Consider the following 72,089-nt stretch of genomic DNA (forward strand, 5'->3'; position numbering starts at 1 on the left):
ATTATTTTCGCAGGGTACTCCTTGTGAGAATCATGAAAAGCTCTACGTACACCCAAATCCGCTTTCCTAATAACCATAGTATCCATTAATATTGTTGATGCCTAATACGTTTCCTTCTACCCATATAATTCCGCTTTCATTTTTACATATGATGTCTTTCAGCGATAAAATTTGCGACAAACCACAACCATACATCTTATTAGGCTCTAGATACATTGCGAATGATTTGTGTCTAATTTACCACCTTCAACATAACATTTGCGATTAATTTTACATATCTTTTCAGTATCACACTAACGACTCCGCGAATTCGGGATTCACTCGTCATAAACATGTCATAGTTAACAATTCTAGTTTTAAACTTTTTATCGTTAAAATTGTGGTGTGTGGTAAACTAGTGTGTTGGGTAAAATTTGACATTTCTATGCCTAGATTTCTTTATTCGTCAATATAATATAATATAATATAATATAATATAATATAATATAATATAATATAATCTGAACTTAAATTGTTTACATAAAATTAAGAATATTTCCTAATGTGCTCAACTTAAAGTGTGACAATTTTTCCTCAACGAATTTATTGTCATAATCTGACATGTACGATAATAAAAAAATATTGAGTAACCTTGTGTTGTTAACATTTATATTGTTAGCCATGTATTCATAAGTATAGGGTTTCTTTACTACGTAGGAATTTACTATGCATATTGTCATAATATTGAGTTGTTTCAACCTTTTGTCGTCTAAATTCAAGGTTAACTGAGACATTGTAACGACTTCCACCAGTTTGTGTTTGTATTTGATGTTAATTATGATTTTTCATTTTCAATCCTAAAACATCCAAGAACATACGGAACTTTGAACTGACAAACAATGGTCTAAAATTCACGACAAATCCTTATTTTGGTATGGTGTCAACATAATTCCCTACATTGTTACATACTAGCTTGCTCTAGTATTGTTCGTCTGATGTAGAGAAGCAATTTAGACATTTCGTGCTTGTGAACTTGTGCTCTATGTACTAATCTATATGAATCCATGCAACGGTTTCCACCTGTTTGTGTTTGTATCTGATGTTAATTATGATTTTTCATTTTCAATCCGAAAACATCCAAGTTACAATAAAGAACATATGAAACTATGAACTGACAAAGGTCTAAAAGTCCTTCTTTTGGTATGGTGTCAACATAATTCTCGACATTGTTACATACTAGCTTGCCCTAGTATTGTTTGTCTGATGTAGAGAAGCAATTTAGACATTTCGTGCTTGTGAAATTGTGCTCCATGTACTAATCTATATGAATCCATACACTCCTAGATAAATCTTTAATTCCCGATCAGTAATTTTCTTTTACGATCAAAACAAAATGATTAACATATCAATGTGTTTTATCTTTCATGGCCTGAAACGTAATCTGGTATATTATAGTCTATTTCTTGGTCTCTACAGAGAGTTTGTCGTTACTGTTGTCCTGGTCTTCCTCGCAATCTCCATCTTCCAACATCCATCATCTAGCTATTATCAAACCAATGACGTTTTCCGTCCAAACTGTATGTCGTGGTTCTCTGTCGGTCTTTTGCTGAACTATTCCAAACTGAAACACACATTTAATTATTTTTTGTGTGTATTGATGCAACATTAGCGGTTTAAATTCATTGTTATTTAAATAAATGCATCGCTTTTATAAAAAAAAAATACTACTAGCTTTTGACTGTGACATTTTGATTAAACATAGTGCTCACATTGTCAGAAAAAAAGCCTAATACATTTTCGATTACCAAACTAAAAAAGATCTCGGAAAAGTTACCCAAGGAAAAGCAAGTCCTCCTTTAATGTTACTCCTATCTACTTGACAATATATTAAAGTTTGTAAATGTAGACACGCATACACGTCTACAAGAACTATGACGTTTTCCGTCCAAACTGTAGTCTGTGGTTCTATATGGGTCTTTTGCTGAACTATTCCAAACTGAAACACACATTTGATTATTTTTTGTGTGTATTGATGCAACATTTAGCTGTTTATATTCATTGATATTTAAATAAATGCATCAATTTTATATAAAAAATTCTACTAGTTTTTCACTGTGACCCTTTGACTGACTTAGTGTTCCGATTGCCAGGAAAACGTCTACTACATTTTAAATTACCAAACTAATAAAGATCTCGGAAAATTTAGTCAAGGAAAAATTAGTCTTCCTTTAATTTTACTCCTGTCTATTTGGCAATAGATTAAAAGTTGTAAATGATGTAGACACGCATACACGTCTACAAGAAAATCACCGCTACAGTTACTATTTATAAATCACTCTACCACTGAATTTATAGAGGTGTTATTGTTACCACACCCTACTTTCAAAGTTCTACTGCTTTTCTTATATTGTCAAAGCAATATAGAGACGATTCCTTCACACAATGTCTTTGGATTTTTCTGTTCTGAGTTGTAATCTAGCCAATCACATTTTGTTTAAATGTTTTTCTGTGTAATTTGGATTTGTAAGGTAGCTTTAACAATGTTTCAGTCCTATCGCTACGATGTGTGAATTGTGGCAGTTAATAATGATATCTAGCACTAGGGTATCATGCCGCATACATGTAGCATCATGTCTCACCCAGTCACATTATCCTGACACCAGGCCGACCAGTCCTAACACTAACCTTTTAATGCTGAGCGCCAAGCGAGGATGCTTTTAATACCATTTTTATAAGTCTTTGATATGACTCGGCCAGATTTCGACCCCGCGACTTCCTGCATCCGAGGCGGACCCTCAAACCACTTAAGCCACAGGAGCGTTTGTTTACTTGTTTCTGAAGCAGCAAGGATTTTATAAATTTAATCAGTTATCGGGTGTAAATACATAACGACTGTGCTTGAATTTGCAATCTCTATACTACTTATGTGCTTTTTTTGATTAAGTGCTTGACATGCGTGCCACTGCGTACGTATATGTAAACAGCTGAAAGATATAAGTATTGATTAAGAAGTTATAGCGAGATTTGGATGCGCTTTAACGGTACATTACTATGAGGCTTCCTCATTCACGTACAGAGTCAAATAAACGGTGTACAAACTTGTTTAGAACAGTTAACTAAGTTCATTTGTACCTTCTGGTACAGTTGCACTTGAAACACGCTGTGCATGTGTGTTGATTGGAAGCAGTGTCCAGATGATCTATTAAAATCAAGCTTTGTTGTTGTTGTGGGGTTTAACGCCATTTTTCAGCACACGATAGGCTATATATGGCGGCCAGTATTAATGGTGGAGGAAGAACCCGGGAAAACCCCAGAAAGAACCACCGACCCACGAGAAGCTACTGGCATGCTTTCTCACATACCTACATTGGCTGAATCTGAGACTCGAACCGGCGCAGACAGAGGTGAGATGGCAGTGATCCGTAACGGAGAACGCTTTAGACCACTCGGCCACTCGGGGCCCCCTAAAATCAAGCTTTCTGAATGCAACTAACTACAAATAATTGATGACGAAAATGAATTTTCCCGTAATCGAGGAAAAAGTCAAAATCCTCTGGTAATTAAATTAAAATTTAATACGCGGATGCCAAGTGGAATTCGGAAATCAGCGATGCAATACATCAAACCTTTTGAATTTAGATTTGTACGTGTCTCTCCAGACTGATCCACTGGTTTCGGTTAGGAATTATATGCGACAAGCCCATGATAAATATCCCACATGAGCATATATGGAAGGCGACAAAACAGCATCAAGAAAACAATAATTTGTCAGCAAAAGAAAATAGAAAATTAGTACAATGTGATAATATTAGAAGAACAAAAAATAAATAACACAACAACAAATAAAAACTAAACGACAACAGGAGGCATTAAGGACAGTATGAAATGCATGCATATTGTTAGTTGTACAGTATCGATAGTATGTTGATTAACTTCAACCGATTTCACTACCTTTCGGGGTTTTGAACAGATGATAAGCTGGATATGGCTGGCGGTCAGAATATTTTGGTGGTAATATTACTGACAAGTTTGTTTGGGTTTTATTATTGAGTTTTGTTTTTTTTTTTTTCTTCGCATATCCACTCTGGCCAGGCCTAGACTCAAGCCCACGGTGGTAGAGATAAGAAGCTCGCGCTCTGAAAAGGCGAACACCATAGACTCATCGGCCACACGGGGCTCCTTTCATAAATGTAACTGGAATAAAGAAAAAGGTGATTCTTGACTACTTCTACTACTAACACCTGCCTCGCTTGGCGCTCAGCATTTAGAGGTTTGTGTTAGGACTGGTCGGCCTGGTGTCAGAATAATGTGACCGGGTGGGATATCATGCTACATGTCGGCGGCATGATGCCCCAGTGCTAGGCATCACTATAAACTGCCACACTTCAAACATCGTAACGATATGACTGAAAAATTGTTAAAGCTACGTTAAAACTCCAAATCACACACACACACTTCTGCTACTACTACTACTACTACTATTACTACTGTTAATTTTAATTCACTGAACATTGAGAATGCCGGATTTCAGAATGCATGCTTAAGACTTGCGCAAATTGCTAATATTATAGTAGTTTTAATCAAACAGGGAGATACTAATACTTGTATATACACTTATCTACCAATCAAACAAGACATTGCAATTAATATAAGTGTAAAAGGGATATTATGTGAACAATTCATATATGGATGTGTACATGCAGAAGACTTTCGAAAATTATGCATTTTCTTGATCATAAACGTATAAAAGCAAGAAATACTTATCTTACTACTTGATTTTTTTTTTGTCTATTTCAATCTAGGCCCATAAATATTTGGATGATGAAGAAAACATTATGTATACCTGTTTATTTACAGAATTTTCTTTAACAAAAAAACTTTTTCATATAAGAGTCACCTTGAATTTAAATATTAGATTATAAAGTACGGGTTTCATTGTACAAACAAATACTTGGGGAATAAAAAAATACTTAATTAGGGATGTAAATTAATTTGCAATAGAACAGAAACAGTCTGTATGCAAAACCTTGCCTTAAAACTTGTTTATGCTTGGTGCTATAAAATTCGACTTCAAATCTTTTTATAAACATTTGCTATAAGAAACATGGCAATTGACAAAAAAAACTATTGTGTAGCATTTTCCCGCAGGATTCAAATTTAGTAGTTTCGCCCAAAAAGTGTTTAAAACCGAGCAAATTATATTTTAGTGAATACAAATATATGAAGGTTTATTATTATTATTATTATTATTATTTTAGCAGTTTCGCCTATTTATTTACGAACCCTCACCCTCTTGCCCAAAAAAGAAAGAAAAAATGAAAAACATTGTAAAGACAGAACGACTTTTGCTGATGGGCAGCAAAATTTTATCTCTCGTGTGGCATGTTTACTGCCGGAAATAAAAGGATATGCGTCTTATTCACTTCAAAAGTCGGCAAAATCCTTATTTTATTCTACTTAGTAATTACGCAATCGTTAACGCGAATTACCTTCTACTTCGATATGTTTACTGAGAATGTTATATACTGTCTAGGTGCCAGGATATTAAGACGACAAATTTACTTTCAATATTGTCTACAGTCGTCTGGATTTGGGATGACACAACTGTATATACAGGCAAGGTGTCCGGAATTGGGCTCACACATTTATTTTGAATATTATCTATAGCCTATGTATTAGGATGACTAATTTATTTTGAATATTCTCTACAGTTAGTTGTTCGTGATGAAAATGACACAATAATAACTACAGTCTTGGTGTCCGGAATTAGGATCATGCATTTACATTGAGTATTGTCCACTATCTATATATCTGGAATTAGGATGACACATACATGTATGACGTTTAAATATCCGGGATTGGGATTACGCATATAATTTGAATATTATCTAAAATCTAGTTGCATTGTATTAGGATGATACAATAATGTATATAGTCTAGGATTCCGGAAATGGGGTGACATTTATTTTGAATATTGTTTCCAGTGTAGGTGTCTGATAATAGGATTACACAATAGCATCTACAGTCTAGGTGTCAGCGATTTGGATGATAAATTTAATTTTAATATTATTTACTGTCTAGGTGTCAGAGATTAGGTTGACACAATGTTATTTACAGTCTTGGTGTCCGTGACAAGTAATGACACAATATTATACATAATCTAGGTGTCCGGAATTAGGATGACACATTTACATTGATTATTTTCCGCAGTCTAGATGCCCGGAATTAGGATGACACATTATTGTATACAGTCTAAACATCCGGACTGGGATGACACATTTAATTTGAATATTGTATACAGTCTAAGTGACCGGAATTTGGATGACACAGAAACCTTGAATATTGTCTACAGTATATGTGTCCGGACTTTGATTGACACAGTCACCTTAAATATTGTCTATAGTCTAAGTGTCCGGAATTTGGATGAAACAGTCACCTTGAATATTGTCAGCACTGTTAAGCTATTTAGCGCCAACATTTTGTTTGGCGCTAAATAGCCTAACAGTGCTGATGAGCCTTTAAAATGCAACCACTCAAACAATCAATGAATATTGTCTACAGTCTATGTGTCCGGACTTTGATTGACACAGTCACCTTAAATATTGTCTATAGTCTACGTGTCCAGAATTTGGATGACACAGTCACCTTGAATATTGTATACAGTCTATATGTCCGGAATTTGGATGACACAGTCACCTTGAATATTGTATACAGTCTATATGTCAGGAATTTGGATGACACAGTCACCTTGAATATTGTCTATAGTCTAAGCGTCCAGAATTTGGATGACACAGTCACCTTGAATATTGTCTATAATCTAAGCGTCCAGAATTTGGATGACACAGTCACCTTGAATATTGTCTACAGTCTATATGTCCAGACTTTGATTGACACAGTCACCTTGAATATTGTATATAGTCTAAGTGTCCAGAATTTGGATGACAACCTTGAATATTGTATACAGTCTATATGTCCGGAATTTGGATAACATATTCACCTTGAATATTGTCTACAGTCTATGTGTCCGGACTTAGATTGACACAGTCACCTTGAATATTGTATAGTCTAAGTGTCCATAATTTGGATGACAACCTTGAATATCGTATACTGTCTATATGTCCGGAATTTGGATGACACAGTCACCTTGAATATTTACTACAGTGTAAGTGTCCGGAATTTGGATGGCATATTCACCTTAAATATTGTCTAAGTTACCCTAACATTCCTATCACTCACTGCAAAATGCTTTAAACTAACTCTGTCAGACAGTTAGTATGCTTCCCTCGTGATTGTATAACAGTTTCACGATAGGACAAACGCCTGGCTAAATTTATTTCCCATATTGAATCAATTGGTGGAATTCCTTACATAATCTAGTTCGGCAACCATTAAGTCACTCAAATTTCTCCCACCCCAAAATTTGCCAAACCTATTCGCGGTTAAATACCTTCTTGTGGTGCTTCACACTAAAAATACACTAGATCAATTTTAATGGAAAATTCAAGGCATAAGCTGATAACGTTTCTTTACTTTGACAAGATAAACAATCTAGAGAAAACTAGATTTTAAAAAATAGCTGGGCTGTTAAGATTCGCTTTTTTGTAGACATTCCCAAACTTTTAATGACAAGAAATGAATGGTGGCTGAGTCAGCTTCATTCGCTCATCGTGACACGTTGTCATTTATTCATTTATAATCGTTCACCCCAAAAAGTTGTTTCAGGACTCAATGTAGTTTTTTTTCTCATTCATATATTATTTCAATATTATTTGTAAATTTCAAACGATGCAATAAAATAATTTGTGTTTTTTATTTATTAAGAGAAAGGCTATTCTAAGTTGGAAGGACATATGCCTAACCCATGTGCTATTTTAATGTATGTAATCAAATAAATTGAAAACAAAATCAAGACGTTTTATTTATTAACTTTCTAATTTATATTTAGGATCGTAAAAAAAAATACTGCATATAATTTGGTACGGGTGTATAGGTTCAGAAAATCTAGCACATTATATGGTGGACATTCACTGTATTTTCAAAATAAAATTGTTATGTCTTTCACATTTAAAATAAGTTTAAAGTTCATTTAAATCATCATTTGATGTCTTCTAACAAGCGAAATCAGATTTAGAGGAAATCTTCAACTTAAAAAATAATCCATACACTCAGAATATTAATCTCATTCAAGTACCTAAAAGATCCGTAAAGTAGGGAAACAATCCTTACCTCAGCCATTTGATAAAATATGACATGCAATGCAAATGAAATCCCAGAATGAAGAATGTGTTCATTCCTAAAAAAAATATCCTCTTGTTCAAATGTAATTAAAAAGTAGTCATCCAGAAAGAAAACACACACACACACACACATGTGTGCGTGCGTGCGTGCGTACGCGCGCGCGCGCGTGTGTGTGTGTGTGTGTGTGTGTGTGTGTAAGTGACGTTTGTCCATAAGTGAGGGTAGGAGTTTTGGCCTGCATGACTAATGCCATGTAACATAACTGTAACATCTGACTATCGAATCAATCCTAGGTCTACATCAGTATCAGTGATTATGTTGAATTCATTGAGAGACATTTTGGATTATATTATTGTCATACATCAAGAGTGTTAACACATCAACACTATTAACACTATTCCAGGCTATTGGTACAGCAACACATTCAAACTTAAAATTTATTCAGATCGATATATATATATATATATATATATATATATATATATATATATATATATATATATATATATATATATATATATATAGCAATCAGGGACACGGATGTATGGGTTTCTGGATTAACCAATAAACTGGATATCAGTGTTGTAATGAATAATATATACATGTTGCGGTACTTGCAATTTTTGCATGGTTTAAAATTGTGTTTTTGGTAATCTATTGACAATCGTCCAGTGACTGTATTCACAGTCTGAACTTATACAGCGTTCAAGTTAGGCTGTGAAACAAACGATACGTTACTGTGTAAACTTCGGAAAGTAATCAAATCCATTAAAAAAGTGTACAAAGTATATCAATGTGATTTAATTCTGGCATGAGTAAGAATTTCTCTTTGAGATACGACAAAAATACGAACTCTTATGTGTGTGGATAAATGGATTCTCGGAGATTATGATATATACATCGGAAAATACAAATGTAAATCAAGCGTCGAAAGAGAGGATATCATGACCTACTTTGGTATGGAAATGTTGACGTTCGTGAGATGCATGTTCATGTTAAACGTGGTGCCTGTGCTACTGATGGCGTAAGATACAACCCTTACAAAATACAAATGTGACTAAAAGCATAAACATATTAATCAACGTGACCTGTTTTGCATGTAAGATTGACTGCAGCAGATTTACATGCTAAAACGATCAGTGATTGAATGTATGTATCCATAAACATGCCAACTGGCACTTATCATCTTAGCTACATGTACTAATTCAATAGTCGGATTTCGAGTCAAAAAGCCGCTACAACAGTAAATTTTATATATTTTAAAATTCATATTGCAATTATTGCTTATAAATAAATAGTAAATCAATTCTAGACCAAAGTTTAATACAGGAACATATAATTGTATTTTGTCTTTCTTGATTAATCTTATGTACAAGCGCGAACAAAATTCTTGACCTATTTATATATGACGCAAAGTGCCAGCTATCTTCAATAAACAACTCGGTCACCACGTATTGTCGTTATCTCTATGGTATCAGCTACTGTTCTTTAAAGGCTAATATGTGATTCAACGTCATTTAAAGTTATTCAGTATAGACCTAACTTTTTAAGAAATGACAATACAGCAAGTAAATTGATATGAACTGCAGAATTCTGCCACAAATCAAATTGTATGCAAACACGCAAATTTTAGGAAGAATTCCTTTTAACTGTGATTTACACATGGTCAATTTTAAGAACAAGTGAGTGCGACATTTATTTAACAAAATCCACAGCTTTCCTTACAGTTTTGGTCGTTCACGGTTTCGTGTTTCCAAATGTCCAACATGGGTCAAATGTATAAATCCATTGTTCGATAGCTTTAAACGAAATTTAATTATCGTAACCATAATTAAATAAATCAGGAATGAATGAAAAAGAAAATGATAACAGGATGAATGACGATTCTTTAACTCCATCATTTCAAATACATTGTGTAGTTAACCCTTTGTAATTTTTTTAAAAGCCGAAAGTATCTTTTAATTAGTAACACTTACAAAAATGCAATTCCCTTTTTCATTCACATTTTATTCTTGATACAAGTTTGTAAATTGTCTTCGTTTTGGTAATATTTTTGTGATAATTGAATTAATGTTTCCTTTTTTATTTATTCATTGCTTGGAATGAAAGCGCTGCATTTGATGCATGTCAACTATTATTCGTTACAAGGTTAGACGAACTGAAGAAGAACAATTATAATGAATCCAGAAAGAGAATACACTATCTGTACAAGGAGAGAGTAGTTAGGGCTGACATGCTGACTGTCCATGAAAATATGGAAAACTGAGAAAAAGATCATTTTCATTTATGAAAGTTGCAAATCCACTTTAAACAATGCTTAGAAATTTTTAAAGTTGTTTCACTTGAAAATATTCACGATACTTGCTTTCACTGGAAGATATCAACACTACTTGCTTTCACTGGAAGATATCGGGGCCCCGAGTGGCCGAGTGGTCTAAAGCTCTCTCCGTTACGGATCACTGCCATTTCACCTCTGTCTGCGTGGGTTCGAGTCTCGGATTCAGCCAATGTGGGTATGTGAGAAAGCTTGCCAGTAGCTTCTCGTGGGTCGGTGGTTCTTTCCGGGGTTTTCCCGGGCTCTTCCTCCACCATTAATACTGGCCGCCATGTACAGCTGAATATATATATCGTGTGCTGAAAAATAGCGTTAGACCCTACAACAACAACAACAAATGGAAGATATCCACAATACTTGCTTTCACTGGAAGATATCCACAATACTTGCTTTCACTGGAAGATATCCACAATACTTACTTTCATTGAAAGATATAAACAATACATGCTTTCACTGGAAGATATCCACAATACTTGCTTTCATTGGAAGATATCCACAATGCTTACTTTCACTGGAAGATATCCACACTACTTGCTTCGGCAGAATCATGTTGGCTCTAGGTAAACACACAATTTCTTCTCGTTTTGTGTTGTAATGTAGCCATAAATTTTGCCACATAATGTTAATCTATTAGTAAATTATGCTCATTTCCTGATACTGTGTTTACTACAAATATGATTTTGTTTTAAAAAGATGTTTCTAATTTTGAAAATGATAAATGCCAAGTAAACCTTTTGAAACCGGTAAGACTCTTATGACGTCAAAGCAAAGGGCAGTTATCGAGCCAAATGTTCATATCTGGGTGCAATCGCCTGTTCTCCCTTGATCTGTGCAAGTGGTCAGACGGTCAAACAGAGGTAAAATCATAGCTGACAAAATATTACATTATTTAATACCATTATTAAAAATATTTGGGAGATTATGTCATTTTACTTTAAAGGAAAATGGAGCACGAATAAAACCTCATCTTGCGCAATTAGAAAATAAGTTTGACGTTAAGAAATATGTTTCAGATTCTCTCTCAAAACACTTAGATGCGAGAGGTTGCGGGTTCTAACCCCGGCCGAGTTATTTCAAAGACATAAAAATGGTACTTGCAGCTGCCTGGCTTAGCATTCAGAATTAAGAAATGGTAATGTTAGGGCTGGTGGACCCGGTGAGACATGGTGCTACATGTATGTGGCGAGACATCATTATAAACTGCCACCCTACATAGATCGTAGTGATATGACTCAAATTGTTCAAGCTACGTTAAATATCCAACACACACACACACACACACACACACTATTTATAAGGCAAGCATAAACTACAAACACTTCCATCCGCAAATGTTTTTTTTATTGACAAAGTGAAAGAACTGGAACATTTTGCAAATCATCAAACTAAACAACTACAGATCACACAACGCAAACTAGCATAAAAATCTGGGATTTACTGGAAGCACTTGGTTCGAGATACAATGTTTCAGGGTAAAGACTTTATTACAAAATAAAATTAATACAGTTCATTGATTTGCCAAACTTGTATATCGTAAAAAGGACGCAATATTAAGATTCACAAAAATGTAACGGTAATCAAAGACAAAAATATATCATTTACATTTTTAATTACAGCAAAGTTACAGTGTTTTACGATTCTAAATTACCCATGTCATCCGCAACTGTGTATCCTCTCCTTCGATTCCACGGCTGACTCAAGAGCCAAACATGAAAACGTTTTCAAACCAAACCTAAAAGCTAATCCTACAACTAACGATGTACAAAGAAGTAAATAGTCATATTCCAAGTATGTCAATTAGCAACGCATGCGTGTGTTTACTGGGTCTACACGTTTACACAACACAGAGAGAGCCATTAACATCAGCAAGAAGAACATAAATAGTAATTAAAACATTCAGATGAATTCAGTTTTCATTTTATATCAATGACGAACATGTGTAAAAGCAGCAATAATAATGATAATAATAATGACTACATTACATATTCTTTCTAAATGATAGTGAAAATGCTCACGTGCTAAAATATCAGCCAAATATAAACAAAACACATTTTTAAGGTAATATCACTGCTATTTAGGCTATATTACCGTGGATTGGTTGGCATATATATATATATATATATATATATATATATATATATATATATATATATATATATATATATATATATGTGTGTGTGTGTGTGTGTGTGTGTGTGTGTGTGTGTGTGTGTCCCTACATGACTTTTTCATGATGCAAAGAATTTTATAACTGCGGCATCGCATCCCTTTACTTTAATTGTACCTATTATAACGTTAGACATCATGCATGTGTTTACAGTATAGGGGTAACTACATATTTTGTTATCGCATACCCATTAAATATTATGTTTGATCTGGTGTTCCATACAGCCGTTCAATCCATATCTCCAGTATAACACATCCAGATTGGAACTATATAGGAATTTTTCCATGTTGTTAGAATCGAAATTTAAAAATAAATTTTTAAAAAAACATTTATTGTTGAATAAATTGTGCGTAATAAATATAAAATGGCATTCGTGTTTTCTTCCAAGTCGTAAAAACGAACTCATTTCTTATGGGTTATGATAATGTCTCGGTCAGATGTTCTCGACGTATATTTGCACCATATCAGTCTCGTTCTTTAGGCAGACTCAGAATAAAACACATATGCAGGTTTGTGTATTTACCTGCGGGAGAGTCAGCGTCACAACATCTACGTCAGCTGCTCCGTATCCTAAATATAGCATGAATTTAATAATGCCTTGCACCATTGACAATTTTTTTTTTTTTTTTTTTTTTTTTTTTTTTAAACTACAAGCGTTTTCCGGTTAGAGCAAGATACGGTTTAAAATTTGTAAGATGACCCTAGGTAATACAGGCATCCAGCAATATGTTAACTTAAGGTCGGCGTGGATCACTAATAATCTATAGCTGACAGACAATTGTTAAAGGTCAGTTGCACGTAATTTTTAAAATTATTTACTTTGACGCTCAACCAGCATTTACTATGATTATATATATATATATATATATATATATATATATATATATATATATATATATATATATATATATATCTGAAACGCACACTACGGTTGCCATTCGTAAAAATAGTTAAGAACTTTTTTGAGAAAGAAAACAAGTGTCGACATGTTTCCTGCTTGAATCAAATATGATAAAGTTCCACAAACATAATTTGCAGTCAAGAAAATTGTCTGCAGTGTCTTAATAAAGCATTAGTGGTAAGCGACTATGCACAACATAAATATATACAAAGAAAACTGAAGGAATAAAATAAATTTTTCGTATGTCAATCAAAATGTATACTCGGGACTTCAATAATCATATTAGTTGAGGCAAAAAAGAAAAAAAGGTTGCTAAGTCACACGTAAGCAATAGCGGTTTGAAATTCATTCCCAGAGTAACCAAATAATTTGAATACTACTATCTCGTTTGCCTGGATTATACCATGTGACACAAAAAGTCGTAGGTCAGGAGTCAACACTAACCCCTGCGGTCGATGTAGTCCATGCTTTGACGTGACAATATGTCGGACAAACAGCCCCTCTCTACTAAACATGGATATTCGCTTGTTATAGTGATCGGCTACCAATATATCACCAAGAGGATCCGTGCAAACGCCGTATGGAAACTTCAGATCTCCATCCCCTTTACCAAACGTTCCGATGCAAGATACAAAATTGCCACATGAATCAAATACTTTCAAGCAATGATTACCGGAATCGGAAACAATATAATCTCCCCTCACCGAGCAATGGATGTATCTAGGTTTGGAAAATTTCTGTTTAGTATCGTTTGGGTCTCCAAGATACTGAATAAAATCTCCGTTGATGTCATGGATGGACACTCTGTCAGCCTCGATATCAGTGACAATGAACCTTCCTGACTTGTCGATTGCTATTCCTGATGGACATTGGAAAAAGTTAGCACCAAATTTATTTATTATATCCCCATCGGCTGATATAACAAATACACATTTGCCTCGTCTTGATGTCACCGCAAAGTGTCCATCATGGGTATAACATGTTGACCACGGTTCTACCATTTCATCAACAGAATACACTTTGATTGTATTACCGTCATCTTTGCATAGCTGAACCCGATTGTTAATCATATCCGTCACCAGTACCCTCCCCTCTGAGTCCAAAGAAACACTTGTAGCCTCTTGGAATTCTCCTATGTCTTTCCCCTTCCGGCCAAAAGAACTTTCAAAGTACATTCCCCTTTCATCCGTAGCATCGTTATCGCACTCAAACAGAATATTGTCATGTCCAATCTCAATAATTTGATCAAAATCACAGCCGTCGTCAGCCATCCGTGTAGGCATCTGCTGCGGGCATACGATGTAGTCATTTGTCTGTCTACTCACTGAGCAGTCATTGTCTGCAACATAAGACGTAAAGTTAAAAGTGTATATATACCAGCTTTTCCTTTCGCGTGAAAGGTACGTGAATATAAAACAAGATCGATGTCACGAAGCAGTTTGTTATCAGAACCTGAGCTGCTAATATAAGGCACTGGCTTGATCTAATTCGGGCTGCTGACAACCAAATTAAGCTTGAATTAGCATATAAACTCGTGGATAAAGTTCTCCTGATGCAGCACAAAGTTTCGGAAGACCGGGGTCTACGCGATTATTCTATGTAAGATTTCAAGTAAATATATACATTATATTTACCTGTATTGTTTTTTTGTAATATGGGCCGGTAGCCTAAATTACTGAATAAAAGTATTATTATTATTATTTTTATTATATTATTTCAAGTAATTGCAGGTCTTAGTCCATGTTTTTAATGTACTTTTGATATGAGTCATTCAATCAGCATCGGCCGCTGGATCGACAGTTTACTAAACTAGCACGAACGCATAATTGTTTCTCTCACATTGGAAATTCAATACGTGATATGTTTTCGCCTGCTCATTTTCTCGGTCAGGCTGGTATTTTTTCAATGGACATAGATCTATTTAAGGAAAATTCATTCTCCCGCTTTTTTTAAATCGCTCTGTTCTTTATCGCAAATTAATAATGAGATACCATATATAATTGCCAGTAAAAGGCCTTTCGATTTCGGAAACTATCCCGTTGCTTCCGAGTATACACCTATTTGCAAAACATTCTTAGTTCTTCAATTTTAGCAGCAGAAATTAAAAAAGAGTTTTGTTATTTTTCTGCGCAAATATGACACAGTGAATAAGCGTTCCTTAAAAATCGAAAAGTTTAAAGTTCATTCAAAGCAGGTCTATAGAAGGTAAAAAGTGTGAGATATGTCTTAACCTAGAGGAGATTTGCATATTCTACCAAAGCGGCCAAATGCTGACAATGCAAACACAGACAAACACACACACACTTAATTTTATTTTTGTTCCACTTTCTGGACCATATTTCCGATCCAGTTTTGGTCAAACTTTAAATTTATACGATCATGATATTGGAGTAACTATGAGAGTTCTGCATAGTAATGAGGTGCTTTTTCATCTGATATTCAGGGCTTTTTAACACTCTGGACGCCATATTTCTTATCCGATTATGATACATATGTAATACAGGCTTCATCGGGATCTCACATGGATTAAGTAATGAGCGGAATGCACACAATTATTGAAGTATCTTGTACCTTATTGTCTAAGGTTGATACCATCCTAAAAACTGTATTCCTGATTCTACTTTGAGCAAACTATTAAACAGCTTTCAATTATCAATACGTCAGATGGATACGATTCTGAGAAAGATCCAGACAAACTAATGAAGTGATCTTGAATCTTACTGGTTAAGTTTATCAACACCTTTGCGATTCTATCTCTGATCAGACTTTGACTGCACGTTAAGAAAATATACCTGTATAATTTAGATATCCACTGTAAAGATCTAAGTATAGTATTAAGGTGATACTACTTCTGATTGTCGAGATTCTTACTATTCGAAATATGGTGTGCTTACCCCATTTTAATCGAGCTTAAAGTTGTTGTTATTGTTGTTGTGGGGTCTAACGCCATTTTTCAGCACATGATAGGCTATGCATGGCGACCAGTATTAATGGTGGAGAAAGAACCCGGGAAAACACCGGGAAGAACCACCGACCCACGAGAAGCTACTGGCAAGCTTTCTCACATACGCACATTGCCCGAATCCCAGACTCTGACCCACGCCGACAGAGGTGAGATGGCAGTGATACGTAACGGAGAGCGCTTTAGACCACTCGGCCACTCGGGGGCCCCCGAGCTTAAAGTAAATAAGCTAATATTATCAATACATTCATGAGTCGTATAATCAGAGAGACAAGATCTATGAATTTTTGCGATGTCATCTTGCAGTTGAATGACCGTTTGTTTATCCTTTAAGAGAATATATCTTGATTGATTAAATACAGTTATATAACCAAGATCCTTGATTGATTAAATACTGTTATATGACCAAAATCCTTGATTGATTAAACACTGTTATATTACCAAGATCCTTGTTGAGTATGGTGGTGTGCGAGATCGTTGCATTTTTACGATTTGATGCTGTGCTTGATTGTGCAAGTGTGTGAACTTTCTAGCAAATATATGTCTTTTCAGATTTTGCTCAAATTGTCAAATTGCCTTATATTATCAACATAGTGAATGGGATTAATTATACAAAATAGTCCGATATTTATGATGAAATCTTTATCTCATATACTGAACGTGTGTGTGTGTGTGTGTGTGTGTGTATGTGTGCCATGTTTATATTATCCCGATCCTGGATGAGCTCGATTATGAACAATATTCTATGCTTATGTCTATGTCTTAATGTTCGGAATCAATTGTAATCAGATTATAAAACAGTATGATATATAATATGATATAAAGTTTGGGGATAGTTTATACGGGTTATGTTCTTAAAGTACTACTTAAAGCAATCATTAACTGCTAAGGTATGTAAGCAATTCAAGCCTTGTCATGTCCTCTTGGATCTCTTTTGCATGTTGTGTCAGAGACCAGAATGATATTTCGTGCTTTCAAAATTATTCATACACTGGCAGATACTTATACCACTCTAATGTGACACGTGCACCTGACAGATTATTAAAGTGATACTTGTTAATTATTTTAAAGAATTTTAATCGAACTTTATAACTGCGCTTCTAGCACGATGCTTGCGTGCATTGTAGACGACGGACATTTCATGAATAGGCTTAATATTATGTAATCATAACATGATGTTATTTTTGCTATTTTCTCTGACTACGGAAAGGTACACAAAACAAGAATAATTGTTAGATATTTTGTTTGTTTTGAGTTGGGGTTTGTTATGGTCTATTGCGGATTTTTTCTTTTGCTGTTTGTTTGTTTTCTCAATTACTTTCATAATGACATAAGGTGAATTCAAATAAATTCATCAAAACGTTAATTACACTGGTTAATTCTATCATAAGACGCCTGCGTTACAGGCAGATTGAACATACGTGTCGGATGACTCTCGATTACAATTATCGCCAAAAATTCCTCAATGTAATCCTGTCGATTTAATCACTTTAGAATCGCGATACATAGGACAATTTTACATTTCGAAATGCAACTGACAACCCACGGTCTGGTAAATATTCTTGCTAGTACATACATCTTGTTAGCATTTGTTAGCATTCACAAAATATGCACCTGTAACATTTGATTCTGCACTGAACTGCGATTCGTACCACCTTTGTAGTATCATTATGGAGCTTTGTGGTTTTGTTACTGATATGCATCAAAGTCGTCTACACCCAGTGACTTTACCATCAAATTCCACGCGAGTACATGATTTACTCAAGTGCTCGAACCCGTAGTGAGCCCCCCCCCCCCCATGGGCGACAATAAGCGAATTTACTACAACAGGTACTTCAGTCAGGCGAATACCTTAATGTGCACATTTATATGCAACAGCAAGCTGTTACTCGATTCTTGACTGCATGTAAATCAATTACTTATTTGGGTAGCTAACGCCTCGTTTCCGTATCTGTGCAGGAATTCGTCTGTGGTTTTCTAATTCCATCATTAGGTTTTAATCGTTTTATCCTCGAGTCCCCTCTGGCAGAGTTTATTAATATTACTAATAATACTTTGTGCTGTCGCAAGAAGTTTAGAAAAGACTCTTATTCTTGAATGACTTTGTATCCAAATTATTGTTTCAGCGCCAACAGTCACACAAGTTACTATTGATAAGGTCCCAACAATAATATTGGTTTACCTATAGTAATTTTCGTAATCGTGATTCCAGTCACACCAAGGCTAGCGGTGGATGCCGCGGCGATCCCAAAAATTGTATCGGCGACAACACACATGCATTTGTGTTTTACTGGTAGCGCGGTTCTCTTGTCAGTTTCATCTCGCAGGTGTGACTCCGCTTCGATTACTTTTTCGCTGTCAAAGCTGATCAATTACTAGAATTATCACGAAGTATAATTGCTCGACACTTGCTTTCTACAGGTGCAACATGGACACTTCTGACCAATTGTTCTTTTTTACTGGTACACTGTCATAAAATAACAAAAATCATCTACTTGGGAAATATTTCAATTTCCGGCAATAGTGCGTTCTAAGTGCCTGGCATTACTTTCATATAAAACCATACCGATTACTCCATTGAATTGTCTCTGAACAGCCGTTTTCGTCTTCGCCCATAACCTGTTACGCGGAAAGTTCGTACTTGTTGAATAGCAGTCATTTTGATATTCTTGGTTGAGTTAATATTGGTGCAACATTTAATCAAAGGAGGAATGCGGCCGATGTGGATTTGTCGGTTGAGTTAACCTACAAATCCACATCAGCCGCATCAGCGAGAAAACAATATGAGTGTTTTTAGGCCTGGCTGTGCAGTCAGCGACCAGGTGTTTCTGCGTGCTAATGCGATCACTTCAAGGAGGCATGGAGTTCACGTTGGTACAATAGGGTTGTCCTAACGGTTACTTTCTATTCGGCCCTTAGCAAGATAATATTTCAACTTTTATGGAGGTCTGATAACACCACTCTGACGCAGATATTCGTCGACAAGTGGAACAAAATCACCAACGATGGTGGTATCACCGGTCAGCCGATCCAACTCTCCGTCGGCACATTAAGCATTTTTATCACCGCGTTCAGAATGCATCACCTATATGTAATGATAAATCTTTAACGTAAGCACCAAAGACGATTATGTACCCACACATATAGATGCGAGTCCTTTGAACTGAATAGCATCTGCGGCTGCGAACGACTTACTTAATGCCAATGCAAAAGATCCTGAAACATTACCGTCGAGGATATGTAATATTGACGGACTATCGTGTCTCATGTCACTTTCTAATATTGTTATTGTACCCCATTAGCGTTTAGCTCTGGTTAAGATGAACAAGAATGTTCCAGGCTTGCGAATCTGTAAGATGTTAGGTTTATGTGCATCAAGAACATCCACTGTATCTTTGACAACAAGTCGACAATTTAATACGCTCTCAGATTTTCTCTGCTTCATTTGTTAATATTTTGTTAACTTGAAATCACCCTTCTACTACGCTTACTGTTGAGGGTACGAGTGACAGCACCTAGGCGGTGTTTACATAGAACTAACATTTTATAAATTTCATCGACACACCACGATTTGGGATTCCTCCAATTTCATTGATTTCTGTCAGACTCTTTGTGACGGCGTCTCTCAGCTTCAAAAGCAACATCCTGAATGCCCACGTTAGTCGTTTTAAGTTTACCATTATGATCTTGGAAAAAAAAAACAAGACCTCGCAGATCGAAGTGAATAACAATCCAGCTGGTAAATTTAGTCTTATCAGCTTTGGCAGCAAACATGATGAAATTAACATGGGTGTCACGTCAGAATGATTAGCGTCCGTAAATGTTAATAGGCATGTCATATACTATTAAGCGTACTTTCTATATTCAATCACTCCATCTCCACGTAGATAAGTATATACTCTGGCTTTTTGTCTTCAAACTCATCGAGATACTTTGGATTATTTTTATCAGTTTTATTATTGTCTCGGTGTCTTTATGGTTCAAGGTTGCACAGGCTTCGTTATGAAACCATGGCTGTGATGTTATAGATGATGCAGAGCCGTCATTAATTACAAGGAAAGGAATGATAAATTGTACTATCCGAATAATGTCAACCTTTGCGCTGTCTCACCCACATGTTGTGAACTGGATACATTTCTCAGACGTATATTTGATAAATGTGTTACAGTGTAACTGTTTGGCTCGTATCCGCCTGGGATAATCGCGCGGTTGTCTTGAAGATCATGGGGGCTCTTGAGGAAGTTACGTTCTGGGACTTTCAGATGGTGAATATATGCAACAGCTTCAGCGGCGATAGTGGCTGCGATGCATCGGCAGTTATGTTCATCGACTGTGTGCGCAATTTCGACCAGCTTGTCCCACAAAAAAATCGGGAGAGTTAATAGCGCTGCTGTTGTACGAAGCTCTCTTACAGTCAGACGCAGTTCAACTGTGAGACGTAATAGCGGAAATAAATCTGCTTCTTTTGCGCCTCTTGGTCATTTGTATTCCACTTTCTCGCGTGGATTGGTCTGCGATGCTCCAATATAATATCTTCTTACACAATCCACACAGTCTCCACGAAATATCTTGCATAGAAATGTAGCCACGATCAGTATAAAATATTATATCACCCAAAGAAAACATTATCTGTGAAATATTTTCTAACATAACGTCACAACCAGTGATAACATGTTCTGCTAACTATACATCCTCAGACAGAGAAAACAATCTCCATTACATGTAGTTCATCCAGTATAGCAGAGATCAATAATTGAAGCAGTAGTTAGCTATAGCAGTGTCTAGACCTAACTGTGGCACCTAAGTAACTTCGCTTGTCGGCATCCACGGGGGGTAAGGGGTTAGCGTCAATCGTTCATTCTCGTGTGATTCAAGGTCAGGTCCATGGGTAAAGAAGGCTTCGACGTACATCAGTAGCGACGATGTAAGAGCCTCATAAATGTGACTGGGTAAGGCATCATGCTACACGTCTGCGGCATGATGTCCCAGTGCTAGACATCGCTATAAACTGCCACACTGCAGACATCGTAGCGATATGTTGTTGTTGTTGTTGTTGTTGTACGGTTTAACGACATTTTTCAGCACACGATAGGCTATACATGGCGGCCAATATTGATGGTGGAGGAAGAACCCGGCAAAACCCCCCGGAAAGAACCACCGACCCACGAGAAGCTACTAGCAAGCTTTCTCACATACCAACATTGGCCGAATCTGAGACTCGAACCCACGCAGACAGAGGTAAGATGGCAGTGATCCGTAACGGAGATCGCTTTAGAGCACTCGGGGCCCCCGTAGCGATATGACTGAAATATTATTAAAGCTACGTTAAAAATCCATATCACACACAGAGAGAGAGAGAGAGAGAGAGAGAGAGAGAGAGAGAGAGAGAACTACAATATGGTTGTATATTGCCATTGCATCATTATTTACAGACGATACAAAAAAGTTAAATATGTTCATCATCACAAATTCTTTGCATCGTAAAACACTCATCGTTGCTAACGACGGAGTGATAGATAGAAATGTTGAAAAAGGTGTTTTATTTGTGTGGTACTTTGCTGGTCTTGTTTATGTCTTGTTGTTTTGTTTTGTGATATTTTGCTTGGGTTTCTGCGATTTGTTTCTTTGGTTGTTGGTACATTTTTTAATTGTTTGCAAAGAGAGGAAGGCATTGACGCCACATGACAGTGAAGATTAAAGCTACCTACTGTTTTCATTGTCATTTTTCCCCTTTGTTTTCTCCTCTTTTTTCCTAAAATTCTCAAGGCCTGTGATGGCTTTGGTGACTATGACCTCGGCGGATTCCGAGAACCTGACTTTCCGGGACTGCTTTGACTGATTCAGCTGCTTCATTGCCTGAGTCTGCTGCAGATCAGAGTTTGGTGTTTGAAGCCAAAACACGTTGCTTGGCGCTGAATTTGTTCTAAACACTGCAATGAAAAATTAGCCGAGAATGAGGATAAACAAGAAACCCCAAACCATGTAAAGCTCAAAAAAGGAGAGAAATGCTTTGCGACCGAAATGTAGATGCTATCATGGAACTCTCTTGCTGTGCATGGCATAATTTACCTTCCTTTCCAACAAGAGACTGATTCCCCGTAGTAGTATTTTAGTCTATAGTACCAAGACGAAAGAACATTTTTTATGCTTAAAATGACTTTTAGAAAACTACTTCTTTATTAATCAATAGATATAGCATCGTGCATTTATACATAATACACAATTGTTTATCCGTTTAATCATTATGAGTATGAAATAAAATTAAGTCAAGATTTCATATGTGTTCACTGTTCCTTGTTAAGCAAAATACCTAATAAGGATATATTTATCTAAGAGACCCATTTTGATGCTCAAATATGTAATTCATAGCCAAGGGTAAATGACTGTATACAGTGTCCATCACATTGTAGAGTATTGAACTTTGCAGTAATTTTAATCGTTTCTGTTTTGAATGTTTATGACCGTTCAAATTTTTACTACTGTGATGTTTTAACAGATAATATAAAGACAAAAGTAACTTGTTTTGAACAATCCGTATTTCTTTTCGTGAAGAAAGTGTCTTTCTATCTCAAGATAATCATATCTGAATCCTTAACGAAAAAGTGGTCACCCTTTTGTGCAAATAGTACAGTGACGGATTACGTTAAAAAAGAGTGCGGAAAGAAATTGTTCTAATAACTTATCTGTTCACGAAATGTCGCCAATCATCGTGAAAATTGTTTCTTTATTTTTGTAAGAAAATCCAAATGTTTTAATGAAAGGTTACTATTTTGGTGAAACTTTCTCATCAATCTGTGAAAGATCTTTCTTCCCAAACAAAACTCGACTTTCTTCATGATAAATCAACGTTGCACATGAATCAGTGTGTGTGTGTGTGTGTGTGTGTAACGATTACCATTACTTGCTTAGTAGCTTTCGGTATGAAAAATAATATCGACTTTTACGAGCACTATTTTAGTGGAAAAGGTACGTTCTCTATAACTTAGAGAGTGGTTTTCTTCGAGCAAATTTGCATTTACTTACTAACAGTGGCCGAATGGACAGTCTAATACGTTTACTTTTGCAGGTCACGCAGATCTCAACTCGGTCACCCTATGTTTTAGTCTTGGCTCAACCAACGCGGATATAAGAGAAAGCTTCCCGTGGGTCGGTAGTCCTTTCCAGAGTTTTTCCGGGTTCTTCCTCTGCCTGAGATACTGATCACCATGTATAGCCTATAAACCTATCATGTGTTTTAAAAATGTAATTAAACCGCACACAACAGCAAAACATTCTTCATGGAGACTGCACATTTTTCAGGGAAAATATTAAACTTCTTCATGTTTGCTTTTGCTCTTTTCAGCATAACACATTACAATCCTTCGCAAAGATTTGATGTGTATTGGTGAAGAAAGAATTTTTTCCGTTTTCAGTTTACGTAAAGGAAACACTTTTTGGAACAAGAACTCGAACGTCATTAAGATGGTGTCAATAACCGTGCATATCATTAAAGGTTTCAAAACTTTATGGAATTTATCAGCAAATGAAATAAAGGGACCCTACAAGATTGGTTACCTAACCAAAAATAGAAAGATACAAAGAAGCCGACTGGGCCTATTATCCTGAATAACGTATTTGCCATCCCCCATCCCACACAGCAGACGATACGGATAAGTAACCTGTATTAACTGATGTTTATATATTTACGGTCTTCATTACGTACACCCAAACCCACAGGCTAGTCATCCTGGATTTAGCAGGTGCAGGAAGACGTTAAAATATGTAGATAAGAAATTATATATTCTCTAACTTGAATGATACTATTAGCTAACCTTACTTAAAAATTATGTTTATGTTGTCAAGCAATCTACGTTTAGGATTCAGGGATAGCTCATTCCGCTCTGTTTGATGCTTTTATGTAATTCATTGTTATAACCTCTAAATGCGTTAATTTATATTATAGGCATCAGGAGTGACCGTGTCCTTAAACAAGAATTAATCATCGAGTCGGCATGGGGTGGTGTCTGCTACACACGATTGCCTATTCCAGCAAATTTACTGCATCATTGTTGGTGGTATGTGCATAATTGAGATGGTATAGGAGTTGGTGCTTACAGGTAATGTGATAGGTGCAGTTACCCGTGGACTCAGGTTCGAATATACGTAGAGTACGAATTGAAAATTCTCTAACCTCTGTCATAATATTATTAATTTGTATTTTAAAATTATCTTAATGCTATCAAGCAATCTTCCGTAGCACTATCCTCTCAGATCAAAGGTGCGCAGTATTACCGGTTTACCTTGGTATTTTTTCCCGGTAGTACGTACATGCATCAGGGTAGCTTTTCACTGTCTAAGTGTGTTTGTAGTTTCCGTCAATCCCGAGGAATCTTATTATGACTTTAATGATATTAACTGCGTGTTTTCATTATTCGTGACAAAAATATTTCGAAACTGCTTTTTTATTATTAAAAAAAGCGGTTGTACATATCACACATTAATGGTGAATATTCGAGACAGAATTATATTTAAAATCCTTTAATCACATGTTTTACACGTGTCACGAGTCGATTGATGTGAAATATAGTCGGGCGAAATCCAAATTTCGAAAAACTTCGGATTAAAATGAAAAATAAAGCAGAACATGCACAAAAGCGCTTGTCATGTTTCAGGTTTATACTAACCTTCGTATATGTGTTCTGTAAATGTATTCCTTTGTAAGACTCCGAATCATTCTAAGACTTTCAGGAAGGAGCGCACTTGATTTATGTCTGAACTTTACGTAATTTATCAAGTCCACTAAATATTTTCTCATTTGTTGAGTAAGTGTGATTTAGGATTACTGACCTTCTCTGAGAGATATCTTGCACGGATGTTGGCACACCACTCAAAGTTTCACTGCCTATTGCATCACTAGAATATCTATTAAAATGCCGGCTTCAGTATCAACACTTGCTACATTTTATCAGTAGGTTCTCTAATGTCAGCATCATGTATTCCGACAATAGCATATTTAGTGTAAGCTTGATCATCCCATTTTAGTTCCAGCTTTAGATTGCAACATATACAACAATTAACATACATATAGCAAATTCATATACTGTATGGTACTGGTCATCTACTTTTCGTGGGGGAGAGGGCTGTGATTTTCGTTTGAGCTAAAATATTTTGTTTTCTGTTATCTAAAGATACTAACTGCTTTTCTCTTCAAATAAATATCATGAATATAATAGCGTACTATCTTGCTAGAGATCAGAGCAAGAAATATTTTCCAGCTATTGACAGAAAGAAATTAAGCAAAAAAGTGTCGGGTCCCTGCTCTATAACATTTAATCTGTGACCTCTAAAATAATTACGGTATACCGTGATACTTTACTTACCGCCGTACGTTATATATATATATATATATATATATATATATATATATATATATATATATATATATATATATGCATGCATACATCATTTAGTCTTTGATTCCCAGTGCCGTCTGGGGTTGAGTTAATTAAACCGATGTGCAGAGACAAAATATATTATGTGCTTTCCTCACGGAAAGATGAATAGTGAAATCCTTACACACAACAAAAAAATCATGCATTTTTGATTAATACGAAATGCATAATAAATTCGTCGCGAAATAACTACCTACATCGAGCACAAAGTGGTTTTTTTTTACAAATCAAATGAAACGAAGTGAAAAAAAATCTTCGCAAGAATTTTATTTCATCGGGTGAATTGCAAAAGTGCAAAATCTCCACAATACAAAAAAGTAATATTTCAATACATACATACATGCATACATAGGTAGAGTCCTATTACAGAGTATAGTATATTCTTTGGGTAAGAAAATATCTTCATACTTAAACTTTTAGAATAAACGTTCACGCAAAATCATACCGTTTCATACTATTGACGGAATTCATAAAAAAGCCGTTTTTTTATAATATTGATGGTACGGGCAAATTATAATGTTTCATAGTATTGACGGAATACATAAAGCATACCGTGTCATACATAAAAATATACTGTTTCATAGTATTGACGGAATGCATAAATCATACCGTGTCATACATACAAATATACTGTTTCATATTATTAACAGAATACATAAAAATACTGTTTATACTACTGATAAACAAACAAAATACCATGTTTATGTTATTTAACTTTAAAACTGTGCCATGCAAACAAAGCAAGAAGAAAAATTGAAATGTCTTAACTCCTTTGAATAGAGCAGGGTCAGGAGTAATGGATGTGAATAATCGGATGATCCAAATAAAATTCGGTCTTCGTAAGTTGAAATTAATATGTAAACACTCATAATGCAATATTTATATAGTGAACCCTACCCAAGTTGACTGTAACCACGGAACAATTTGGTCATAAATATTTCCACTTGTTGACAAATGTCTCTACGCAACCGGGTTGTTTAGCATAGCTATACACAATGCTGGATTACCAAATAGGCGTAGTAGGAACCGGCCTAGGGGCCCCGCGACAATGGATCAAAATAATATTGATAAAACGTATTAGGAGATAATTTGCTAGGGAGGTGGAGATTTCGACTGCATAAGGGCCTAATGCCTGCACAGTGTTTAATCTGTCACTGGCTATACAAGAAGAAAACAAAAAAAGACAACAACTAAACGTTTACACTGTCCACAGGGGGAACGATTCAAGCGCTTCGTATTGACATTTTCCACTGAACCGCCAACTAACGGCCTACTTTATACTCATCAGTTTAAAGATCTCGACGATGTAAGCCCATATTTTCCATCGAAATATGTAATGTAGGCCTTCCGTATAGGATCCGTTACTTCTATGAAATAATCTGGCCCTACACTGTGTGGATCAGTATATAGGTCTGACCCAATCGCAGGCACTTGATTCTGGGGAAACTACTGTGTACACTCACCATATAACACAAGGTAACTAACTCTCGCCGGTCACAATCTTTAGAACGGTCGCCTGTGTGTGGAAGACACGAAGCAACGGATAAACTTTTTGCAAAATTGGCCCTTCAGAATCAGTAAGGTTGCTTAAGTGGTAATGGATGAAAGGAGTGGAATGTCTTCTTTACAGTGGTGTACGTTGTGAGTGACTAAATGCGTAGATAGTATCGGAAAATTAGATCCGAGTCCTCGAGGGGTCAGATTGTGACCGGCGAGAAACCTTGTGTTATATGGTGAGTGTACACATTAGTTTCCCCAGAATCAAGTGCATGTGGACTCAACCCAAGTTCTCGGTTTATTCGTGTGTTTTGCAGTGCATCCACACATGTAGGTTATTTGTGTCGAGGCAAATTTCGGTCAAGTGTCTTTTCCAAGGACGGACAACGGTAGCCGAACTGGGCTGACCGATTAAAAGTATTTGATAACAGCCCTTTTCAGTCGCGAATACACGTTATCTGGCCAATACTGTATCTCCAAGGCAGCGAGGGTTGGAACGATCTATTCAAAATCTCGATTGATGTGATCGCCTATCTATTCATTTTGGCCAAACATACGCAATTAAAAGTTATATGCCCAAAAGGCAATGGTAGACATCCATTTCGTTCACATACATACAAGGCACGAAAATGATCACATGCGATATTGAAAATATTTATGTTAAACATGGTAAGAACTACAACAACTCACGGGGATAACATAAGTACAAGTAAATAATTCCTGAAAAAATATTATGCGTACGTTAAAAAAAGTCCTTACGGATATTTTAATATTATCAAAAGCTGATTGCTTAATAGTTACTTCATCCAATGGATTTGTTTCATAATGCAATTCTAGAAAGGCTAAAAAGACACTAGATGACCACATGGAATTTGACTTGAACCTTAAAGACAGAACATTACTATCAACGAGTAGATGACAACTGGCAAAGTATCCTTTTTGATACCGGTATCCCCAGAGTCCCAGAGAGAGAGAGAGAGAGAGAGAGTATAAGTTCAAATTAATGTTATAGACATTGCAATTTTCTGTGGTAAGACGACAAAGAAAGACCCATCAATGTCTCTTTCTACGCATAGAGTGAACAAATTTCTTGTTTATTTAACTAACCATTTCTATACATTTGACACAGGTTTGATTGCAATTCCAGGATTATACATCTGTCTCGAAATAGAGCTTAGAGACAAATTCAGAAACAGAAACAATATTAATCTACACACACACACACACATACACAAACACACACACATCCATCCATGCATGACTGCATACATCAATACATACATACATACATACATACATACATATATACAAACATACATACATACATACACTTAAACCTGCCTTTGGGCATTTGGAAAGGAATCAAGCTCATGTTCTCTGTGCTGCAAGAAACTTCTAGGCTGTTAATAGCTTCTATATTTTTTCAGAATATTGTAGAGACTGACATCTACAAAAGTGCGTCGATTTCAGTTACACCAAATTTAACACATTGTATGCATATTCTTATTTACCGGGAATAAAACCCCAAAACAAATGATTTACTTACTTAGTGCAGATGGACGACACCTCGGCTTTGTGAAGATAACTGACAAACCGTCACTGAATGTGTGCACCGCTGTATTCATATTATATCGTGGTTGCGTCTGTGACTAACCAATAGTAACTATATTAATTACCGTATACACCATTATGCAGCTCCCAATGTGCAATGATGAATACAGAGTTTAGCCGTTTTAGATGAGTATGACTATCAAAAAATGAAACCCCAAAGCAGGATAAGGGATTTTAAATGGATATGAAAAATGAGCAAACGGAAATACAGTAAATAATGTGCTAATCGAACAAAAAAGATGTATGAATGAGAAACGCAAATTTAAGTATGTTAATTGACGCGTAAATATACGAGTGAGAGACCAGTTTTAGAATGTATGGCGTTATCTTCGACTTGATACATCGATATATAAGGCTGGATGACAACAGTATATCATCCGATGTTTGAACGACTATGAGCACAATGTGCATGAGAAACTAACATAACCGCAAACTTAAATATGATAATTGATGCATACAATGAAGGACAGAGATACCTACTTTGGCCGGTATGTGTTAGTGTCACCATGATGCATCGTTAAACCAAGCAGGTTGAAAATATGACTAACATTTCCGGAGATACTGATCTACATGCAAAACTTAAATGGAGTCACTGCAGCGTGAAATATAGGTCACACTGGATTTAATTTTAGGCGAACAGAATTGTACTCACTAAATGGAATCTACGCACAAATGTGCATTCTTCTGTAACTAACAAAGTATAAGAAACGTAGGTAAACACAAAACTTAACCGAAGTTACTGAAGCGTAAAGCTAAGGTAATTTCTGGAAGGCTTTGTAAACACCAAGATATTCAAATAAAGATCTTCGTCACTTTAGGACTAACAGTTCCAGAGAAAGTGACTTCAATGCAAAACGTAAAAAGTCAATGAAGCTTAAAATTTGAGTCACAATAACCTACTTGTGGTAATGTTATGGTGTACACACTAGATATAACTCTAGAACTAGCAGTGTGTAATAAACTCAACTAAATGCAAAAACGTTGTCAAGGTATGACGCAGGGACAAGGGTACCCCCACCCATTTGTCATATCCATATTATTACGGCGCAGAAAGGAGCAACGACAGCAAAACCGATGACAATATCCTCACCAACTGCATCCAGTATTTTAACCACAGCTACTAGTTTCGCACATAAACGTACCGAAAAGGACGATATTTACTTTTAATTCATATGATTTCAATTACTAGCGCAAATTATAGTTCTGCCTTTTGATATCTGCAAGTTTCAAACCTTGTATATCAAAACCAACATTTGTCTTTCTGTCATTCATTTTATGTCCCGCCTGCCAAAAAAGATGTAGCGGTTTCGAAACTCGCTACGGAATCCCAAATTTTGTAAATACTTCTAGTAATATTTTGTTCAAAGTTTCTTTTAAGCTCGCTCATACCAATATTTTTTTTCACTTCTTATCTTTATGTCCTAACTGGGCATTCCGGCTGTCAAACAAGAGGTCGCGAGTTCGAAATCCGCAGAGTGATCTCAATTTTAACAAAAAAAAATATTTTTTGTATTTTTATCTACAAGATTTATTTTAATCTCGCTCATCCCAATTTTTTATAGATATATTACTTCTTTTTGTTCCATCACAGTTTGCCTATAATTTTCAAAAAGAATGTGGATGGGTGTTCTATCTCTTTATGAAATGTGGACGGGTGTTCTATCTCTTTATGAAATACCCCATGTTTAAAGTCCAAATCACCGAAAATCCTATACATTTTCAATTCTCGATTAGTTTAGCAAATTTGGTCCATTAAGAACACTTCGGACAATTGTATCGCACTTTGGATGGATCTAGAAAGACTTATTTTAGCGATGTCATGTTCGTCCCTGTATGTTGGCAAAGTCAAACATGGTAAAGGGAACCAGTCTTTCATAAAACCACTCGGAATACCTTCTGGAGCAAAACCTACTTCTTATGCGTGGCCAGCCTTAGGCCAATTGGACCGATTTGGCCCAATCGGGCCCCGCGCTCACAGGGTCCCCGCACGTTAGTAATTCTGTAATATATTTATATAGACAGAACGTAACTTTAAAGCAATGGAAGGAACGTTTACGTTCAATATCACATAATACATGTTTAAAAGTTTACTTCCAAATGCCGTGTTCACAGAGGGCCCCGCGCAAAATAAAACGGGGGGGGGGGGGGCAGCCAAAATAATCCAAATCGGCCCCAGTTTGCTAAGGCCGTTACTGATATTGTGCATATTGACGCTTCGCGATTTGGATTTATTGTTACGGATGCCTTTACTATTAGTGTTCCCTTTTTTAAATCGCGTGTTATATTTCGCATTGCTGTTTGTGTAATATTGCTGGCCAATTGAATCGGAAAATTCCCTTTATTTCTTTACATACCAAAAATCATGTCGACTATTAAATATATTAGTATAAACTGCTTGAAAGTTGTTTTTTTTTTGTTCTTGTAATGTTACTCCCATCATTTATCAAAAAGCAATATATCTTTATGGATGACTTCTCAATGGCATGTCTGAAGCAGGAGATGCCAAACTGTCGAAACTGCTTTTGAAATCCCATAGTATTTATTGCAAAGTTGCTGTAATTTTACTCCTAGACAATGGAAACAGATTTTTTTTTCTTCCTTCACATGTTTGGAGTCAAGCTAAAATAAAGTAGAACAGTAACAATATTTTAAACTAAGTCATTAGTTTCCTCTAACAAACCTATTTTGAATTCCTAGCACGGATCAATAGGTTGTTCGTGGTTAGGATTGGGTGGCTCCTAGAAGGTTAAGTAGGATATGCGTAATTACCGAAAATAAAAGATAAAGAAATTAGCAGAAACGAATGACCCGAAATTGAACGACTTGCAACTGAGAACATAGGTAAAGGAAAGGAACCTCGATTATTAGAATACATGTTGATAAAGATAATGCTTAATGTATAATTAGTGCAAGAGTTGTTGTTGTTGTTGTAGGGTTTAACGCCATTTTTCAGCACACGATAGGCTATACATGGCGGCCAGTATTAATGGTGGAGGAAGAACCCGGGAAAACCCCGGAAAGAACCACCGACCCACGAGAAGTTACTGGCAAGCTTTCTCACATACCCACATTGGCCGAATCCGAGACTCGAACCTACGCAGACAGAGGTGAGATGGCAGTGATCCGTAACGGAGAACGCTTTAGACCACTCGGCCACTCGGGGCCCCTAGTGCAAGAGAGATCGTGAAACAACGCTGTATTTAAAATTGGAAATCGTGCAACTTTTATTTCATAACAGTGTGTATGTATTATGAATTGTATATTAAATTATTAAATTAATTTTTTCTAAAAAAGGAATCCAGTAGTATCTCGCTGATTAAAATGAGTTAGCGTGCTAAACAAAATGAGCCATTAAAATTAACATGTTTCCTCTATAGCGGGAATGGATGAATACTCTATAAATAATACGGTCAACTGGACGGTGTAAACACTAATTATGGGTAATTGTATTGATTTATTCACTACGACGACTCTTGACAAACTTAATACTATTTGTCCAAACACGAGTGGGCAGCTGGCCGATTATAATGATACTGCTAGCCACGAGTTCGAGTCTCGGGGTTGACCTATGTGATTAAGGTTGCCAGTAGCTTCACATGGGTCGGTTGCTCGTCCCGTTTCTTTCCGAGTTCTTCCTTGACCAGTTAAACTGATCGCCATGTATAGAGCTTATCATGTGATGAAAATGGCAATAAGACCACAATAGCAACTAACCACGTGTCAATAATTATGCAATCGTCTGAAAGCTGCATATCTGATTGACTCGACGCTGTGTCCTCTAACAGAATTAGAATGCCTTGACAGTAATCACCGTGTAAACTGAATAAACCTGAATGCAATGAATTTGTAATCATTATAACATTTCCACATTGCATAAGTCTGGATACATTTTAAAGATATAAATGGTGGTGTTGCTGAAGTATGCGTACGCCTTTTCTAATAGAATTCAAACAAAACGAAACGTAAATATATAAATATTTTAAAGAAGAGATTATGGTAAAGAACTGGTGAAGTATATAGTTCACACATTCAAATATAGGTTACATCAGTGTTATGTCAAATGCGCTACTGAGCCCATTCAGGCCCGGCCCTATGATGTGCGGGGCTCAAAGCAGCAAGCGGGGCCCAAGGCAGCAAGCGATGAGCGCGGAGCCACAAGCAAAAAAGGCGCATTGCCAGAAAGCGTGGCGACCAAGGTGGTTGCCTCGTTGGCATTGCCCTAGGGTTGGGCCTGAGCCCATTCTCATTGTTCAGATTTGTGTCTTTTTAAAAGATGTGTCTACATTAGTTTCAAGGGACGGGATTGTGAATTACCTTTAGCTGACGCGCTCCTCAAATTCGCGTCTAAGAATCATTTTAAAATATCTTAAATATCACAGACTTTAAATTAACAAAATATAGTTCAAAGTACTAAAACTAATTATTTAATGCACATATTATTGCATCTTTTTCTTCCCGTACATCGAGTGTCAATGCTATTACAGTTAAGTATAATGGCAGAGAGAGAGAGAGAGAGAGAGAGAGAGAGAGAGAGAGAGAGTAGTGGTGGTGGTGTAAATGAATAGCTCCTAAATGCGGACAGTCCCTGCGCTATCAATTTTACATTGAGAGACAGTTGTAATCTTATAACAACAAAGACGATACTGTGCGAAATAACAGAAGATACTGTATTACAGTGTAGTTCGCAACAATTTTATGACAATTATAGACAATCTGAATACAGAAAAAAAAGGCAGTCTGGGTGGGAACAAGAACGTAATTGAAAACAAACCTCTGACGCGATGTACCTTGTCAATCACGTGCAAGCTAATTTAGTATTTAAAAAGAAGTTAACTTTGCACTGAATAAAAATAATTGTTGGCTTTGACTCTCGTAACAAGAGACCAGTTGTGTCACTTTGTGTGCTGTATCTCTCGACTGCAAATGTGATGCGTGTACGCACGTGCGTACGTGTGTATGTGCTTGCATGTGCGTGTGTATGTAATTGTTCGAAGTGAACGTAATTCCTTGAGGTAATGAAGAGCTTGCAATACATTTTGTTCTGGATATATGTAAAATAATAATATTAAATAACTGGACATACGTGTATCTGAAAAGGATTCCAGTATATTTTAGCTGTACAGGCGTAATATTTGGGTATATCCAAGTCGTATTTTGGTCATTTATGCGTCTAAATTTGAATACATCGATTCGAACCAGTCGGCTACGCAGAGGTTCACAACTATGCGAACAAGGAGCAGTAGAAAATAAACACGTCATGAAACAATGAAATAGGCTGGTAAATAGAGGTTGGTTGGTTGGTTAGATAGATAGATAGATAGATAGATAGATGGATAGATATTTTCAAAACGTGAAAGATGCTTACCTTTAGTAATCCATTCCCAAAATGATCCGCGCATATTCACCAGATAACGAAATGCTTCGTACGTACCCTTGAACGAACTAGTGTTCCTATGTTTCTATCCTTTGTGTAAGTGTTTTCCTGCAGAGATATGCGCTGTGGAGTTGCTTTTTAACTGGCCAAAGCCGTTCAGTAAATTGTGTGCTACAGCTGAACAAGGGCTAGTTCATTAAAGAGAGGACTTTGAAACATGGGTTGTTGCACCTGTACAGGTAAGAGGCCTGAAATACACAAATGACCAAAAAAGTGCCCAATCAGAGGTATGTTTAGTGTTCACGACTGCTTGCTGTTTACAGGATCATGTGTTACCGGGTCGGTGTGGACTTAATCTCAGTCCTAAATCGTTTTGTAAGATTATGTCAGAGCTACTCGTTTCTCTAATTTATAGCCTAGTGCCGATTTGAAATGAGTCATTTATTGACACGATGAATTTGCAATGTTATTATGGGCATGCATTTAGGACAAGAGCGTATTATTATAATTACCACACCTAAATCATAATATTTATCAGGGTAGATCTTGTTTGTTTTGTTGGGGATTTTTTGTGTCTTTTATGCTATTTTTGGCGTTCTATTTCTCTATTTTGGGCGGGGCAGAGGATTGGTTTTGTTTTCGCTGTCATCTGTTTGGGATATTTTGCATCATGCAGTCAGGGCCGAGCCGGGGGGGGGTGCAAACGGGGATATATCCCCGTTGCTCGGGCCCGTAAGGGTGCCCGGGTCCAACAACACTTTAATTTCATAAAAGAAAAATTTTGTTTGAACAAGAACTAGGAGAGGCCCAGGTGTTTCTTATCCCAGGGCCCGTGATCGCTATCTACGGCCCTGCATGCAGTAATTACAAACTATCATGGCTATTGGATCATTATATCTTTTCTTTTCTTACATCCATGCATAGGGGTGACATCAAAAATATATCAGAATTTATAATACTTATAATGTTTGCTTACAGAGGATAAAATATTTAACGTGCAGTTGATCTTCAGCGATTTTCATATAAATAATATGAATATAATCTTCAAACGAGCGAAGACATGCTATACAAAGTCAGATAAAAGAGCGGGAACAACCACTGTAAATTGAAGGGAATTTTATGACAACATAACATAGGCCAGATAAAATCTGTGAAAGTTTAAAATAACTGTTAGCTTGGCCACCTTTATTTAATTTCTTAAAGTAATTCATTTAACATTTATTGTTGTTAAACTAAATCTCTGAAAATCTCCCACATAGATTAAAAATTATCGGCAGCTGAGAATCTATTTATCTAAACGAGGATCTCATTCACATGGCACATACTTTGTCACAATAACTTACTCTGATTGGTCGGTACCAATGATGATGTAAGCCATGACCTTCAGGGTACAAAGCGATTGCATACATTATTTACTGCAAGCAAAACAGGTAACACGAGTCTTGATATATTTATCACGGACAGAAGTAAACAAAGCAATTTATGAAGTAAGGAGAAGTAATGTGTATTGCTCTGGTTCCAATGAAGTATAACATGTCGAAGAAGCTTGTTTTTAACCTGATTTTAACCCAGAAAAACATGCTGAGGAGGATTGACTCCAACCCAGAAAAACATGCTGAGGAGGATTGACTCCAACCCAGAAAAACATGCTGAGGAGGATTGACTCCAAGCCAGAAAAACATGTAGAGGAGGATTGACTCCAAGCCAGAAAAACATGTAGAGGAGGATTGACTCCAAGCCAGAAAAACATGTAGAGGACGTTTCTTAAATCTGACCATAGTATTGACCGTGTTTTTCGTAACATTTGTGTAGGTAATTTTGTTTTGTATGCAGTCATGACTAAGGATTTTATAAGTTTCAAATTGGGTTCATGTATATAAAATAAATACATAAAGAAAAATAAGTATGATGAGATCTAATGCATACGTTAAAGGTTAAATATCTGGTAGCTTCTCGTGGGTCGGTGGTTGTTTCCGGGGTTTTCCCGGGTTCTTCCTCCACCATTAATACTGGCTGCCATGTATAGCCTATCTTGTGCTGAAAAATGGCGTTAAAACCCTATAACAACAACAACAAAGGTTAAATAAAGATGTACACCTTTACATGACTCCGTACCTATTGGAAGTATTGTTTGAAAATGTTCGATGTTGCACCTAACTGGTGTGAACCCTGGTGATAAAATGGCATATACAAAAGTTTAGATATTGCGCCTAATTTCTATGAAAAGTTCATGTCGCACCTATTTGGTTCAATAATTTACATGTCACGTCTAATTTTATGATTGGAGTTCAAAGCAATTAGGTGCGACACCTGTCATTATCAACCGATACTTCCGTTTGACATGTAGTCATGCAAATTGTTGCAAATTTAAATTTTTATTTGGTGTGCATAGGTTGTTTTTGTTGATCTGTTTCGATAATTACTTTTGATTAAGGTTCTGGGCTGCAGCTCTATGGTCTAAACTAAGGTAACATAAAAACTGAAACCTTCATGTTTATTAAAATCAATAAATATATTTATTTCTCTAAGTTAAGAAACGATATTTAAGAGCAACTTACAGTATTGTAAATTAAATCACAAATAGTCGTAAAAAGTTTAATCACAAGTCGAAAAGTATAGAGTATTCCAAATGAATTCCAATGTTGAATTTGCTGATCTACCAATGCTCTTGAATTTGTTGATGCACCGACAGTCTTTTGTGAATCACAATGGCATATTCCACAATGTCGTTGAGTGAATTAAAAATTTAATACCAAATTAGTGTTTAGTCCAGGATATCAATGTGCACTTTGTAATTCCAATCAATAATTTATAAATAAACGATTCCTCTAAAATTATATCTGAACACAACAGCAATTGATTCCACAGACTGAAGCTAAAATAGGTATGAATGCATAAATGTATTTACCATTGCCTTACGTCAAAAATAAAACAATACAATGACCAGGATGTTGGTTCCAAGTTCGCTTTCATAACATGCTAAATTTGTAAATACGGCTAGACAATGAACTCATTTATCAGTAACAACTTATTTTAACTCAAACACACGACAAAAACACGAGACTAGTGAGATAGGCTAAACATATACCCACATTTACGGACAAAGTTAAAGTTAATGGCATACAAATGTTTAAATAAAAATATTTACAGAATTATGTAATGAGTGGCAGAGGATGGAATCGGATGAAGAGTATGTCAATCATAAAGCAGAAACGTTTTCATGAATCTCCTATGGTATTTTTCTGGAACATGTCCTGGATTTGACTTAGTATTGCTATACATAAATACATACATACATACATACATACATACATACATATCTATATATATATATATATATATATATATATATATATATATATATATATATATATATATATATATATATATATATATGAGAGCGAGAGAGGGGGGATTATAAATATACACCAAACAGAATAGAATGTGCTATCACTGGATTATATAGAAAAACGCTTGATAATATTTTAATACAAATAAAACTATCATACAGGGTAGAGAAATTTTAATTGGTATTCTATGGAGAATAGAACTCAGATCCACGAGTAAACGATACCCATCGCCTTGCCTGCACACACGAGCCCATATTTCCTCACGATTAAGCAAACAACACCAAAAAATGATTCAACTAAATAGGGTGTTATATGCACTCGTGTGTAGCAGACACTCACATGACAACCTAGTAATTAATTCTCATCTGCAGAGTCATTCCGGATTCCTATGAAAGAAATAAGTATATAGAATTAATTATAGAGAATTATAAATACACACCAAACATAATAGAAAGCGCCACACATGGATTCTATAATAGAATCCTTGATAATAGAAGGCAGAATTAATAGTTTTAATACAAATAATACTATCATACAGGTCAGAGAAAATTTAACTCATATTCTAAGGAGATTCGAAACCAGGTCCGCGAGACTATTCTGCTGAGGATTACCTATTTATCTCCTTGTTGACTTTTCTATACTTTGATGTTTGTATCAGGATTCGACCTGAATGGATGCTTGGATTAAACGACAACACAACACTGTTATGAAAGATGGAGGTTTATGAAATTAATTAATAAATATATGCATATACTCTACAAATACAGTGCGATTCTTTCAAGCTATAAACACACGACTCAGTCAATTGATTAACACAAACATTCACAAATGGGAAAACAAATGTGATTCATATATTCTCATGCATGAAGGTAAAGATTCTTATAATCTCAAGCAATTAAAGTAAGCTTCAAATAATCTCACGTATTGAAAGTAAAAAAAAAATAGTCTCAGGTACTTAAAAAAAGATTCAAATAATCTCGTCTAATGAAAGTAAGATTCAAATAATTGCTCGTGAATGAAAATTACTCAGTTGTACTCAATTGAAACAACATAATCAATTGAAACAATTGGAACAAAAATGATTCGTGACTCAATTATTTCTACAGCCGTATGACTCATAAATACCTGTAAAAACTTTCAAACGTGTCCATTGACAAACCACACAGTTCTCCTGAATTCTTGGGTTGGCCCACACTTGTATTGGCCACACCCACCCTTCAAGGATCCACTATAGGCACAAGTTTACAAATCAGCAGTTCCGTCCTTGTATGGCCTGGATGGTCACATCAGCTTCCATCTCCATACAGACACACAAACGGCCAGACCGACAGATTGATATACCAACACACACATGCTCATAAATACTTGTAAAAACTTGCAAACGTGTCCAGTGTCAAACTATACAGTTCTCCTGAATTCTTGGGTTGGCCCACACTTGTATTGGCCATATCCACCCTTCAAGGATCCACTATAGGCACAAGTTTACAAATCAGCGGTTCCGTCCTTGTATGGCCTGGATGGTCACATAGCTTCCATCTCCATACAGACACACAAACGGCCAGACCGACAGATTGATATACCAACACACACATGCTCATAAATACTTGTAAAAACTTGCAAACGTGTCCAGTGTCAAACCATACAGTTCTCCTGAATTCTTGGGTTGGCCCACACTTGTATTGGCCACACCCACCCTTCAAGGATCCACTATAGGCACAAGTTTACAAATCAGCGGTTCCGTCCTTGTATGGCCTGGATGGTCACATAGCTTCCATCTCCATACAGACACACAAACGGCCAGACCGACAGATTGATATACCAACACACACATGCTCATAAATACTTGTAAAAACTTGCAAACGTGTCCAGTGTCAAACCATACAGTTCTCCTGAATTCTTGGGTTGGCCCACACTTGTACTGGGCACGCACAAAGAGTTACAATAAAACCAAACAGGTACGAAATTAAAAACTATAGATACATGATTCTAATTTAAACTATTAATAGGAACTTGTAACAGTTCAAAAGTTCACAACGTTTCAAATCCGCGCAGTAATAAAGGCATCATTTCACGCGTTAGTGCCCAACGCATCAACCGAGCGTTAGAGACCTTAGCTTTGTTTAAATACAACAATGGCTGATGGTCTGTTTCAAGAACAAAATGACTTCCAAAAAGATAGTTATGAAACTTACCAATCCCCCATACTACAGCTAAGCATTATTTCTCATTCACTGAGTACATTTGTTCCCAAGACAGTAACGTCCTACTGGCATAGTCTACAGGCATTTTAATCATGTCTTAGTCGTGCAACAACACTGCTCCCAACGCGGTATCGGAAGCATCGGTTGTTGTGATAAAAGGTTTTCTGATATCAATTAGCTTTAAAATAGGTACACTAGTCAATTTTTTCTTCAATGCATTGAATGCTTTCTTCTGAGATGGTCCCCATAACACTGTATTTGGTTGCCCCTTCTTTGTTAGATTTGATAATGGGCGAGCACTGGCAACAGAATTAAGAATAAATTTCCTGTAGAAACCTGTCAAGCCTAGGGAAGATCAAACCTGCGATTTGGTATTTGGTTGAGGTGAATTTATACCGTTTTTACTTGCTTGGGGCGAGGTTTTAGATGCATGGCTGAGCAGACCATACGACCCAGGCACTTTAAATCAGTATAGCCAATAATGCATTTAATAGGTCGCACCGTGAGGTTGGCTTCACGGAGTCTTCCGAAAAGTTCCGCCAGAACAGATAAATGTTCCTCCCAAGAATCCGTGTACACAAAAATGTCGTCCACAAAGTTATTTACGCATACCAAGCCCTTTAGTAATCTGCGCATCAAGCGACAACATGTTGCGCTGGCTCGTACCAATCCGAATGGCATCACCTTGAATTGGTATAGCTCTTTCTATGTAGCAAATGCCGACAATTTGCGGTACTCGTCGACAATCGGTACATGCCAATACCCTTTTGACAAATAAAACTTCGAAATATATCGGTGATCTGCTAATTTCGCGAGAAGGTTCTTCATGTCCGGCATCGGTTCGGCATCAAACACCGTCATCACCTTGTTTAATTGACGAAAGTCAATGCAGAAGCGATTAGTACCGTCTTTTTCCTAACAAGGACAACGGGAGATGATTATGGCGAATTGGATGGTTCAATCACCCCAAAGTCAAACATTTTCCTAACCTCTTCATCGACTGTCTTGTGCATTAAATGGAACTGGGTAATCCTTACTCCTAATTTAATCAGATGTACATACCCGTATATACACTCGTATAAGCCCAATAGTGTAGGAAAAACATAAAGCCATGGAAGAAGAGAGGTCAGATTATCCGCGGGCCAATGTCTAAACTTGACAGCTTTTAAGTTTGTTTGTTGACTACTGTAATGCACTTTAGTTTTGTATTTTCGCTGAAAAATATCATAACTTTCCACACAATGGAAAGCTTGATATTTCGGGTCTCCTTTGTTGATAGTTGGCCTGATTTGTCTTTCGTTTTCCGACAGCAATACAGGCCAGCTAATCATTAATAACCTGAAACTGGCTTGTGCTAAGAAGAAATTTTGACCGGCAACGATACCAGATCAAGGTTGTGTAATTGCTATTCATTCCATAATATTAGCACGATTACCGTAGTATTGTAAGACATTCCTGGAAACCTTTCAAAATCCATGTAGGTAGACCGATTAAACAAAATAGGCAGATTGGGACCTAAAATCTGGAGTCTTTTTCGTGGCATTTTTAAAACCTTGTTTTTACTAAATATTGACTGATCCTACGGGTCCAATATGCGTGAAACGTGCAAAGGACGCGCTGTTTTTCCCCCCAGGACATGCCATATTGTCCTATTCTGGTCAGCTCTGGCCAAATTGCACAATAGCTAAAGGTAAGTCTTAAAAAGCAAGCAAGAAAGCCAGCGCGACTAATTAAAAGGTAATCCTTATCGATGCAACCATTTTGTCAAAACGACTGGTACTCCGTCATAATTCACAGAAATTGTGTTCGTCACTACTGTGTTATGCAACGATCAGAAATTGATTAGCAAAAATAGGATTCCTAATTTTGGTGACCTTAAAGGTATCTAAAAAGACAGCCTCATGGTACCGTACATGTGGCAACTATTTTACCCTGGTTGTATATCCGACCTTATTTCCTTAGTTTCAACTCGACGTTATGCATATTTGATTTAATTTATATTTGATTTTATTTAAGTTTTAAAAATCTTTCTATATTTTAATTTCATTATATATCAAAATAATGTAATTGTGTTTACTAGAAATTTGATATTTTCCAGAAAGTTCAGTTTGACCTGACTCTAATAGTAAACACCAAAGTTTGTATATTATGCTGACCTAGTTCCCGACCTTAATTCAGAAATCACTGATAGAAGTAAACAACTTTTTATTTTTATCTTATTCTGAGAGTAAAATGATTGGTTATTGTCAATGTCATAGTGGGACTACTTGATTTTAGACGTAAATACGTCTCGAAAATTCTGGAGAGTTCTCCCTCACTCAGGAATCTGCTTAGCGTTTCAAGTTACTGCAAAACCCTTGTTTATAGAGAAATTCGTCAGTGGGGGCTTTTTAGTTACACTAGAAAGTGTCTATTGTGTTAGTTTTTAGTTTTAATTTTAATTCAAATTATTTGGTTTCAAAAAGATTAATACTTTTTTCCTGGAATATTTGAGTGCTCATAAAGAATTATTGGAAAAAGACCTTTAATTAAATTTTATTCTAAAATTCAAAAAGCGGAATATTATTACCTGTGGAATAGAAAAGAACTGCAAACGATACAACACCATACTGACTACGGTATACGTCATCGCCTTCCATTTTGGATTCTTCATCGGGACTCGAACTTTAATTCATTTGAACATTTTATTGTTAGGACTTCTAAAGTATATTTCGTAATCGTGGATTATTCTTGGATTATTTTTGGATTTGATTCTTAAAACCGTAATTTATTCTTCTTTTCATTTTTTATACTACCCTTTCAAGGGAAAAAAATTATTTGTTAAATTGTTCAAATCACCCTTTCAGTTGTTACTGTTTATTAGAGCCTAAACACGTAACATAAGAACTGGGTGCACATCCTCAGATATATAAATTTTGGCGACAATATTTCAGACAACTTTGTTTTTTTGAAATTTGAATTCCCCTAGTTTTTGAACTCTTTAGTGAAATCGGAAAGCTTTTTCTAAAATGTCATCAAAACTGGAAACATTTCTTATGTCGCCTGTTTAGATTCGAATAAATAGTAACACAAGAAAGAGCGAAAACAGCAAGCTTTGAAAAAATACAGTAATTTATTCGCTTGGAAAAAATTATGTAAAAATGAAAAAATATGAACTTACGATTTTATAGAATCAAATTAAAAAATAATCCAAGAATAATCCCGAATAAAACTTTAGTAGTCCTAATAACAAAATGTTCTACTGGTTTCAACTTCGAATCCCGACGAAGAATCCAAGATCGAAGACGATGACGTATGCTGTGATCTGTAGTGTTGAAGTCTACTGTTCCTTGTAGAAACAAGAATTATCACTCCGGTTTTGGATAGCTGAATATATTTTTATAACAATAAAATGTCTTTGTTCAACAATTTTACATGAGCACACTTATTTTCCAGAAAAATAACAGAATAAATTCTTTTGAATCCAAGTAATTTGAAATAACTCCAAACAGCACAATATATAACAGCCAGTGTAACAGCACAGAGTCTACTGAGAATAATTCTCTAAAACATAGGATATATGTCTTCTAAACGAAAAAGAGGGGTCATGTTCTCGAAGCTCATAGAAATAAGATACTTGTTTAAGGTCACGTACACCCAGTTTCAGAGTCTGACAAAAACCAATCATTTTACTCTTAAAAAATTACAAACTTAAAAATATTGTTTACATCTTAAACACGAAGTCCCATCATGACCTCGACAACAACCAAACATTTTAAATTAAATAGAACTTGTTTACGTGTTTGCTACAAATTATGAAACAAGGTCAGGATTGAGATCAACACCTGGTATTTATAAACAATCAAGGTCAAATTATTTTCTAGTGAATAAATTTACAATACCATATCATGTAATCAATTTTTTTAAAACGACAAACAATTAAATTGAAATAAACATATATTAAATCAGATATAGTTTGATCAAATATACATAACACTTCCGCCCAAAAGGAAAAGAAAGATTTATACATTAAGCTTTCTTTTTACCACAAACTAATTATACATGAGATTAAAAAGAACTTATATAAATTACACAGTAGTGTACATGAAATAATACATTGTTATACGCGGGAAAGTGCTTCTGCTATTAAATTATCTTTTCTCTTGATGTGCCTGGTGTCAAGATTATATTCCTGTAATAACTCTACCTTAATAGTCTTTGATATATATTTTTCATCTTGCCGATAAAAGTAAGGGGGTTGTGGTCACTAAACACAATACTCGAAGAAGGAGCTGAACTAATGTAATCTTCAAATTGTTGTTGTTGTTGTTGTTGTGGGGTTTAACGCCATTTTTCAGCACACGATATGCTATGCATGGCGGCCAGTATTAATGGTGGAGGAAGAACCCGGGAAAACCCCGGGAAGAACCACCGATCCACCAGAAGCAACTGGCAAGCTTTCTCACATATCCCAAATTGGCCGAATCCTAGACTCGAACCCACGCAGACAGAGATGAGATAGTAGTAATCCGTAACGGAGAGCACTTTAGACCACTCGGCGACTCGGGGCCCCCTCAAAATGTTGTTATACCAATATCAAAGCCAAACATTGCTTCTCGATTGTTGAATAATTTCTTTGGTGCTTATTTAATTTCTTAGAAAAATAGCACACTGGATGATGAATACTAATTTTCTTCTTCTTGAATCACAACCGCGCCAACCCCAACATCACTTGCATGAAAAGTCAGTTTAAAAGATTGGCTGAAATTTGGAGTTGTAAGGACTGGTGCGCTTTTAAGTATGGCTTTCAACTTGTCAAAAGCCTCCTGATATTTTTCAGTCCAAAGGAACTCGTTTTCCTTACTCAATAAATTTGTCAGGATTATAGCAATTAAAGAAAAATTGCAACAAAATAGTTCCATTTTCAAAACGGCTCGACACACATCGTTCAGTTTGTGACATAATTAAGAAAATGCAATAAGTGTTCGCCAATATGGACGTCTGGACAAATACCGTCTAGATGTGCCGTATTGCATTCGGATAGTCTTGGTTTTCACCACTGACCGAAAGGTAAGATCTGTACAACCTCTAGTCCGCAGTAAATATCGTTAATGTACATTGTGATGCGTTTCAATTTTGGTGGCAAAAATAAATATTGATTTTGGTAAATTTGGTACTGATTGCTGTTATATTGTTGCACAGTGCATTGATAACTCCTGAAACATACTTACTGTTGAACTACAGACTCGAGCTTGTTCGGATCTTACCTTTCAGTCAATGGTGAAATCCAAGACTGACCGAATGCAAAACGGCACTTCTAGACAGCTTTTGTCCACGCGTCAGATTCTGCGAACAATTATTGCATTTTCTCCATTATGTCACAAACTGAACGAAGTGTGTCGATCTGTTTTGAAAATTGAACTATTCATGATTACGACAGGAGCAGCAGAGAGAGTGGGCCCACCAACTATTTCGTTTCAACAGAACCCCTATCAAAAACATTTCTGATAGAAGTTCTTATTTCACAAAATAAACCCTTCTATCCTGAAACTATGATGACTAAATCCTCTTTTCTGGCTAGAAGGGTTATTTCGACAGCGATAACTCACTATAAAAAGAGTTTCTTCACGGGGAAGGGGGGGGGGGGCACGACGAAACTCTTGGTGGCTCAGTCTCTCTGCTGCTATCATGTAAAATATTTTAGGATTTCTGTTGTGAATTAAAAATTCGGGTTAACAATAATGGCCAACATTGGAGAAGCATATTCTGCTAGACTAGTTCGAGAGCGACTAGAAGCAATAAAAAATTTCTTCCTGTGCGAGATAGTGTCAGAGAAAAATTACAGCAGAGACAGCAAATTCAGGAAGGTTTCGCAACGACCACAGGGGAATTATTTAAACCTATCACTGCAGTCACTGGAAAGGTTTTAACTGCTATCAAAGGAAGAACTCCTGAAGAGGCTGCAATTGAGGGTGGAAAACCAGAGCAGGGTTTGCTTCAAGCAATAAAACAACTTAGTGAACAACAAGTAGCAGCCGCAGCTGATCCAGGTGCAGTAGGTCCACTTGCAACTGTCAAGGAAACATTTATTAAAAAAATTTACCGAAGATGGTATCGACGAAATAAGAAATATTCCACTGAGTAACATAAAGGAACTTCAACAGTTTTCTGTTTGGATCGTCGAAAATTATCGTCGCAGACATGAATTTCTAAAACCAGAAGCTGTCAAGGGCATGTCTCAAGCTGAGTGGGCTGATTATGTGTATAAAATAAATCGAGGTCTTCCCCGAATATTAAAAGGTGGTGATACTTATAATTTTATAAAAACAGGTATAATTGGGTATAATAAAGATCTGAGAGATCAAGCAGAAAAAATAAAGGAAGATAAAAGAATCGCGAAAATGCAAGCGAAGGAAACGCGAAAGAAAGTTACAGCAGAGAGAGATCAATCACCGCCACCTGAACCACCTAAACGAAAAGGAAAACCTAAAAAAGAGAAACCAGCGCCGTCTTACTCTGATCTTCCAGAGGGAGATGTTTTTGAAGAATTGAAGTTGGAACCTAAAACCGGATCGGGTTTTATTACTTGTCCTGATAATATCATCAATGATGTATCACGGCTAGAAGTTCTCATCGGAGGAAAACGTGCCGGAAATAACTCTCCGGAAATAATTAATGAAGCCGAAGATATTTGTCAGCGACTATTTCAACGTGGTATCATGGATACTCATATCTACCGTGAACTTATTAATGAACCCGCAGACGGTTACTACAGCGACTGAAGGTCACAGTAATTTTAGTTAGAGAAACAGCAATTGAATAACATGATTATACACAACGCTCAACCCATTCCAGTCAGAGTAGTAAATTCACGATTACCGGTCTATCAAGTAACATACGGAGATGGTCTCGGTGATATTGTTACTGGTTTGTTTAGAAGAATGGCCCCCAAGGCGTTACCGATTGCAAAACAATTGGCGATGAAGGCTATTGATGTTGTTAAGGATAAAGCTATTGGAACTGCTGGTAATCTTGCCGGAAAAGCATTTACGTCAGTCAGGGATAGACTGTCACTGTTAGCACGCAGACCAAAAGCGGTTAAACCACCATCAGTAAAATTACCGAGCACTGAAACTATGTCCGCGGATGTCAGTAAAGTAATAAATGAAGCCGCAAATCAAAAACTCACATCTCTTGTAACTCAACAACCCGAACAAATAAATACGAGTCTGATATCAGGAAGTGGTCTTCGTTTTAGACGTCGATAATTTATATAAAATGTTCAAACGAGTATCAGATCCAGCGTTCGATATGGATGCACCAATACTTAAAGATGTGTCTGTGCGCGATTATCAGTATTATTCTTATGAAGCAAGATCACCCAATCAGCGTGGACGAATTGAATTACAAGTGCATGATACAAGTAGATATTTCTTACCCGCTGAAGCATTCCTTGAAGTCACGGGTGAAGTTGTAACAGATGTTCCCCTTAATACACCATACGGAGCTAATTTTCGAGTTGGTTTTGTTAACAACGGCATCATGGCACTATTCAGAAGTGCTTCATATAACATAGATGGAAAGGAAATTGAAACGATTCAGGATAACGTTGACGTTGCTACAACAATTATCGGATTAGCACGATACTCAGATGATTACACTAGATCAGCTGGTCCGACTATGATGTTCACTAAGGATAATTCTGATCATCCTGAACACAATAACGTTACTACAGGTAATGTAAGAAACGCAGCTGGAGATAATACAACTCCCGCAACTCGATGAATGCAAATTACAATCTTGGTTTTGCTACACGTAAATCGATGTTATCAGGTAATCGTAGAAGATTTTCATGTGCAATTCCGCTGTCTCACATCTTTGGATTTTGCAGAGGTGTCAAAAAGGTTATTTTTGGAGCCAAGCATACAGTTGTACTTGTTAGAAAAGGTGATGATAACGACGCTATCTGGCGAGAAGGTGATGATCCTGCTGTTAATGCTGGTAAAGTAATATTATTCAAGATTGCGTTGTGGATGCCAGTAATGTCCCCATCGTTAGCTGAAGAGCAACGGTTACTCTCTTTCATGGACACAGATTCCATTCAGGGCGCCGATGCTGGGCAATTCACGTGGCACATAGCATCACAGCAGGGGGTGTCAGCACCACGACATATTTTCGTAGCACTCCAGGCTAACGCAAGAGTAAATAGTCAAATACGTTCGCATATGATATTTGACAAACTTGCTGTCTCTGAAGTTTCGCTGCGAATAAACGGACATCAAGAACCATCCGAGGATATAGTGATAGATTTTGAAAATGATCAAGTTGCACGTGCGTATCATCGTCTGATGTCATTTATGGGACGTAATCAAAATATTGATACCGGCTTGCAGATATCACAGTTGGATTTCACAACGTTGTATCCGATTTATTACTTTTCGCTGGAACATCTTGATCTAACCAAACACTCAGTCGTTGATATACATTTCAAGGCTAACGTTGGTGAGTTTCCCGCCGCAGATGCTGGTCCACCTGCAATTCCTGGTGGTTTTAGAGCAATCGCTGTCATAATTTCCGATAAAGCAATGCTACTTGAAGGTGTTGGTGGACGAATGAGAGTCATCGATGCTCCAGTGGAAAATATGTAACATTGCTAGCAGCAACGTGTAAACAATTAGATCAATCTCGTATTAAATAAAATGTCATACAGTTACGTTAATGTGTCACTGACTCCTGGTCAGGTGAAGAAATTACAATCGAAAAACGCGAGCACATGTGGGACATCAATAACACTAAAACACGATCAGCTAGCGGGTGGTTCAAACAAACTGTCATTGACTAAAACTCAGCTAAACCATTTCAATAAAGCGAAAAAATCAGCGACTGGAGTTCGACTTGATCTCTCTCCGGCCGCGGTCAAAGATATGGTCAAAAAGACCGGCGGAATACTTCCATTTCTTCCAATAATTGCCGCAGCACTAGCACCAGCAGCAGCCTCAGCAGCAAAGGCAGCCGCGTTAGGAGCAGTTGGAACCGCTGCTGGAATGGCACTAAAGAAAGCCACCGGGAAAGGATACAAAAAAAGGGATCCGGTCTAAGACTTCCAGGAACTCCGGCATCAAAAAAGTTCTAAGTGTTTTCGAAAACGCTAGCGTAAAAACACAAAGTGTTTCCACACCGTTGTTGAAGCTTCCAGCGAGTAATTTTGATTTGCTTGATGCTGTTGCGCAGTTACTTATAAAGAATTTCAGAGGTGTATTTATGCGAGATGAATTACCAGCACGACCGAACAGCACAGAAACCGGTATTATTAATCTCGACAACCGGGAAGGTCCTGGAACTCACTGGGTTGCTTACGCGATCGATCCACGTGGAATTATCTATTTTGACTCGTACGGGCTAGCACCGCCAGTTGAGTTTCTCAGGTACGTCCAAAGATTTTCCAAGAAATCCGAAGGATTTCCAATTCCAGTTTGGCAGTCAACGTTACCAACACAAACACTGATTGATCCTCCGATATGCGGTCGTGAAGCATTAAATGTTCTTGATGCGATCTCGAAATCAGCGAGTCCTCCTCACAAAGTCGTGCATGAATACACCACAGATGTGATTTCCAAATTTAAACAACCCCATAACAGATAATGGTTGATATTTACGGAAGATCAAGCAGAACCAAGGAAGAAAAAAAAAGATATCGATTTATCGAAGTATGCGACCAAAGATGAAATTGATGATCTTTTAAATCTAACCGGGATAGACCCAGATGAGGTTGTTATTTTTCAGGACAGGCACGGCAAGCTAAGAACCAGTAACATTAAGTGGAATGACATAATTCGCAGGGTTATTGGAGCTGTCACGGACAACATCGTTGTATTCACTGACAGCGGCAGAATCAGAGATTCGTCGATATCAATTGCGATGCTGCGAGATGATGCACGAAAAGTCGCAACGGAGCGTATCGCGAAGACCGGTGATACAATGACAGGTGAACTCAACATGAACAGCAACAAAATAACCGTGGTAGCGACACCGGAAGGTCCCGAAGATACCACAAACAAACAATACGTAGACACCGTTGACGGTAAACTAACTACGTTGCGGGCTGAGTATGATGTTCACGTGGGCGCGTTTACAAGATTTCGAAGAAACTTTCAAAAAAATGGTGAGACCGTGGATAAGTTCTTTGGGGCTCCTCCAGTCGTCGATGTAAAAATTTCTGAAATCAAGACCAACATTGACACGATCAAACAAACACAGCAAGATATCGTATCGGGTATTCCTGATATCGTTAACAAAACCAGTCTGATTAAAGTCCCCACTGGAGTTACCCGCGGGCATATCACCAACATCGTATTCACGGTATCATCGGGATTCGCAACATGGTCCCGACAAAATAATACTATCAAATATACAGCAACAGCCACCGGCGTGTACAGGTTGTTTGTGTTTTCAGCCGCTAAATTTGAAATCTTCACAACATATCCCTGGAGACATTCCACTGATAAGTATTCGGGGGTTGTAACTATAATACTAAACAGCGGAACCGAACAAATATTTATACTTGAAGCCGCAGACAAGAAATTAACCGCAACATCCTACTGGTGGTGTTTGGAATTCGTCGCAGAAACGCCTCAATTGGTTACCCTGTGATTTAGTCACAACGAATAATAATAAAAATGAAATCAGCATCAACCACAACATTAGATGCCCAGCAATACCGGTATGATCAGGTACGCGAATGGCAATCAACGTTGAAAAACACCATTGACAGATGAGCAACAAAAATAAAAAAATACAAACGGCGTGTGACCGCGCTGGACACAATAGTGTATTCGGTATCCGCGGTAGTTGCATCCACGGGTGTGCTATTGTCTGCGTTAACTCCGGTAACGACCGCAATCTCGATCACAATCACAATTTCAGCATCAACGACGATTGCAGGAGTTGCCAACATCATCGCGAAAAAAATATCCTCGTGCGCGACAACAAAATTACACGAATACATGTTGATGGCCAACGCGGCCAACAGCGCCTACTCGAAATTGTCCTCGTTGATATCTTCCAGCCTTGACGATACAATAATATCAGATTCCGAATTCACGCTGATGTCCGGTATATACAACGATTACGAGCGCGCAGCGAATATTGATTTGAAAACGATGAAGATAAATAATGACGGAGACACTTCAGCATCGAGCGCTGCTCGACATAGTCGCGAATACAGCTCCGGTAAGGACCACAATGATATCAATATCGTCGACGCAACCAGAGTTCAGCATTAATTTTCCAACTGAAATTCCAGTAAGTGAAATCGCGTTGGCACAATTACGAGTATATCACAGTTGGCCCAACATCAGGTCGACATCATTTCACGGACAATCGCCGAATAACTCATTTGTTTTTTCGTATCAGAATAACGCTGATGGAACCCCAGATTGGAACGTCATTGCGTTACCCACTGGGAGTTATCAGATAGAAGAAATCAACAAAGAAATACAGCGTCAAATAAAATGTGTCACCGGAAAAGAATCAAAGATTAGTATATCAGCACACGAGCCAACGCTGTCAACGGTCATCGAAATCTCAACACCGGGTTACCACGTAGACATTTATAACAGTTCAATCAGAACCGTGCTAGGGTGGCCAACGGAAAAACCTGATGTAAAACCGCGTCTACCAGAACCTGTAAAATCCGATTATTACACAAATACCATGTCATATCATGAAATTCTACCACGTTACGCGAGTTCGTTAAGAATCATGAAGAACCCAGCACATAAAGAAACTTATATCGATCGTTTAGAAAGTCGCGGAGAAACGGTGCCAGGTTGGGAATTCATCCCTTGGGTATTTACCAACGCGAAGAACATCACTCCTCAGGATATCGAAGAGAATTTTAATCAATTTAGCCAGTTATTTAAAACACAACTTAAAATTCTACAACAATCCCTTCAGGAACATATTTCTGATTTATACAGTCCACGTAACAAAATCATTAAACATATTGAGATAATAAATCAAATAATCGACGACATGAGATATTATAACCGGCGACTGGTTCAGATGGTAATTGATGCTTCCGAGAAGAAAAATTTTCTGGAGTTTTATAAAATAACCGAAGCTGAATTAAAAATTTTTAGATTTTCCGGTTATGTTGTCCCTGAGATGTTAACGTCGTTATCCACGTTGTTGGATCAATCCTTCGAGGATATCATGACAGCGCACAAGCAATCATTCCCGGAACCTAGTATCCTCAGCGTTGACAATTCCACGAGCGGTGATGGCCGGCATATTTCTCCGGGCATCGTAGCAATCACTGATGTCGTTGCGGTCAATCTTGTATGTGACGTAATCGATGGCAGTTACAGCGTAACCACGACGGAATCTAATCAAGCCCAGCAAGGGTTTATACTATACTCATTTACTCCTAGAGAACCACCTGGATTTTTGATTGTGCAAGAACCAATCAATCCAGTATTTCTGCGGTGTCATAACGATACCCTGACAAGGATAAATTTTAAAGTCACTGACCAACAACATAGACTTTTGGACCTGCGTGGGGAGACGGTTAGTATTAATCTGCTGGTGAAATCCTGAAAAATCTTCGATTTTTTCAAGGATTTTCGTCGTGAAAAGACGAAGTATTTTTTAAGGACTTTCAATTAGCGATATCATATCATAATAATGTCCAAAAAATCTTCGAATTACCAGAAGTATGATTCCGATGAAGATGAAAATGTCTCCGACATTTCCACTGACAGTGAAACACAAATTGATTTTGACAGTGATTGTGAAACACAAAGTGTTTCCATTGTCAGTGATGAAGATGTCTCTGACAGTGATTGTGAATCACAAAGTGATTCTGATGATAGCCCCGTTGGCGTTTCCAACGACATCACCATCAGCGACAGCACTGTCGTAATAAATTATATTAAATGAACGCGAAAATAATAGTATGTATCAGCACGTGAAATGTTCCATCGTTGACAAGCACGCGCTTGAAGAATTCATCCGAAAAATATTTACCGGAAATCATTTCCCGGGCGTTGTTAAAATAATCATCGATAAGTACGGCAATGATGACATTTTACTGACAGATTTTCAGCTGAAGCAACTCCGCGAAAACAATATCACGATGATTACTTGTGACGCAGACCAAATCCTTAATGTTGCTCACTCGTGCATTTCACGGGATCATCTCGATAAGATCCTGCAGTGAAAATCCTTTAGGATTTTTAAAAATGTCGAAGACATTTCCATCCTGAAATTCGAAGAATTTCAAAAATATTTTATTTATATATATTTTTTTACCACTGACAATTTTGCTGATTTTCATAGGGTATTTGCTAGTAAAATTTAACAAAACAGACCAAAGTCACAGATTTGATAGGGTAATTGCCAGTAAAATTTAACAAAACAGACCAAAGTCACGGATTTTGTGGGGTATTTGCTAGTAAAAATTAACAAAACAGACCAAAATCACGGATTTGATGGGGTATTTGCTAGTAAAAATTAACAAAATCGGACAGTTGCAGAATTTTACATTAATATTAATTTTTTCACTGACAATTTTCGCTGGTATTTTGCTATGAAAACCAACGAAATCGGACAGTTGCATAATTTACACAGTAAAAAAAATATTACTTTTTTTTTACTTCCTTGACTTTGTCAAGGATTTCACTTCCTTGATGAAATCAAGGTACTTGACTTCGTCAAGGAAATCAAGGTGAGGTATTTACTTCCCGTTGACTTCGTGAATGACTTCGTCATCCGTGACAAAGCTATCATTGCTTTCATCCTTGATTTCATCAACAGACATACAATGCTTTAATTTCCGGACCCGATTGTTAATTATCTTCCTTGTTTCATACTCGGCTGCCAGTGCCAGCCTGATCTTTTCGATTGCACGAGACAGTGGAACAAATTCATTTATTTGTGTCTCCGCTACGCTGGCTAGCGATTTATACAAATTATTTTGGATCATCTTTATGAATCGATATTGAGTAGGAAGAATATAACGCCCTGCGCACTTAGCTTCGTATAATGATTCAAAATCTGACAGAATAGTTTCAACATTTAGTAATATTTTAAATCCTTGTTTTTCTAATTTTTGAATAGCATCAATCACATTATTGATATTTTCTTGATTCATATTTATATATATTTTTAAATATTTAAAATAAAAAAATAAACAGCAGTCATTGATGAGCGGTTAGTCTTATACTGGCTTTCAGACTTGATTTTGTCACTTTGTGTTGAAACACTTTGTGTTTTGTTTTTTATTTTTCAGATTTTTTTATCTCAGTCTTACAGAGCTTTTCCATAGCTTCTCGGCATCCTCGTGATCGGTTCTTTTAGCCATTTGGTTTTTTGACCGTAGAGCTTATACATCCAATGACTGCTGTTTATTTTTGGGAGCTCCATGTGCATATATCCCCCCTAAATAGAATCCCAGGGGTAAAACGTACCTCCACGATTCGACGACGAGGAGGATAATGCACACAAGGCCCTGCTGGAGCCCCCAACTATTATAAAAACCCTATAAATCGGGCCCGTCGAACAATATGTATGTAACGAGGATTCGAACATGACATTTGATAGCGCCGGGACGAAAGTCAAACGCGTTATCATTGTGCCACTTTCCAATCTGATAATACAGGGTTTAAAAAATACTTATCTACCTGTGAAATCAGGTGGGTTATTTACTTCCTTGTGCAGAAAATCGTCTGCTCGTTACCTGTGAATGCGGAAGTGTTAACGCGCTGTCATCCTTGACGCTGTCAAGGTAACAACCTTGACAAAGTCAAGGGGGAAATAATTGTATCATTGATTTTCACACAGTCACTGCAGAGTTATCTACATAATAAAATATAATCCAGCTATCAAACCTATTTGAAAAGGTTGATTTGATAACATTTTCTGCGACACGTTGAACCGAACGCGGTTCAATACCAAAATACTTCGCAGCTAAGCTCATTGAGCGAAATATATTTTCTTTGTTAGTATTTTTGTTGAGAGATCTGACAGCTCTTGGAATTTTTGCAAATTTACCAGTGCCACCTCGTGCAGAATTCTCACTCTGAGTAATGGCTTGCAAATTCTGAAGAGAGTTATTAAGTTTATTATTATCTTTATGATCAATTACAAGACCTTTTTTGATCTCTCCGTTAAATACCTCAAACACAAACCTGTGAATATGATAGTTTTTACCCCCAGCAACCTTAAATTGGAGATAACCAGCATTATTAACAGTACCAACTGGTTTTTTCAATCTGCAGTGTCTCACTATTCCCTGTCGTGATGCTTCATAATTTTTAATGGTTGGATGTGAGACAAATTCTTGGCTCATTTATATAATAATGTATTTGTCTAATTTATAATTTGTCTGAAAACCTAGTTATATAATCACTCTCGGATTTTAGCGCGTCTCCGTTATTTTTTTTATTGTAATATCGCTTGAGTTCACGGTATCGTTTCCCCTCACACCCCGCACATAATTGTGTTTTACCCCTGACACCAATGCCACATCGCAGGCAACGAATAGGTCCTGTGCTTCCTCGTTTGATGCTCTGTATATGTTCACCGCAGAATTCTTTCCTGCAGGGCTTACCACAGACTGTTACGGATCCAACTTTTAACCATCTGCAGTTGTTCATTGTATATATAATATTTTCTTATTTAAATATTTGTCTTAAATATAATGGAAGAGTTTTCGAAATTAACCGCATTTGGCGCCGGGAGATTCGATCTTGACAGGCTAAACCCGGATCCACGACGACGGCATCTAACTGATCTGTTTAATATTATCAACGAGGGTAAAAAAGAATTCCACGACGACGGCGCATCTCATGTATGGTCGCCATTTAAAATTATCCGCGACGCTAACGAGGTCAATATCATTGACGAACTCTTCTTCGGTGATGAGGTCATCATCGATGCTACAATGACTGATGCCCGAGCAAAAACAATTATTGATTATATTAATTTTCATCAACGTGACAAGAAATATTTTTTCAGAATAAAATTTATCGTGAAAGTGCAAGCACTTTCCAAAGTAGATTCCGATACGTGGATTATCCGTGACAAACTCGATCCTGTTCTTGCTAACGGAAAGACCGCTCTGTTAAGCAGCAATTGTAAACCAGGAATGTTGACCGGGATTGATAAACCATATTACGCTCGAGCGTATCCTGTAACCGCAGTCATTTATGGAATATACCCGGTAAAAAAACCAAAAATTGATAAACTCGCTCCGATGCGAATGACTGCGTCGACGTTGAATTGTGTAACCCGAGAGAGTAATGGAACATTTTAAAAACGCAAAACGAGGAAACCGTTTAACCGATCTGCGACGTGAAAAAATAACATCATGGGGTGAATCGGTTAAGAATACAGGGGCAACAATAAATGATGTTGCTGCGCTATCAAGTAAATTAAAATGCTCAATAACAGTAAAAACACTAACCGGAGAGATATTATACAGTTCGAAGCATTAAAAAAAGTCAGGAACACCGATTGAAATTATTGATCATAATTCGCACGCGTGGACTGATGCGGTTACAATATTTCCACGAGACCGTGTTGTCAAGTTTTATTCTGGAAACATATACGAGGTTATTTACGCGCTGAGTAAAACCGACCCTGTGTCGATGTGGTTATTTAGGAGCTCCGAAGATTCCGAGTATGATCAATTTGTGAGACCCAACGGAGAATTATACAGAACAGAATCGTTGCACCAACAAATGAAAAAACTCCCAAAAATGTATATGAAGGATGCTAGCGATGAGCAGTTATTGATTAATTGTTTTACAGTTCCAAGTGTTGCCGCTCACGCCTCCAGAGAAAGAAATTCGTGGAGACCAACCCGAAGTCAGTTTCTTTCGGATATACAATTAAGTTGTGTCGAGTATGGTCATGGCGGGTTGTGGAATACCCGATATGACTACCGGGATATGATTTCCGTAGATATGATTGCCTGCTACCCAGGAAGCTTTCTCGGAAACGGCGAGTGCCGCGAATACTTTGCGCGGTTTGGACATCCCACGAACTCGATGACACGAGTCGCCGTAAACGGTGTTTTACCCGACGCTGACCTGACAGGATTTACTCGTGTGACTTCGTTTGAATTCGCCACGGGACTTCATCCGATTTGTTATGTTTGGTTTGGCAGACACTTCGTCGAAAAGCGCTGGGTACCAATAGTGTTATTGCGATACATGCTTGACAGCGGCATACCGGTATCGTTGACTGTCAGCGAAGCAATCATATGTTATCGACCGCAGACCTCAGTTTGGTTACCAACACCAGAACGTGTAACTCTCGATAAAGTTATCGAAGAATGGACACAAGCACGTCCAGAAACTCCTATTGATGCTATCCGCGAAGGAGCTCCTGAAATTCTCAAGATTAAACTCAAAAACAGTGAAATCACAGCGAAAGATCTTGGACGAAGAATAATCGGTAAATTTACTCAGGGTGCAGCATTTGATCATAAAATGCATCACTCGCGGTTGATTATCGATGAAGCTGAATTGGATTTTATAATCGCCGACGCGGTTGTCAGAGACATATTTTGTAACAGGGAGGATGTGTTCTTGTCCGACGGGAAAAAGTTGGGCACAGTTGTAAGTTATATCGACTGAGAATCGCCTCAATACACACATTTGAGATCTTCAATGCTGGCTTATGTTTCTATAAATTTGTTATCGATGGTAAATCGATTTCCTGACACCGCAGTCAGAGTTGCCAAGAAGTATTCAGAATCACTGACTGGTATAATGAAATTCTGCGGCGGAGATGAATGGGGTTCGTGGAGAATAAAAGCGGAGATGTTACACGAGTATTGTGAATCCGCTGATGTTGCAACAGAGGATGATTATTATAAATCAACGATGCCAGAAATATCTTCTGCACCGTCTGTGGATGATCCAATCACCAGACACAAAACTGTTTATTTGAACGGGCCGGGCGGGTCTGGTAAAACAACTCGAGCGATTGAATTATTTCGAAATTCAGATATGATTGTGCTAACACCTACACACAGACTTGCCAGGGAGTTGAAACAACGAGGAGTCAATTCTTGTACTTATCACAGCTTTTTCAAATACAGCGGCGGTACGTGGACGCCAGATCGAATGGGAACAAAATATATCAATGATATAATAATTTGGGATGAGATATGTACGGTACCGCTGGAAACGTTAAAAACATTTCTTGATTGGCTGTTAACGAAAAATACAGCAGTGATTATGTGCGGCGATCACGGTCAACCACCTCCGTTTGTCGGCGCATCTCCGCATGATTGGCTGAGGAATTTTGTTGATTATCACGAAGAAGTGTCTGATGATTACCGAGCACTTGATGCAACGCTGAAAGAATTTAAAACACTAATCAGGCTACAACCGAATAAAATTCAATGTGAAATCATGCGTGAGATGATTCCTGAAACTTCGATGAGTGACATTTTACGAGTGTGGAAACCAGACGATTTGATAGTGGCAAGTAGAAAGATAGTCAGAGACACACTTCAACAAGAGCTATTTCGGTTACAAAAAAAAAAGTTTCCAATGCTGCCAACGCCGTTATGTTATAGACCAACTGATACGCGGTTACAAAATATAGATGTTGATATTCCAGGAAAGACAGAGAAACAGAATTTAGTATTGAATGATATTGTGTTAGTTGACATCGATGCTGACGAGGATGCACTAGCGATGAATAAATCTCCGTGGACGCTAGGATACCCAATGACCATTCATTGTTCTCAAGGACTGACTATTTCAGATACAACTGTCTGGATCATTGATGATCGAATCGAATGGTCAAACTTAGTTTACTTAGCGGTGTCCAGAGTCAGAAGAATATCTCAACTGCGAAGAATTGTCTTGAAAAATCCTTCGGATTTTCATTCAAACGCTGATAGCGATGAAAACAATAGCATCACCGATGGTGATGTAATAAGAAAAAAACTCGCCGGTTACAAACAGAGTGACAAAAAAAAAATCGCGATTTTGATCTTGATGTTGACTTCGTTGTTGCGTTGAAATAACAACAGAATAATCACTGCGCGAGCTGTAATTGTATAATGCTATGGCAGTATTCGAATAAAAATTCAAGACAATTTACCGTAGACAGAAAAGATAACAATCGCGGTCATACACGTGATAATGTCATGTTGACCTGTCTTGAGTGTAATCGACGTCGGGGCGCCAGTGCTAGTTAAGTCACTTCAGTGATTTTGGCGGCAATTGTGTATCCTCGGGAATTACCTGAAGTTGCTCACGTGTGAATCCGCGTTGAGGAGCAGTTGAATCCAACCTGTAGATTACTGGTCTGCCAGTGGATCTTGTCACGGTGGATATCTTATGTGTGGTAACACTCCAAATGGGATCAGTCGCTCTTCGTTTACCACCTTCAAGTTCGCCTGGTTCGTATAAATATCTAACTGTGACATTACCCAACACTGGCTGTGTTGAAATATTATTTCGTTGTATTTGTATATATTTTTGAAAAACACCTTGTGTTTTCGTGATCGCGATGGAAGGTTTCATGTTGGTTGTTCGAGTTATTTCATTATTTAGCGCAGCTATCACGCTTGGTAATCTTGCAACCCATTCGCGCGATCTCGTATCTTGAATAAATTCCTTTGCGTATTGATATACAAATAATCTTTCGGCGAGTGTTCGATTAAATCTCTCAACAATTGCCTGATCACGGTGAATTTCAGTATGTCCTCGTCGTATGGTGACGTTATGTTGTTTCATCAACGATGATACTGCACCTTGAAATTCTTTGCCAGGATCAACTTGTAGCAGATGTGGCCATCGCAGAGGTCCTCGCCGATAAATTCTTTCAAACGCAGAAGCAACCTCAGATGATGTTTTAGTCGTTAACGGTTCCGCATCTTTGTTTCTACTGGCAACATCAACTATGGTTAACGCGTACTTGTATGTGCGTCTTCGGATAGTATCATGTGGCAGAAATAATATATCAGCCTGATGAACCTCATTTGGTACACTAACATCGAAATGCGCGAAGTGAATTTGTTTAGGGCGCGGTAGATAAATTTGCCATATTGCCTGTCGGGATAACCAATTTTTGGCAACCGCGCGTGTTACTGATGCCGAGCTGGCAAGTTTATCAATTGCTGCGCTACCTCTCCAGTATCCGCTTGGGGAATAATAAATCGACTCCATTGGAAATGCTTGCATTGTTATTAATTACCTAGCGCCTAATACAAGTTTAGATTTCATTGCGGATTTTATCAACCAGGATGCTAACTTTTCCTTGAAAGATTTATCAGGGATGGCATTTAACGCGTGAATTAATTTCACGTCCGCGAGATGGCGCTGTTGCAAATCTTTGCTTCGGTAAGCTACATCATGAGCATGGCACGCTGCATCGATAGCGTTTATCGGATACTCACCGGGTTTTGGTTGATCCTGAGCATCAAGTCTGATATAAAGTCGGGTTCCTGGACCACAGTAATTATATCCTGGAAGATGTTTTTCTCCTGGGTATTTAGCCCACGGAGCTCCTGGCAGCGCTGTTAACTTGGCTACGATATCACCTCCGCTTTTTTTTAAATAAATCTAAATTTTTTTGTGCCACATCGTTCACACTTGCCTGTAAGCGCTTGTCGATTATTTTTTGTTGTAATTGTTGTTGTATCCGTAGTTGGGGTACGTGCTCGGCATTTCACACAATATAAATCCATATTTATTCGTTGATATATCTAACGCCGAAGACATTTCAAATGGAGATTACTGACTTTTCCGCGACAAAGCGACGAGAGCCAATCAAACATAACTCAGTGCTACCAAATTCTATCCGAATGATTATCATAGGTCCATCTGGGTCGGGTAAGACACAGTTGTTGTTGAATTTGATAATGAAATGGATGAAGTGGGATAAATTATGTTTGATAGCCCCGTCTGTGGACGATCAGCGGTGTTATCAAGTGCTAAAAGATTTTAACGAGAGTGCAAAATCGATAATGGAAAATCAAAGTGATTTTCACGAAGATGTTATTGATTTTATAACTGACAAAGAAGCTCCATCCGTCGACGACATTGATGGATCAATTAACAACCTAGTTGTGTACGACGATGTGATGTTGGATAAACAAAAAAATCCAGCCAGAATATTCTCCCGTGGTCGACACAAAAACACTGATGTCATTTATGTGACTCAGCGGTATACACAAATTCCAAAAGTGATCAGAGATAATTGTAACGTTCTTGCAGTGTTTAACGGAGTTGACGCACACAGGCTGAGAAATATTCATCAGACTTGGTGCAGCGGTGACATGGACCTCAATAAATTAAAAAATTTCTTTAGTCATGCCCAACGAAAACCACACGGGTTTGTGACGATAAATTTACATGATCCTCGGACACGATACCGAGTTGGGTTAGATACATTTTTTAACTAAAAATCCTAAAATGATAGCAGCAGAGAGACTGAGCCACCAACGTCGTCGTCGATGTCACCACGTGAAGAAACTTTTTTTTATAGTGAGTTATCGCTGTCGAAATAACCCTTCTAGCCAGAAAAGAGGATTTAGTCATCATAGTTTCTGGATAGAAGAGTTTATTTTGTGAAATAAAAACTTCTATCAGAAATGTTTTTGATAGGGGTTCTGTTGAAACGAAATAGTTGGTGGGCCCAGTCTCTCTGCTGCTACAGAATTAAGTAAGGAAATTAGCATAACTCAGTTAGGATAAACTAGCAGTGTTGTAACTACCAAGGGGTAAAGACTGGTGTCTTTCTTCCCTTGTGTTATATGGTTACAGATTAGAAACCCCATCCCTAGATTCATGGACGGATACTCCAAATTATCTTTGTAACGAACCCCTGTGGACTACTCCATAACATCCCCAACTGGATTTGCATCTACTTTATACGTATTTGAGTATATTTATGTTGTATTAGGACAGTGTTTGGTTATTTCTTGTTCGTATTTGCGCAGCATTTGAATATATTGGGGCATTTCGTAGCTTCTTTTTGGTTCAATGATTTTGCGCAGGTACGATGTACACGAATGGATGGGCGGAGATAAGTAGGAGATAGTGTAACATACAATTAGATAGATTGGTTAAAATAAAGAAATAACATTACATAGAACGATAAACAGTTTGTTTTTCAAAATTGAAAGACACTCACCTTTAGCAATCCATCCCCAAAAGAGGTCCCCGCACATTTACCAGATAATGGAATAATTTTGTGCGCAATGTTTCACGAATTAACGTTCCTATTTGTGTATCCTTTAGATAAGTGGTTTCCTGTAGATATGTGCGATTTCGGGTTGCTTCTAGTACTGGCCAAAGACGAAAATCCCTCAAAATATGAATTCAGTAAATATTATGCTACAGTTGAAAAGTGGCTAGTGAGTTAAACCATATCAATTTCACACTGGGTGGTTGCACCTGTACAGGTAAGAGGACTAAAATACACAACTGACTGGTAAGTTGACCATGCAGTGGTCTGTTCAGTGTTCACAACCGCTTGATGTTTACAGGATTCTGAGTGACCGGGTCGGTGTTGTCTTTGATTCAGTCATAAACAGGTTTGTTGTTGTTGCTGTAGAGTTTAACGCTATTTTTCAGCACAAGGTATGCTATACATGGCGGCCAGAATAAATGGTGGAGGAAGAAACAGGGACAACTCCGGAAAGAACCACCGACCCACGAGAAGTTACTGACAAGCTATCTTACATAACCACATTAGCCGAATCCGAGACTCGAACCCACGTAGACATAGGTGAGATGGCAGTGGTCCGTAACGGTGAGCGCTTTAGACCACTCGGCCACTCGGGGCCCCAAACAGGTGTGTAAGAATATGGCTGAGTCACCCGTTTCTCTAATGTGTTGGACCGCTCCGGTGGCTTCTGAGCGTCCGCCTCGGATACGGAAGGTCGTGGGTTTGATCCCTGGTCGAGTCATACCAGTGACTTACGAAACAAAATGGTACTAACCCTCCCTCGTTTGACGCTCAGCATTAAGAGGTTACTAGGAACGGTGGGCCTTTTGTCAGGATAATATGACTGGGTGGGACATCATGCTACATGTCTGCGGCATGATACGTCAGTGCATGACATCACTATAAACTGCCACACTGCATGCATCGTAGCGATATGACTGAAAAATTGTTAAAGCTACGTTAAAAATCCAAATCTCACTCACACACAAACATACACACACACACACACACACACACACACTAATGTATTGTGCTGATTGGAACTGAATCATGTCTTGACACGGTTAATTTACAATCCCGTTTTTGTAATACAAGGATTTAGTTTACACCTAAATTGATGTTTTTTGTGGGGTTTTTTCTTCTACTTCTTTGTTGGTTTCTGTGTCTTTTTAAAAAAAAATTCTGTCTTCCATTTTATTTTCGTCATTGGGGGAGAGGGCTTAGAAGATTGCTGTTTGTTTGTTTTGGGTTTTATTGTGTGCATTATCATATGTTTCATGACAATCAAGTAGTAAGTGAAGACAGTCATGAATGTTGGATCAAGGAATCGTTGCTTATCTATTTGTATGCATAGGAGAGAGATTATACATATCAGAGCTAATAACACTAATAGTATTTTAATTTACTGAGGATAACATATTTAACGTAAAGTTATTCATCAGTACACGCACTTTACAAATGTATTTTCATACTTTTCGCAATTTGTATATGAATATAAACATCAAAATAGCGATAATGTGCTATAATGAATCAAACACAAGAGCTGGAGCATGCAAATAAAAAGCGTTTCAACGAACTGATTAAAAATGTGTTTCAATTGTAAAATAAATAAGCTGCCGATTAAAACATGTGAAAGTTTGAAACAGTTGTTAGCTTTTCCATCATTCCAAAATTTGTTAATGTTAAAATCTAATCTCAGCAAATCTCCTGGATAGATTCAATTATATAAGCGGTAGCGAGTCAATGTACCTAAATAATGATCGCCTTTACAATTGTACATAATTTGTCACAGTAACATATTCTAATTACTAATGCCTATGTAAGTTATTACCTTCAGGATACCAGGTGATTACAGATACTTTCTACAAAATGAAACCTCTCCGATGGCCTAGTGGTTAGAGCGTCCGCCTCGGATGCGGGAGGTCGTGGGTTCGATCCCCGACCGAGTCATACCAAAGACAAAAATGGTACTAACAGCTGCCTCGCTTGGCGCTCAGCATTAAGAGGTTAGTGTTAGGACTGGTCGGCCTGGTGTCAGGATAATGTGACTGGGTGGGACATCATGCTACATGTCTGCGGCATGATGCCCCAGTGCTAGACATCACTATAAACTGCCTCACTGCACACATCGACTGAAAATTTATTAAAGCTAAGTTAAAAATCTAAATCACACACACACACACAGTCTACAAAACGAAAACAAACATATAACACGAACCTTGGTCTCCTTATCTCGAACATAGGTAAATAAAATAATGAAGGAAGAAGAGGGGAGGAACTTGTTTCGCCATGATTCCAAGAAACAAGTAAAATATGTCGAAGAAGATTAATTCCAACCCAGAGAAAGAAAACTCGTAGAGGAAGTTCTTTTTTTTTAAAACTCTGACCATCCCAGCTACATTATTGTCGGTGTATACCTTAAAACTTGTGCCAGCACTTTTGACTGGCACGCACTCACCATTAAGGTTCTTATAATTCTGAATGAGTTTGCATCAATGCAACAAATACATAAACACAAACAAATACGATGTGCTAAATTCCATTAGTTAAAGGTTAAATTCAAGGGAATTGTAAAGCTTTGCATATCTGCATGGACTTATTGTCTGAAAAGTGTAGATGTCTCGCTGAACTAGTTTGAACTAAAACGATAAAGTGATGTTACAAAAGTTCTGATGTCACACCTGATTTACTTGAAATGTTTAGATGTCGCACAATATTTGTTTGAACGGTTTAAATATCGCGCCTAATTCTTGAAACTTTTAAATGTCGCACAATATTTGTTGGAACAGTTGAACTATCGCTCCTAATTGTATCATGACATGTATGTGCAACATCTAACATTTTCAAACAATGCTTCCATTAGACATACATGCAATGCTTTTTGTATTCACGATTTTAATTCGTATCCTCTGGTTTGTAATGCCTTTGATAATGGTTCGATGAAAGAGAGACTAAAGCTAGTTTAAAATTAATTTTGCATTGTCTCTTTGAAGGGTTTCTCCTCCATGTATGCAAGAATTAGCTCATTAGATCTGTCCTATTTCGCAGGAAAGTATCAGCTTTTAACGGAATGTCCTAATTGTATTTAAACACACACACACACACACACACACACACAGATATATATAATAAATCAATCATAGTTTATCTTGCTCATGACAAGACGTACAGAATTGTCACACACAATTTACATTTCATCTACGATTAATCATTAATGATAATTGTAAGTAAACGTTTGAATTCAAATGTTTCAACAGTGGTAGATAACAGTATAAGATATATCGTATGCCAGCCTTTTGCGGAGGTTTCATAATGTTGTCTTTTCTACACTGGATTTAAGTTAACGTTGTGTTTGTAAAGCTGTAACACTGTTAAATGCATTTGTAGCGGGTTTGGGTCACTTATACTGTCTTTTCGGTACTAGCAGGACTTTTCTTATATAGAAAAACGCATCTCATCATTGCCAATGAGAAATATGGATTCATCCTTTTGCAATGCAAAATCAACAAGTCACATGTTGGGCGATTGAATGATGAAGGCGTTACATTGAATGTTAATCAAATTTTATAGTTATAGTTGTTTGTCGGGCTTTGAAACGAAGTGTATGTATGGTCTATTGAACTTAGATAGCCCTACCAACACTAATGACTTGCACGGTAAGTTATCGATTTTGGGGTCATTTTATCGCAAACAAATCCGGTGAACTTCCCATACCATGTGACAAGAGGCTGTGTGAGAGATCTTCCCTAACCCACACATATCGGTGCGTTTTTATCACCTGTAGTGTACTTTGAGCAGACATTTCATGTACCGATTCTTTCACTGTATCTCGTTAATGTTTAAGGTATGCTTTTACACCTGTGACCTATATCCTGGTATTTTTGTCTTTGACAACTTTTAATTGTGCAAATCAATTGGAAGCGTTATATGCAGGAGTTCAAGAACGAATCCAGCGCATAAGAAGACATCATGAAACAATAAATTAAACTGTCATCCTTGCATGTATTTTTGCATGCAATGAAAGAAAGACGAAGGTATGGGAAAGCAAATAAACTTTCTTTTGAGTCTAGTGATCCACATGATTACAAACTACTTTCTCACTATTTCCATGTGTTGCAAAAGAAAAGAACAAGACAATATGTGTATGCTCAGTCAGTTGTATCTGCTCAAAACCCAAATGTTGGAATATCTTTAGTTGATAACTCCACAGAATCCAGTAACTATGCACAGAGAACAAACTTTTTGTAGGCAAAATCGTAAGAACGGAGTCATCGAGTTGAACGATTCTGACCCTGCGAGATTTAGTTACCTTATGTTAATTGGGGAGGGCGTTATCATTAGTTTCCATCCGAATCAAGTGCATATAACCGGAACACTTCTTTATTAGGGTGGCACTGGTATGGTAAGGGGGATCATACCAGTCAAATATATAGAAAGAAAGAGTATACCAATGAATGCATTGGATCGTGACATATTTATTTTATTGTACATCATGTCTGTGTCAGTCTCCTTTCTGTACCATTTCTCTATGGTAATTATTCTCCCAAACGAGGAAAGAAAGATATATTAGATTGATTGAAAAGGTAGTTCTAATGCCATTACTTTAAAATTTCATCGCACATTCAAAATATCGTTTCTCAGTTAAAATGAATCTTTTCCAAATATTCAGAATATTAAAATGTACATTTCATGCTCAGAAGGAAGTATTTCGCAGCGTCTGTATATATGAACTCAGGTCACAACAATTACTTCCGAGTCAATATACGTACATGTAGACCAGTGTATTTTTTAACCCTTTTTTCGTTTCCTCTCTTGTTTAGGCTGTGATACAGGAAATGGAGTTAGATGCTGTGTTACGGTATTTTTAGCAACATAACATAATCAAACCTTTCAGTCTAAGATAAACTAATACATAAAAACTATACAAAGTTTGGATGCAAAAAATAAAGTATATGGAAATCAAACTATGAAGCGTAACATACATTGTCAATCATTTGCAAGCAGCTAATATCAACATAGAATTAATACATAGGTTATCTTTCATTGAAAGAAAATGATTCCAATCCAGAAGAAAGAACATGTTGATGAAGCTGGAATCCAACCCAGAAGAATACGAAGAAGACGTTTTTTAATTTTGACTATCTTAGCTATAGTATTGACCGTGATTCCTTAAGATTTGTGTCCACACTTTTCACTGGTATGAAGACATGACGAAGGGTAAAAGGTTTGTGCTAGTATGTGAATGTCTTCATGTATGTATGTATGTATGTATGTACGTATGTATGTATGTATGTATGTACGTATATATGTATGTATGTATGTATGTATGTATGTATGTATGTATGTATGTATGTATGTATGTATCTATACGAAACCTGACTTGATAAAATACACTTATGGTATTTTCTATCTCAAAATATCAGAATGTAAATTTTGTGCTCAGAAGGACGTATCTCGCATCAAGGTCTATATATCCGGGTTTAAGTCACAACTATCGCTTCGGAGTCTGTATCCACGGATTTAATCCCATTCTATTGTTAAAGCATTTTTCCTGTCGTGTTTTGGTGGTACTTCTTGAAATATAATTAGATATTATTAGCATTTATTTAATGATGACTGTTTTTTTCTCTGAACATTTTGGTGTGTGTGTGTGTGTGTTTCGATTTTGACGGCAGTGTACAATGAGGATTCAAGCAATGATGTGTACTCGGAAGTGACATGTGTCAACTTCGGCCATCGCACACGAACTTGTTTATAGTTTATCCTCTCCAAAAATGTTTGCTACTCTGCGCCAAGAACTTTGGTGTGATTTGATCTTTGAAGATACTTTAGATTCGCATGTTGTTTACTAGCATTTGAATCGTCCAGTACTGACAAACATATGTAGGGACTACATGAGGAAAATAACTGGGGTCTGAATCAATTATCTTAGTGTTAACCGTGAAACTTTTCATTTTAATTCATTGGGATAGAGCCATAAAACTTTGACCGCGTGTGTACACTCACACTGAAAATCGAACTGTCACATTAAAAATTAAAAATTTAATTTTTTTTCTTCACACTTAAAATTTAATTATTTTTTTTTACAAATTTGTAACAAAATTATCTTTATAGTGTAGAAAGAATTTATAGCCATTATTATCGATTTGCATGTTTGACTACATCAAATAAAAGTTTAAAAAGTGGATATTCTTTTAATTCTGTTAGAGAAAATATCTTTCAAAATTCTTGTATAGAATGTTTGGGATCATAGTTGTGATCTGAGTCTGTACAGCTGAGATTTTGTTTCCGCCTGTTACCAGCAAAAATGCTAACTCAACAAACAACCATTAAAACATCGCAGCCATCTATTCTTCTTGTCAATACTCGTGCAAAGTTAATGTCAGACTTTTGGTTGTCTTATATTAATCGCGCATGCCTGACCGATGCATCCCACCAGAATGGTGAGCAAATACCATGAGTGCATACCATGCCAGTGTCAACTGACAGAAAGACGTAGTAATGTTGACCGTATCTCCTTCCACCCTGCGAGAGAGGCATTGTTTTTCAAATGAGTAATATACTAGGTTTTGATGATGCGACCCAGATAAAAGTTCTGAGTTTTAAAAGAAACGGTTGATATAAGAAACCTTGACCTCTTATTTTCAAAAGGTATTTTATGTTGTCTAAACTTTAGAATAAATTTCATAGACATTGTAAAGAATTTTAGGATATTTATCCTAATCCTGTGTTTTGTGGGTAAGTGTTATTGCACTTATTTGAAGGGGTAAATTGGTTTTACAAATTTAAGCAGCCTTTATCACATTACTTTTTATTTCCACACTTTTATAATTTTAACTTTTATATTGTACAAGGAGGAGTGCCAGAACGTTTTGTCTTCTCCACAGCGAGTACAATAGAATAGATCAGATAGATTTTGTCATCATGAATTTAATGTAATTAGCAGACGCGGAATCACTTTCATGGCTTACAATAAAACCAGTGTTGCCCGCAGGCATAGCCATATTGTTGAGATGACATTCAAAATATGGAACCGGTCTTAACTAAACAAGAAACTCGATAAAAAGATAGGTAATCGACACCTTAGACGTATTTTACTGTGGTGTCACAAGATTTTGATAGGTAGAGAAATATGGTTGTTATATGTTATTATTTTGCTAGGTAGAGAAATATGGTTGTTATATGTCATTCCACTGTGAAAGCCTCTTCGATAAGTGTTTCAAATATTGGATTCTCCGCATTGAAGTATTGTGATGCAGGATATTAATTTTGAGATTTCTACAGAACATATAGCAAACTGATCCAGTTTGCAACAGACAATAAATTCAAAGGTCACAAAGTAAATTTTAATTGATGGTCATTTTAACACTCCATTTTCTCCACACTGTTTTGACAAACGGTATTAAGTCCAAACTTTCACCCAGTACGTTTGTAGTTTGGATACCGTAATGCAAAGTATCCATGATTAGTATTTACACCTGTTGGCATGTCTCTGTTATTTAGCGATACATTGCCATTGCAGCTATCAAGGGAATTCATTCATTATTAACTGTTCCTAATTATAACATAGTAGTTCTACTTCCTCATTGATATACAAATTAATTGTTTTTCGTAAATTGAATTAAATATACAATTCACAAACGCTGGAGTGAGACGAAATGTTATTCGTGCCATGTCATATTAAATATAACTTTCATTCGGAAACTTTCTTACATTAATTTCATATTATTGCTGTGAGTGTTAATTATTGGATTTAAAAACGGCAAGTTTTGTCATTCCTGCTAATATATATTCTGTTCCAGTTCGCTCGAGTTTGGTTGCGTTCATCTCTATTCGTTAATAATATTAACCGGGCAATCTACAAAGTGCAGGTGACCTATCTTTTCTTCATATATAGCTATGCATCTGCTTTATTTTTAAGTGTCTATAAAATATAAAAGCGTTTTGTCTCAATTTAACTATCCCATCGCAGAAAATCACAGGCAATGTAGAATCCAAACGCGAAAGCCCTGAGCTCCATGAGCTCTCCAGGAATAAAAGACTAATTTATCTCGATGCCATCAACAATGGTTAGAAATGCGAGGTCTACCGAACTGTTATGAAGAAGAGGACATGGACCAAACTTCGTCCTTAGTTAAATTTATTATTTTGCTACTTCTGTGCGAGCTCAATAGTTACTCTTCTTCCCCAACAAATGCCACTGTTCTTTTCATTTGAACCTCTGTTTCTCATAGATGTAAATAACTTAGCTATATTTAGCGATTTTTTTAAAAGTATAGTCTCTTTACATTTGCTGGAGAGGACATTTTTTATTGTTGGATGACGATAAAGATCCTCAAATAGTTTCTAAGAATATATTCTCCAATCAAACTTTCGCATATCCTTTATGCTACTTGTAAAATTGTTTATAATAAGCTTGTCTATAATTTGTTTAAATTTGTCGATGGAAAGAAGAAAAAATATCGACAGTTCCAGAATTTTGTGTTATATTCGGATATATTGAAATACAAATTTGTTCTCAGAAAATGGATTTTCTTCATCAGTGCGCGCAAAGTAACCTATGTACAAAACTTAGGTGTGTCGGACTGATTGACGGAGCGACATCCAGTGGTGACACTTTGCGCCCCTGCCAATGCCAGAGAGAGAGAGAGAGAGAGAGAGAGAGATTATGCAATTAGAATTAAATGTATCTTGATAACTTTGATCATAGCTCTAATTTTTTGGCGTTGATAGCACAAAGACTTCTGTTCTTAAAGAGGTGTCCTTTAAGTCCTGGAAAAAGCAACCAATGAAAAGATTTATTGAAGGAGAAAGTAAATCTTTTATAAACTAAACATAGTTCATCTTGCCACGTGATATTGCATAATTTTCAAATTTTCGATGTGTAATAGTAAAACATAGTGAAAAACTGGTACAGTATATAGATCCTTGCATAGACTTGTGTGGCGAAATTATATTAGCTTGTAGGAAATGTAATGTTCAGATCGTTACAAAAACGAATGCTTTAGTGATGCCTTTCTTAGAATGATTACCATGATGTGGTTCCTTTAAGGCTTAAGGAAATGCAAGCGTAAATTAATATTTCACAAAACATTTTAAACATCTGGGACAAGTCTTCCAAATTTATTCAGAGTCATGTATTCTAATTCGCAAAACACATTGCTAGACTTCATGTACAATGTTGTGTCATCTGTCACGGTTGATTAGTGTGACAGGGTTGACATTTTGGGTAATATAAAGACAGCGAAGGATTCGCATATAATTTGCAAATATGTTTTACAAAATCAAATGTTTTAATTTTAGCCAATCAATGAAAATTGCAATTTAATTTTGTTGTAGAATTGCTTGAGTTTAAGTACCTCACATTATGATGTTACGTAAATGACGCCGCGAAAATATGTGACATAAAAAAATTATCGTGTGAGATGGAGAAATATCACTGACGTGACGTTGTGCTAATGAAGAGAAACAGTTTTAAGAAATCACACGAACTCTTGTGACATCGAAGGAATACTGTTCAATGGTTAATATGATCATTCCAAACTTCGGCAAACGGCGCGGATACACGTATTAGGACAGAAATTTTTACTAAAAGTAATAAGATTGAAATTTTCTCTAAATTATATTATAAGTAATTTTTTATTAAATTATATTGAAAGTAATTTTCTATTAAAATATATTGAGATTAAATCCATATATTTCGGTATTACAATTATATACTATTTAATAAAGATTGCGCCCTTATGAGCAAAGGCAAAACTCTCTGTACATTTCCCTTGTATCATAAGTCAGCATAAACTACACTCGCTAAGTTAAGTTACTGCTTTGCGGAAGCCTAAAATTCCTGAATAAGCTGTAAGCACT

General features: G+C 36.9%; 1 protein-coding gene across 2 annotated transcripts; it reads right to left on the reverse strand.

The window, feature by feature from the left end:
- Nucleotides 1-11,871: 11,871 nt before the first annotated feature.
- LOC149793279 (uncharacterized) lies at nucleotides 11,872-34,860 on the reverse strand. Of its 2 annotated transcripts, none has more exons than XM_089967261.1 (3): nucleotides 34,487-34,860; nucleotides 22,291-22,512; nucleotides 11,872-14,959 (listed from the first exon to the last, which is right to left on the reverse strand). In XM_089967261.1, the coding sequence occupies exons 1-3, from the start codon at nucleotides 34,518-34,520 to the stop codon at nucleotides 13,938-13,940; spliced, it is 1,278 nt and encodes a 425-aa protein (XP_089823387.1). In that variant the 5' UTR covers nucleotides 34,521-34,860; the 3' UTR covers nucleotides 11,872-13,937. The 2 variants fall into 2 exon arrangements, with proteins under 2 accessions (XP_089823387.1, XP_089823388.1); XM_089967262.1 differs by lacking the exon at nucleotides 34,487-34,860 and adding an exon at nucleotides 23,606-23,764.
- Nucleotides 34,861-72,089: the final 37,229 nt, after the last annotated feature.

The sequence above is a fragment of the Sinohyriopsis cumingii genome, chromosome 8 (genome assembly GCF_028554795.1).
Source record: "Sinohyriopsis cumingii isolate HCF-2022 chromosome 8, ASM2855479v2, whole genome shotgun sequence".
Lineage (NCBI taxonomy): Eukaryota > Metazoa > Mollusca > Bivalvia > Unionida > Unionidae > Sinohyriopsis > Sinohyriopsis cumingii.

Excerpts from the sequence above, each read along its gene's own strand:
- LOC149793279 (XM_089967261.1), bottom strand. The coding sequence starts at position 34,520 with ATGCGCGGATCATTTTGGGAATGGATTACTAAAG. Across the intron at positions 22,513-34,486 it reads TTGGGAATGGATTACTAAAG|TGTTTAGAACAAATTCAGCG; the intron begins GTAAGCATCTTT and ends TTTTCATTGCAG. Across the intron at positions 14,960-22,290 it reads GAAAAATGACAATGAAAACA|ACAATGACTGCTCAGTGAGT; the intron begins GTAGGTAGCTTT and ends CTTATGTTGCAG.